General features: G+C 35.2%; 1 long non-coding RNA gene across 1 annotated transcript; it reads left to right on the top strand.

Moving 5' to 3' along the window:
* Positions 1–51,643: 51,643 nt before the first annotated feature.
* LOC306650454 lies at positions 51,644–71,860 on the top strand. Its single transcript, XR_013760930.1, has 3 exons — positions 51,644–51,795; positions 60,604–60,730; positions 70,932–71,860. It is a non-coding gene; the product is annotated as an uncharacterized lncRNA (long non-coding RNA).
* The last annotated feature ends 229 nt before the right edge of the window (positions 71,861–72,089 follow it).

Raw genomic sequence — 72,089 nt, 5'->3', positions numbered from 1 at the left:
AAAATTATCTTTGGCATATGGGCAACATTCAGAGGTGACAGGGACTGTTTATGGGAGGGCTGTTATTCAGTCAGCCATACCTAACACAGTTTTATTAGTTTTTATTACTCTCAATTTTGAGATGTATCCTCAAGTAGCTTTATTTTGGATATAGGTGAGGTAAATTTTCTTATTTCTAGCTTTACTAAAAATGCTCCCTCTTGGTGGGAGGGGTGGGGAAGAAGGGAAAAAATGGCAGAATGAATCAAACAACATTGCCCTGTGTAAATTTATGATTACACGAATGGTATGCCTTTACTCCATGTACAGGGAAACAAAATGCATCCCATTCGTTTACAATAAAACAAAAATTAATAAAAAAATGCTCCCTCTTGATTGATTTATTGTCCAGGTCTAGAACATTCTGCAATAGAAAAGATTTTGGTAATTTTTGACCATGGGAATCTCTAACATCAAGTGCTTCCTTTGGATTTCTTATCCAGTCTGTTTCTTTTCTTGTTGTAAGTAACCTAGTTTGTATTCTAGAATTCTATTAAATTACCTGTTTGCTTTTGGACACTAAACAATGTTCCATGATGTAGTCAGGCAATGGTCTTTGCTGCATTCACCTTGCCAGACAGTCAGTGATGGGGAATATGTCCTTTAGCTCTGGAAAATATTCATTTTTATGTCTTTGATAATTTCTCTACCTCATTTTGTTTTTGTTGTGTGTCTATGTTGGAAATAAGAAGATTATCAAAGTATGAGTTCATGAATCACAAGGATTATTACCTTACAAAGAGAATGAAACATTCTCTTTGTAATGATGCTTAAAGAAAGGGAGAAAAATCTGAACAAATCTCATGAAGAATACACTTGATAACTGAAACATATTCGATACATAGGAAATTTTGAAGTTATAAAACTCTAGTTGCTCCGTCAGAATGCAAGCAGGCCTTGGTGGAAGTCTAACTGAAATTTAGGTACACCTTCATAGGAAGAGTTCTCAGAAGTTGGTTTGCCCTGGTGCAGCTCTGTGATGATATATGGAGTCCCTCAATGCTAGAGGGAGGTGCCAGGACTGTTAGGCAAGGCTCTGGAGATTAGCTTGCAGGCCAACAGGACGTCACATTCTATAATCAAGCCTCTCAGCATTTGGAAAAGTAGCTAAAAACATGCACTCTGTCACAATATATGCACTCCATCTTCTCAGAAGTGGCTGACAGACGGGAGCCTGCCAAAACCTAAACTGACAAAGTGTTGGTCAAACTCTTGAGTTTATATGATTTGAAGTCCAGTAGTTGAGGTCAGTAACTAGGACAGTAACTAAAATATGAAGGGTCTGCTGAAATTTGACATAACGTTCTCCCAAGGGCAGAGAGAATTCACTTCAAATTCCCACATATGGGGCTTTGTAACTCTGGAAGGGAGAAGATATGCCAAAACAAAGACATCACTGAGCAAACGATGTGTTTGGAACCATTTCAAAGCTACATAACAGTCTCTTCCAGAAACCAATATTAGTCAGAAGTTAGAACTTATACATTGTTCTTTATATTTTCTATTATCTTTCTTACTTTTGTATTTTTCTCTCTGTTTGACAATATCACCTCAACTTTCTCTTCTAAATCTCCTACTGAAGTTTTGTTTTTGAAATTATATTTCTAGTCTCCAAAGTTTTTGATTCTTTAATGACAATCTCTTTTCTCATAACATGATATTCAGATTTTATAGATGAAATATTCTTTGAATCTCTCTGAAAATAAGTATTTGTTTGCTATTTTACTTTTGTTAGGTAGTAGTGAACGATGAACAGTCATTGCATAGTAAGGTCACAAGCACTCTTTAAATTACAGTCTTCTCTGAACTACTTTCAAAGTAGATAAGGAAACAAAGGGTGGTAGTTAATTTGTAGAAAATAAACAGAAGCAAAGGAGCTAATTGGAAAATAAGTCAAAAGAAAAGGATTAATGGGACTAACTCTTCACAGGGTCCATTGAGGTTGATGTGAAGCTAGGAATTGTGGCTATAGGTGTTGCCACATGTTGGGGAAGGAAGATTCCTTCAGTACTTTTAGGAGCACTAAGGTAACTTCTGACAGGTTACTTACCCCAGTGCCCACATTAACATGGGATTGACTTGCAGATGAAACCTCCCCTAAATAGGATGGCCACCATGATAGTTCCTGAAAGGACCCATTAGGGTCAAGAACTCCACTGACCAATGTGAAGGAGGAGTTGAACACCTGATTGGCACAGTACAGAAGGCGGTCCCCAGTTCTCCTGGTGAACATCAAATGGTAATAAATTTGGAGACAGCATTGTCTACTTTATCATTCTCTGCTCAGAGGTGATCAACTCTCTCTTTCTCAAGTGCTCTCTGTTTGAGCCTCACTTTGCTTTTACTTTACTATCACCTCATTTTCACCTGTAATAAAGTTCTCTTTCGTGGCTTTTGGAGTCTGACTTTAAATTTTCTTTCATTGGAACACAAGCACTGAGGTTTGGAATTTTAGCTCCCCAGTTTCCTGTGACACTTATATTTCTCATATGCGAACAAAATACAGGAGAGGCAAAGTTTCTGAAAGCAGACCTTCAGTAAGTTTCTGTTTTCTTCTGCACTTATTCCTTTCATTCTGTCAGTCACATCAGTCTGACATACCTTTTGTGCTAGTACTTCCTTTGCTCTGCATGATCATTAGTACATGCATGTTCACCTTCTTCCATCCTCCAAAAATTTCTTGAAAACTGTGGTGTCCTGGTAATACCAATACCTTCTCCAAAACCAGCCCCACTTCTGTTCCTTTCATGGTTAGTTTTCTAACACTCAAATTGTCTTAAGTTTATATAGGTGGAAAGTTGGATAAAATGGAAGGAAACTGTGCTGGAATGCTTGAACTGGGAAAATGCATGTATTCAGGGAATAACTTCAAATCTTATTTTCACACACACAAAATGTTGCTAATAGAAAAATAATAGAACTAGGAGAAACTTTAGGAAAGCAGAAGAGATATCAGAATGCAGGATACTTAAAATTATCTTTTCACTTATGAATTTAACCAACAGGAACCTCTAAATAAGTGGTCAATGATAGCTTTGGAAGTATGGGATAAAGATAATTCCCTAGAATAAAGATGGCAACAGCACCTTTAAGAAATATTTTGTGCTGCAAATCCTTTTGTGTCTTCTGCAGTCCATTAGAGCTACATGACTTTTGGATTCATACAGCTGCAGAGCTATGGGGAAACTATCAACAATAAATACTGTGTAAAGGGGAGTTAGAAATCCAGAATGATCTCCTGAAGAGAGAATTATAGTTTTCAAACACTGAAAGGAACACTACACAGCAATAAAAATGTGCAAAGTACTTACAACAAATGAATGGATCTCAAAACTAAAGTGATAAAAGCCAAACAATGTATTATATGACACCATTTATGTGTTCTAGAAAAGTCAAAACCATTGGAAGAGGAAGAAGGTCAGTAGTTGCCTGGAGCTAGAAGTAGAAAAACAGCATGTGGAATCTTTGGGCATGATGGATGTGTTCTAAAACTGGATTGCACTGATGGTTGCCCAACTCTGTAAATATACTAAAACTCATTGAACCATATACTTATAAAGAGTTAACTTCATATATTTAGTCTCTCAACAAAGCTGTTAGTAAAAAAGTAATTTACTGAAATACAAAAGTAGAAAGAGAGGAAGGAAAAGGAAGAGAGGTTTTAACCATTGTTTAGCCAAATCCCCTCACTCCACAAATGAGAAATCTGAAGCTAAGAATGATAAAATGACTTGTCAAGGTATCACATGCACAGAAGCAAGACTGAACTCCACATCTTCTAAGATTAACACCTGTACTTATCTTACCTCCCATCTATTGTGTAAAGACCAAACAAATCTTTCTTCAAATAAATTTAGTTCTCTATGATTAAAGGCATTCATCATTTTTTTCTCTAGTATATGATAATACATATTTTGTGTCTTTATTGGTTAGAACTTCAAGATTTCTTAAGCCTCAGGATCAAGCAACTCTACCTTCACGGCTTTTCTTTCTGGGGTCAGCACTTCGGGAATGAAGTGTTAATTGTGGGAAAATCATGGAAGAATATTTTGGGTAAAATCAACCTAGCCTCAGGTTCCCACAAGCCAAATGTTACAATAAGGGATTTGATTTCAATATGGATCAAATGTAAAAAACAAAATGAAAATTTAATGAGATGGCAAAGTATTGTAAATTCCTCCTATTTAGTCATTTTTCAAGGAAAAGCCAGCAATCAAGAAAATTTAGAAAGTAGATATCCGAAGTGCTTTTGCAGAGTTTTTAAAACAGTGGATCTCATTATACTTTAATAGCAAGCAGGAAGTTTTAGACTAGCAGTCATTGCATCTTCAAGGACTCGGGGAGAATAAAGACCCAAATCCTGTACTTTGCACGTAAAGTAATTGCCCTTTGGAATCAGAGGTTTTAGTAGAAGTGCTCAAACTGGTTGAGCCAGTTCTAACAACTTCTCTGAAACTCCACATTCCCTCATGCATGAAAGGTGGACAATAATGATTGGGCGCTTTTTGGAGAATCCAACATAAGCATCTATTTTAAGACAAAGAGTAACAAAGGGAAGGGAGGGGGAGGGGAATAGGAAGGACAATAGAATTAATCAGACATAACTTTCCTATTCTAATATTTGAATACATGACCAGGGTAACTCTGTATCATGTACAACCATAAGAAGAGGATCCTAATTAGAATAAGTTATACTCCATGTATGTATAACATGGCAAAATACATTGTCAAATATATCTAAAATGCACAAATAAAATTTTAAAAATAAAATATAATACATTGCATACAGAGGGAAGAAAACCCTTTGTTTAGATTTTTCTCTATAAGAGATGCTGCAGCAACTGGGCAGCAAAAACATCAATGGAAACAGGAAGTTGGACTTGTCCAGGAAGCACAGGTTCCAGTGAGTCAGAGAAAGCTGGGATTGAGTCCATTAGCTATGAGACACTGGACATGTTATATAATGTGTTAGTCAGCTTCCCATTACTATAACGAAAAATCTGAGATAATTATAAAGAGAACAGTGTTATTTACCCCACAGTGTTTGGAGATCTCAATCCATGTTCAATTGGCCTCATTGCTTTCAGGACTGTGACAAGGCAGCACATCATAGCAGGAGTGCATGGTGGAGCAAAACTGCTGAGAGAGAGAGAGAGGGAGAGAAAGAAAGAGAGGAGTCAAAGGAGCTAGAATCCCACTATCTTCTTCAAGGAAACCTTCACTGACCTAAGGACCTTCTACTGGACCCCACCTTTTATTGGCTCTACCACCTCCTAATAATATCCCCTGGGAGATCAGGACTTTATCACATGTGCCAAACGGTGGCAGGCAGTCTTTCTGAGTCTGAGTTTCTCCTGTTTCAAAATAATAACTTTCTTCAGTACAAGTTTTGGAAAACGAAGTAAAGTCTCTGGCATATGATCTTGATCATAATTAAAACTAAGTAACTATTAGGTATTAATTTATTAATTTGAAACTTTATATTGACAACAATTAGTTAATAATGACTTATCCCACAGTAGGAATGAACTGAATTTCTCAGCAAGCGCACACACATGTGCACGCACACTGCCTATACAGGTAATAAGTCTAATGTATATGAGTGTGTACACATTTTAAAATCTACCAGTAATAAGGTTTTGTGTTCATTTTCTGTCAGGATTCCACAAAAATAGTCTTTGGTTCTTGATTTACTAGAAAGACACAGAACATAGATAAGTTGTCATTATGGTTTATGACAGATAAAGAACACAAAATCTGCAAAGGTGAAATGCACAAGAGGAAAAGTCCAGAAGAGACAAGGTATGAGTTTCCTCTCTCTCTCTCCCAGTGGGATAGTGTAGGCAGCACTGAACTCTCCCAGCAATGGAGTGTGATAGCACACAAAGAATAACATGAACCAGGAACACTTTCCTGGGCTTTGGGTTCAAGATATTAATTGGGGGTTGAACATGGAAACAAGGAGTACCTACATGAATAAATTTAATCCCTTAGTCTCCAACTGGAAGTCAAAAAAGATGCAGTGTGACCCAGGGTTCCCACCATAAATCATACTGTCAATGTAAACTTGAGAGTGGTCCATGGTCCCAGAAATACAAAGAAACTTGTTATCAGGCAGAATAGGATATTCCAATGGCTTAGAGGTCACTTCCCAAGAACTAGACAAAGAGCAGTTTCTTTGTAATGAGCAGGGACTGAACATCCCAAACTTCTTAAATTGACCTTTGTTGCACAGTGTCTCCCTACCTTTGGCCTTTGTTCTTTTATAGAAAAAAAAATTCTGTCTGATAATCTACATCTTGTCTGTTATTTGTATAATATATACACCAAATCGTTATCAGTATAAATAGGCCTAAAACTTCAGAAAACAGCTTGATCAAGGGATAGGTTTAAAGAAATGGCTAATCTATCTCTATCAGATAAGGTTCTTCAGAGAAGTGGAACCAATAGCTTGCTCTCTCTCTCTCTCTCTCTCTCTGTGTGTGTGTGTGTGTGTGTGTGTGTGTGTGTGTGTGTGGAGAGAGAGAGAGAGAGAGAGAGAGAGAGAGAAATAATTAAATAATTGTCTGTGCAATTATGGAGGCTGACAAGTCCCAAAATCTGCAGCACGAATTGCAAGTTGGAGACCCAGGAAATTTAATGGTTTGGTTCAAGACCAAAAGCATAGAAAAAGTTGATACCTGAGTTCACAGACTATCAGTCGGGAAGAATTCTCTCTTATTTGAGTGTATTATCAACATTTTTGTTCTTTTCAGTTTTATTAACTGGTTGGATGAGGCCCACCAGATTGTGGAGGGCAATTTGCTTTACCTAGTCTACCCCTATAAATGTTAAATAAAACTTTCACAGGAACACCTAGAAAAATGTTTGACCAAGTATCTGAGTCCCAGACAAATCAACATGAAGCAATCCCAAACATTTTCATATTTTGTACTAATTTGATTACCCATCCTTTCTTGATCTACTGCTAAGTATACTTCATGAGAAACATGTACTGAACTATTTAGCATGGAAATTAAATAATATTAACCCAAATCCAGTTCTTCCTCATTCCATTTTCCATTGACATTTCACCCTGAAGAGAGTTTAAATCAATATCCCAATACTTTTGAACATCAATCTCAATATTATCATATGACTGATCTACATAAAGTAGTTGGTTCTTTTCAATAATGCCAGTGTATTAGTATATCACAGAATGGTAGCAGATGCAACCTGAAGAATAAAAGTCAAAAGATACCTGCATATTTTTAGTGGCCCATCCAGTCATTAAAAATTGGCCTAGTTTAGAATCATATCATATTCTCAAAGCAATACCACCTGAATATACTTGATTCCATTTGATCTTGTCAGATTCCTAAAATAGGAACTTGACATGACTTCACTTTCAGGCATCTGGTATAGCTGAATCAAGACAATATTTTCTCTTCCTCTGTGCCTTACTTGAGTCCCCAGTGTGATATTGAATCTCCCTCATTGTGTTATCTATTTATTCATTCTTTACTCTTCATTTGATATTTATCCTTCTCTTCATTTGTCACTGATTTTAAATCAGACTTGTCCATCTTTGAAGGAGATGTTAGATTCTGCCAACATGCTGGTACAGATGTCTGGCAACAATATCAGTATAGCAAGTATCTCCCTCTCAATTAGTTTCTGTTCATATGAGGTAGAGTTGCATTAAAAAAAAAGGAAATAAGGTTTTCTCAAACAATAGGCAATGTAGTTGAATTCATTGTCAATTTCATTTTTTATAGGTAAAATAAATCACAGTGTCCCCTCGTCAAGCCCTTAGAAATCCAACACAATTTAAAAGATACAGTTAGAGATTTTGGATTAGGAATGAACCCTACTTCTAACACCCACAGATGCAAATCTGTCCCAAGACCACTGCATTAGGTTGGGAAAAATAGAGGTGTATTTGATGTGGAAAAGGATTGTATACATACATGTATATCAGCAGTGACCCCTTCTTTCTAAACATTCCCCAGAAAAGTCAAAGAATCTAACTAGAGGACCCTTCCTTGTACCTCATCATATTGAATATGAGCACGCATTCATGGATCCACATAATCAAGGATTTCACACCCTTATCTTTCCCTTTTAAACAACAAATGTTTCAATTGCTCATTCTTATTTTCTATCAAGTCACTGCTTTGAGGATAATAAGCAATATGGTAATCCATTGCTCATTGCTGGATGCTCTAGGCTAAAACTGTTTTCTTTTGCTTAGAGAACAGTAAAATCACAGTACAAATGGATTTAGTAATTTTTATGGTATTTCGAGTATTTGCATCTACCAGAAGGTAAGCAAATCCCAGTCTGGAGTAAGTTTCTACTTCTAGCAGTACCCAATTGTGGACTTTAAGGCTACTGGCACCTGTTCCATTTACTCTACTAGGAATTTTCCCCCTGAGGAATCTGACTTTGGTTATCTTCAGCCTTCTTTACTTGCAGAGAGAACAGTATTTGTTAGTATTTGGGGGCCTCAAAGACTGAGAGTAATATGTTGACCATCAGTCCATTTCTGCATTGTTTTAGCCTCCTTCCCCCATCCGCTCTCATGGGCCAGGTTGACTACCTCCAATGGATGCACAAAGATGTCCACTTGCTAGTTCTGGTCACTTTCCAAGCCTGGAAGGGGATCTTTTTATGAGCATTGACATGTCCTATTTGAATGTATCCCTCAAACTCCCAAAGTGATTTCCACAGGTTGTGCACCCATATGGGAATCTCTGTAATGATCAAATTTCCTAGTGCTTTGCCAGTCACCATTTGATTATGCCATTGGCCATAACATATGAGTCTGTAAGAATCTAAATATAAAATCTCTTATCCTTGCTCAATTTGTCAATCAGATGAGGAAAAGAGTATGCAATTCAGTCTCAGGCTGACTTTTTCTTCCTCCTTCAGTCACAGTATTTCTATCTGTCAGTTATTTTGTGATGACCTTCCAAACAGGATGCTATCCATGCACATGAGGCCATCATTCAGAAAGCAAACAATTTTTTGTTGTTCAACAGAGAGATGTCTATAGGGTACCACACATGTGACGCTGCAGTCTAGAAACTCTTGGGTGGTTTCAAAGTCAGTCCTAGGCAAACCAAATTTTCCTGATTAATAGTATGAAGAGTACCTCTTTGCATCCCCCTGGTCTTATTTGAGTGTATAAACCATTTCCATTATGCTATGGAGAACGTCTATTTTTTTTTTCTTTCCTTATAAAGTGTTTCTCTGACATCACCCAGGACATTACAAGTGGTTCAGACCTCGAGGTTGTTTTACGTGAATCAGTAATCATTGTGACCTCTACAAGGGCTAGAAACACTGCCAATAAGTCAAAAACAAGTTCAGAGATGTGTCTATTATTCCAAGGGCACTGGGAAATGTCACAATGATAAAGAAATAGCATAGTGACACATAATCTAGTATAGTTTATCAGTCTGAATTACCATCTCCCTGCAGGAATGGAATTCAGATTGTAGAATATTTCCTAATCTAAAAGGGAAGACAAACACTGTGTGGCCTTTTGCCACAACTGAATGGGCTAGTGTGGACCAAATTGTGGCTAATCACAAATCTCATCTGAGAATTGAGGATTGGAATTCAAAGACAGGGTCATTGACTTTGGGAAACTCAAGGTGAGAGTCATGTAGAGTTGGGGCTAGGGTAATACCACAAGAAACCAAATTCTTAAATAAGTTTAAAGTGATAGAAAAGAAGAAACCATAAGGCATCAAGTGGAACAAATTACCCAAGAAGATAACAAATCATGTATTCCAACAGTAGAACCAATGATATCCAGGCAAATTTAAAGGTGCTTTTGAATTTAGATTGTTTATTCTTCCATGAGGCTCAAAGGGAACATGTCTACAGTCCAAGGGTATTATTAAAGCCCTTACTTTGTTTTTCCTTAATCTGAATCTGTTATTATTGAACAATAGAAGATATTAAATAGAAATAAAACCTGTCCCTAGCAGTAATCATTACAAAAGAAAATGCTTCTGCAAACACACATTGGATAACATTTTAAATCATGAATTAGTTGAGGGAGATGAGTCTTCCTATCCTCAAAAGACTGGTATACTGTGGGTTAGAGCATTTTTAAAAAGCTTATAACAGTAATTTCTCATTTTTGAGACAATGTTCCCACTGAAATTCACGTTTTGAAACAGCAAGAGGTAACAACCACAAAGTAACCTCTTGGTCTTGAATAAAGTACATTGAGAAAAAGAAAATTCTAGTCCTGGTTAGAAGTCTGGAAGCAGATAAGAAGAAGTATGAGAATTACATATATTTATTGAAAAATTATAGCTATTAATCTAATGTCGCTTGCCTAATTTTGAGTTTTTGCAAAAGCAAACCTATGTCAAGAAACTGGATGTAGGCAATTTATTTCGGAGATGATCTGGGATGAATAATTGAGAGTGTCAAAAGTACATATTTGGGGGAAGCTAATGAAAAAAGTGTTAATGAGCTGGTTATTTTAATAGACAACTAAGTTTATTTCCACTTAGGACCAATTTGATGACTTATTGCATATTTACCCATTAAGTTATATCCCATTTGCATCATTCCATAGACATAAAACCCACAACATATCTAGGCTGCACAGTGGAGAGACTGACAAATTGAAAGGAAGGAAAGTACTCAGGCAGAAATTGAGAAAGTCAAGTACTTGGGGTAAGAACTTGTAGGATGCCAGAATTTTCCACTGCAACTATGATTCAACTAAGGTAGACAAAGCAGATATAGGGCAGGGTATCTGATACAGTCCAGATCTTTCTCAAATCTACTCATATCCTACAGGAAATTTATTCTGATACTCTGACTCTTCACAGTGTTGAGAAATATAGGTCCTCTTTGTCTATATTCCTTCCACTCTCGGCCAGAACTTCAGTTTTTCTGACTGGGTTGTCTAACCTGTATTCTTATTGCTGAGAAATGTGTGGCCATTATATTTGTCAAAAAGGATGGTTGAATTGAGTGTTCACTTATTGTTATCACAAAGCATGGGAACTTTAGAGAACCCAGAGGAATTGTCTGAGTTCTGTACTGCTAGTTTCCCCCTTTATGAAATAACAATTGCAACTTATGATGATCAGAGCAATTGCCATCATCAGTATGTGTTTATATTTACTTACTTACTGTCATGAAGACCCTCCAATGAGCACAGAGTAAATATGCATAAAATTGAACCCTTCTTGGTCTGCTGCACATCTGCCTGACATATAACTTGAAGAATCTGATAATATTTACATCATCATGGCCAGTTCTGATTGCATAATCACAGGGTCAGAGTCAGTCACTTCCATAGTCCAAAAGTTGTTTATGAAAAGGGGTTGAAGGCCTAGCATGTGACCAAAATCCTAAGGGATTGCATTCTGGTTGCTCTTTTGGAATTTTCTAGAGGAACCACAGAAGGGTCTTAGTACTTTGAGTACCTTTAGTACCACTGAATTTGCCAGGTCATGTGACCTATGTCTTAGGGCAACTTGTATTATATCCTGGACCAACTGCAAAACCCCTATATTGTTCTGAGTTCCATTTAGAACTCTCTACTTTCCGAGTTACTCAATATAGGATCTGCAGCAGTACTTACAAGTGTAAAGATATTTACCAAGTTCTATACCAATATGTTAATGGTATGATTACTACTGCACCATTAATAAGTGCCATATTTTGTCTGTGACCTCACAGGAGATATCCTTACAAATTCTAGAACAACAGTGTATTAATTCATTTGTGTTGCTATAACAAAAATTACTAATTTATAAATATATAATTTTTTCTCATAGTTGTGGAGGCTGATAAGTCCAAGATCAGGGTATCAGTTGATTTGTTGTTTGGTACAAGGCTGCTTTCTGCTTCCAAAATGATGCCTACTTACTGCATCTTCACATGGCAAGAGGGAAAAAGGATGAATACTATGTTCTCAAGTGGCAGAGGAGATAGAAGGGCAAAAAGGGAACTAGGTCATTTCCTTCAATCTCTTTTGTAAGAACACTAATATATTCATGAGTGTGAAGACCTTGTAGTTCAATTATTTCCCCAAAGGCCCCCCCCTTAATACTATCACATTGGCAAAATATGTTGAACATATGAATTTTGGAGGGACACACACACACATTCAAACCATAGTAAATAGTTCTCAAAAAGTTGTCCATGGGCCTGAGCTTAGTGGTAGACTGTTTGCCTCACACGTGTGAGGCACTGGGTTTGATCCTTGACATCACATAAAAATAAATGAAAGATATTGTGTTCATCTATAATTGAAAAATATTTTTTTAAAATGTTGCCCATGGACACATAGAAGTCCTTGAAATCACCTTAGGTGATCCTGAGGTCCAATTAATTTCATAATGTTACTAAGGCTTTATATTCTTAACTGACTCTGTTCTGACAAGGAAAAAGCAGCAGCGGTGAAACTGCTGGTGTATTAGCATGAAATCAACACCGTGGTACCAGATTGTACCATTACAATGCATTTCACCACCAGGCATTTGTAAAGGGATAAAAGCCAGAGTCATTTTAGAATGGCACTGTTAAGGAGCAAAAATTATCAATTTCATTAAATTTTAACCCTCCGTGCGTATCCTTTAAGTACTTTGGACAAATAAATCAGAAATCTATATTTTGTACTTCTGCTGCAGTTTGAAGAAGAGTGGTTGACTAATGAACCAGCACTGTGTATTGTTTGAATTGCAAACACAACTACTGGCTCCATTTCCATTGAACACCATTTCTAACCAAATGACAATAAGCAACAGTTATTCAAACCTGTTTGGATATCTGTGAAATATTTTTTCCCAAATGATGAAGACTGTATGTTATAGTTTGGATCAAACATTTTCCCCAAAGGAGCATGTGTTGAAGGCTTGATCCTCTTTCGTGGGGCTGTTGGGAGTGGTAGAATCTTTAGACAGTAAGGCCTAGTAGGAGGAAGTTACATCAATGAGAGAGTCCCTTGAAGAAGATACTGGAACCCTGGCTGCCCCAGCCTTCTCCCTCACCCCTCCTTCTTCTTCTTCCTTCTCTCTCCCTCTCTCTTTCTCTCTCTGTCTCTGTCTCTCTCTCTATCTCAGCTTGCTGCCTTCTGTGAGGTAACTCTCTGCCACTTGCTTCCTCCATAAAGTACTGTGCTATGTAGGTCAATAGCAATGGAGCCAACTGACTAGGGAACCTCTGATTTCATGAGCCAAAAAAAAAAAACTTACCTCCTCATGATTTTATTGTCTTAGGTATTTTGTTACAGTAATTGAAGACTGATTAATGCATAGCAAATAACTTCAAGCAAAATGACTGGCAGCATTTGTTTTTAATAGTAAAGTGTAAGCTTTCAAGCAATAATTAGCATTCTGGAAAATGTGTCCATCACCATGGGTTTGATGAGATTAGTAGTGATATAAACAAAAGTGATGTTTTGATATTTCTTAATAAAGTTTGTCAACATTTGGAAGAGATTTATAACTCAGGGAATAAATATTTTTCAAATGATCAATGCATGATGCCAAAAAGCTGTGCTAATACGATAGCCACTAGTCCCAGTCACATGTGGCAATTTAAACTTGACTTTCAATTAAGTTGAAATAAAATTAAACATTTAGTTCTCCAAACTCATTTTCACATTTCAACTGCTTAAGAGATACATTTGACTAATGGATGACATATCGGATAGCATGGATTAGAACATTTCCATCATCTCAAAAAGGTCTACTAGAAAATATTGATACAGAATTATGCATGCATCTACTATGCCAAACAGAGAAATGCATTGCAAGGTAAAAGAGTCATTGATATGACTTTGGATATTATATTGCATCTTATTTTCAAACATTTGTTGGGTGTTGGCAATGTATCAAATAAGAAAATCTACATATATGCCTCTGCATTCAATATGTCCCAGTAGGTTGCTTTGGTTGAAGTATACAAAGAAAATTTGAAAAGATGAATATCTGTATGAGGATAGGTTTTCTTTTTGACCTCATAAAAAAAATAGTGTACCATATTGAATATAATAGCAAATATGTAAATCCAGATGTGTACTCTAACAGTACCAGTCTAAAATATATTTTATTTTTGAAAAAAGATTGATATTGTCATTAATTGTTTATGTTAGCATATAATGGGTTTACTATTTTTATTTAAATGAACAAATAAATAGCTATTTTCTGTTTTGATTTGTCATATGGTAAATATTAACAGATAAAATCCACATCAACAAAATTTATTTTAAATCTTCAACAATTTTAGTGTGCATAAATAGTTCCTGACCCCAAAGACCTAAACAACTGCTGTTCCAGACTACTAGACCACAATAAGCTTTTCTACAGTGGTTTCCTACTTCTCTATCACATGCATATGTTACCATCCAGAGTATGTGTCTTAGTAAACCAGGAATAACTTTGAGGCAATTTTTCATGGAAATAGTTCCAGAATATCAATGAAGATTATAGAAGTTGAGAATAGCAGAGACCAGAGGGCAACACTTGACTGTTAGAGTCAAAGTTGATGTAATTACCATAATGGGCACTGTTCATCACCTTGCTTTTTATAATTAATAATTCATTTTAGAGATTACAGTGTATACATAGATATCTGAAAAGGTGAGTCTATGTAAAGATAGATTTTCTTCATGACCTCATCAAAAAAACAGTGTAAAGCTGCAAGACAGCCCTTTGTGTAGATGTGCCATATCTACAAAAGAAAATATAAGGAAAGCTACCTTTAGGATTATAGCTATAACAGATTATCTCATATTGCACTAAACTTCCTTCCAAAAACACCTGTGAAAGCTAGGTGCAATATATATATATATATAACAAAATCTAAAACACTGAGAAGAAGCTAAGAAGTCAATAATTGAGGATGTATAACCCCTGGGAGAAAGGAAGCATCCAAGGTTAACTACATTCTCACTCTTGTTTTTCCCCTGTGGGAATTCTGTTATCAGAGTGCAAGGGAGTAGAGATCAAGTAGAAATCAGAGTTACATTAAGACATAGGAGAAAGAGTTCTTGGCTGATCAAACAATCTGGAGTTGAGAGAGAAAAAGTATAGAGAGGGGAAAAATAATCTTACAGAAATGAGCTGAAAACCAAAAAGAGAATGAATGGGGGACTAAATATTGCTCAAATCTGCTCTTCCATGGAAGTCATGAAAACACTTGCAAAATATGTCAAAATTGGAAGTTTTAGAACTCTGGAAATTAACTAAAGGCCTGCAAAATTTCAAGAAGTATTTGGAAAAACAACTGAACACCACTATGTAGAGTAACTTCTGTGACATTCCAGCTTAGCCTAATTCCATTTGTCTCTCTTAAACTCCACAGCAGCCTTAAGACAAAGAAGCGCGCAGTGACAGTATCTGAGAAAAAGAACCCACTGGAGGATTTAGAATATAACCGGGAAGATTCAAAAGCCCATCTCAAAAGAACCGTTTACTATTTGGCTTGTGTAGAAGCTAACTAAAGAGCTTCATTCTCAGGGCTTGACTTTACTTGTCCTGACTTGGGAGCTCTCCCAGTGCAAACAATTTTTTCTCTGTTGCTCTCTCTCTCTCTCTCTCTCTCTCTCTCTCTCTCTCTCTCACACACACACACACACACATACACACACAAACACACACACTCAGAATATATGGTTTTGGATTTTATCTGCCCAAGAATATATGGTTTTGGATTTTATCTGCCCAAGATGGTGACACCAGTTGGGGAAAACATGGGGCTGACCAAAACCACAAAAGAAAGAATGGGGAGTGAGATGTGTGTAGGGACCTTTGAAAAGCTCTGACATAAGCTTGGAAGTTTAGAGGGTCACATTCATCTGCAAGACTGAGCATATGCATGGGACTGATTTCACCTCAGAAGAGATATGAGAAAGCCCTAAGCTCTCACTTCTGGATGCCTTTGAGGCTCCATGCAAGCAAGAATTGAAGGCAAAGTCACATTCCAATTCCCCATAGAACACTGACAGTTTGCCCCAATTTATATACACACACACCTTCATTAAGACTTGGAAGACTAACTGAGTACAGACATTGAAAGAAATCTCCATTTGTATCTGGTGAGTAAGCTAACAAGGCAAAGACTCTAGAGTCTGCAAATAAAAAAAGAAAAGAAAAAGAAAAAAGACACACTTTTAGAAAAAGTCATTGGAAAAAAGCAAATATAAACATTAATTTAAAGTTCTTGGAATACAATCTGATTTCCATAGTTACCTTGTTTCAACAAAAAATTGCACAAAGAGCACAAAAGCCCCAGAGAATTATGGCATATACACCACAAAGTATAGTTAATAGAAACGGTCTCTTAGAAAACCTGGACATTAGACTTTATAAACAAAGACTTTAAATAAGCTATGTTCATAATAGAAAATAAATGCCTAGAGAATCAAAAATTAACAGTAAGACAGACATTGTAACAAGTAGAGGATACAAATAATTAAACAAATATTATTTTAAAAGAGCAGAAATTCTGGATATAATTGCTAAAATAGAAATTTTACTGAAGGGACTTAACAAATCTGAAGTGACAGGAGAAAACATTGATTAACTGAAAGAGAGGCAAATAAAAATTATTGTATTTGAGGAAGAAAGATAAAAACTTATTAAAAATAAAACAACTAGACAGATCAACAAGAAAATAGATTTGAAAAGGAAAAAAAATATGTAAACCAAGCAGAGCTAACGTACGTCTATGGAACACTCTAGCTCAACATAAGAATATACATTCTTTTCAAGTGCATAGAAATGTAGATAGACTACAAATTAGGTAACAAAACAAGCCTCAGTGAATTGTGAAGTGTTTAAACTGAACATAATATATTATTCCACCACAAGAGATTAAAATTAGAAATCAATAATGGAGTGAAATTTGGGGAATTCACTCATAAATGAAAATTATACAACATTGTTCATAAATGACCAATGACTGAGAAAATTTATATATATGTGTATATATACGAATGAACATATATATATAGATATATATACACACAGACATACACACATATATATCAGTGGATGTTATGTTTTGGATGTGAGGTGTCCACCAAAAGTTCACATTTGAGACAATGCAAGAAGGTTCAGAGGAGAAATGATTGAGTCTTAACCCAATCAGTGAATTGAGTGGTCACTGAAGTGTTAGGGTGTGGCTGGAAGAGGTGGGAACTGAGATGTGGCTTTGGGGTATTTGTATCTGGCAAGTAGAGACTCTCTCTCTGCTTCCTAATCACAATGTGAGCTGCTTCCCTTCACCACACTCTTCCACTCTTCCATTGTGTCCTGCCTCACCTTGATCCTGAAGGAATGGAGTCTTTTGTCTATGGATTGAGACCTCTGAAACCATGAGCCCTGAAATAAACCTTTCTTCCTTTACGTTGTTCTGGTCAGGTCGTTTAGTCACAGCAGTGAAAAAAACCTGACTAAAACAGTGGAGATGTTAATACATACATATGAACAGAAGATAAAATCATTGTAACTAAAAGATTAACAAAATCAAGGAACATGTATCTAGAGTGAATACAGAAATACTTAAATTATTCAAATCATGAATTCAGGGAGGACTTAATAACTGACCTTACAGAAATACAAAGGACTCTAAGAGAATCCTTTCACACAATCCAATTATATTAGATTACCTACATTAAACCAGGTATAAAAGTGACACAAACCATGCAGACTGAACCAGTACCTTGAAGAGATATCTGTACTCTATATTCACTGCAACGTTGGTCACAATGGCCAAGTTATGAAATTAACCTAAGTTTTCATCAAAGGAAAAACAAAGAAGATGAGCTGTCTGTCTATAAGATGGAATTAAATTTAGCATTAAATAAGAAGGAATACCTGTCATTTATTATAATGTGGATGAACCTGGAGAGCACTATGCTATGTGAAATAAGGCAACTACAAGATAAGACAAATGTGTAATCTCCATCATAGGTGAAATCTAAACAAGTTAAACTCATAGAAGCAAAGGGTGAATGATGGTTGCTAAGGGCTATAGATTTGGAGGAAATGGGGAGATTTCAGTCACAAGGAACAAATTTTCATTTATAAGATGAATAAGCTCTTGGGGTCCTAACATACAGCATGATGATTGTAGTTAATTATACTGTTTTGTATACCTGAAGTTTGCTAAGAGTAAACCTGAAGTGTTCTCATCACACTCATTAACTATGTGCGATGATGGGCATAATAATTGGCCTGATTGTGTTAATCAGTTCACAATGTATATATATGTGAAATCATCATGTTGTACACCCTATATGTGTATGTATGTATGTATATATATATACACACACATCATTTTAATTTGCTGATTGTACCTCAGTAAAGGAACCCAAACACGCCAGAGTATATTCTGCATGGTTTGTGTTAAGGGAAATTTCTGGGGTCTTGTTAAAAAAATTAGCCATTTCTCAATTTAAATTTCTGTGATTAGTTCACTGGAACTTAAACAAGTAATAAATAATTCTATGAAAAAATGTCTTCAGAGAAAAGAAAGTAAGTTTTCCTTCTAAAAGTCTTAGATAAACCTAAAAGCACACAGAGAGCTCTACTCAAGAGGCCTTGTTTAGCATAAATATAACAAGATGTAAAAGAGAAAAAATAAAGCTGATTTGTTTTGATATTAGAATGTGTAGAGCAGATGATTTAATTTTGCCGTAAACAACAACAAACCTCTAAATTATATTTTCCCCAAAGCCATGCTGTTTACCACTTAATATAATAGTTAATATATGAACTTGCCTTTGGGAAAAAAAGTTTCTGCACAACAAGCAGCTTTAAACAAAAGTGACCTCAGAAAACAATTTATTCCAAGTAATTTCTCCAAGAGAACTGATAACAGTTTTGTTATGATTTACTCAAGTTTTGCGAAATGCAAGACACATTAATTCTATTTTGAGGCCTTTTTACATATGCTATATAAATTATCATGCAAGATTTCTTCAAATAGTAAATAGCCCTGAATTCCTTCTTGGAGTTAGCATATTTCCCAAAACTGAAGGCACATAATGAAGCGTGTCCTCCACCTAGTGGTAACATTGGTATAATGCAAGTATAGATCCGAGGCCAAGGATTCCACAATGAGTCGTCCTCCTGCCCTTGTAAGGAGGCTATGAGCACACCCTGTGTCTACCATTTCATCTTTGAAATATGCAAGTCTTCACTTGGATTTTCTTTTCTCCTGATCTTGAAAGCATTTATTTTGTGCTTGGAATGGATATGCAGAAAATTCCCAAATCCAAAAGTCTATCCTCCCCCTCGACCTTTGTCTCAGGCATACATGATCTTTTAGATTTATCACTTTGATGTCAAACTCCACACATCTGAAGTCATGGCTTATCTGCAACACAAACCTGTTTCCTCAGTTCCAATATTCTCCCATTTGGAGACCATGGTCCACAATAAACTATTACATATATTATGAATAACTAGAGGAGAAAAAATGGCAAACCCAAAATAATGAGAGGTAGATTAAAATATTAATGACATTGATTTGATCATTACACTTTGTAAACATGTCATGAAATGTACACAATTATTAATAATTAATAAATTAATAATTAATAAATTTTTAGTTTCATGAATATAGAAATGTTAACTACCTTGATTTGACCATTATACACTTTTGCATGTAATGAATTATCACATTGTATCCCATAAATTTGGACAATTGAATAATAACTTTTAAAAATAAATAAAATATTATGCTAAAATAGCAATAATATTAATATACATTCATCTTAAAGGAGGTTAAGATCAGAATTTTTATTAAAATAAAATATCCCAACAACTATTATTTTAATACATTTTCTTCCAATATTTTTGAAAAATAAAATTTAGTTTCTTCAAACCAAAAAGTATTCTCCTTGTATAAACTTGACACATTCCCAAAGCATTGCTTTTTCTCCTTTTGTTTTTCTTCCAATAGTCCCACCTTAGCAAAGAAATTTGTTCTTTACTATTAAATTTATTTATTAATCATTATCCTTGCCCTTATTATATGCTCCAGCTATGATCAGTTCACAAAACTGGTCAAGTTATTCTTCCTGAAAGGTCACTAACCAACACATTCTCCCTAACTCTCAGTGACAGTTCAGCCAATACATTGTGCTCATTGTTATAGATGTAGTGATTCTAATTTTCACAAAAGTTCATTAAAAAGGATGTGCAGGGGCAAAATTAGGTTCAGAAAATCAGGGTCATTTGTATAGTCACATAGGAAATAAGCAACAGAGTGAAGATTAAAACTCAAGTGGGGCTTACTAGCAATCTTGGGTTCTATTTAACTAACACAGTACATTCTCCTCCATGCAGTAAATTCAACTTTCTTAGCTTGGCATCCAAGGATGTCCAGAACATAGCTTCCACCTTCCTTTAAATTCTGAACTTGTACCATCTTCAATGAAAACCACTGGCTTCACTCTCGAGTCTACTCACTGCTTCTATATCTTTTTTATACATTCTTACTTCTGAACCCTCTTACATTTTGTGCTGTACCTGAAATCACACTACCTGTATTTCAGATGTATTCCCTTGGGTTCTTAACATGACCTCGATTCTAGACTGGTAGGGAAGAATGAACACTAATACTAAAAGGAGATGGAGCATGGAGAAAAAGGTGAATATAGAAGGGATTTGAATCAGGTTCTGGTTTGAATGCCATCTTACCTACTCTGTCTTGTGTACCCTAGGGCTAGTCCTGTAGTGGGTCAATGCATATATACACAGGGTGATAGCTATTATTGTCTAGGAAAAAGAAGGAGAGAAGTCGTCCTCACACAGTAAAAATATCCAGGGTCTGATCAGTGGCAGAATCATGAATCTTGATAAGACTGATTTATTGTAGCATCCAAGTTATTGGGAGGCAACACCACAACTCCAGGAAGCTAATGAGCTCTAAGATGTTCAAGACTCAGTGGGTAAAATTTATATTTGAATCAGAACCTGAAGTAAGGGTGGTGAGAAGGAGAAAGGATGTAATTTGTTTTACCTGCTGTCACCCTCTGCACCATTCCCTCCCCAGATGCGCTAGACAAAGAACAACAAGAATAATTCTTGACCTCATCTCTGGTTGACTGAATCTGTAGATCTATACTGATCATTGTCAGTTCACCAACCAGCATCGGGCTGTAAATGAGAAGATCTAGGGAAAATGAAGCATTCTTTCCAGTCCATATCTGTAATGAATCTTTTACACCAAATTGAAGACTAGATTTTAGCATTGAGTGTTTTCTAACATGACATCTTGGAGACTCTTCTTCCAGTTTTACATTTTGAAGGAGTGGGAACTATGAACTAACCTTTTGTAACTTATAAAAGTTTCCTACTATTGGCATTTATACTCCAACTTACATTGTTGGTTAACTGTATAAATCTTCATAGTTTGAGATTCAAAAATAAATACAATCTGGGTCAGGCATTACAGATCTTACAGACTAATGTGGAGGTCAGACACAGAAATACATAATGATGAAATAATGTGATGTGAACTAGGAGAGATTCATGCACAGGTTCTTATGGGAGAGCAAAGGTGCTATCTTTTGGGTGGAGGGGGAATTGTTTATTCAAAATACTTGTCCAAGTCTCCAAGTATAGAATAACTACGTCAAAGAATATCCTTATGACTTTTCAAAAGGATTGCAGAAAAACTTCTGACAACATTTGATATCATGTTAGATACTTCTAGCATCTGACTTTCCTCATTTTCTTGGGCACACAGATTATCACGATTCCCAATCCCTTTACACTTAGGAAAGGACACCTAATAAGTTCTCACCAATAGACAGTGATCTGAACGATCATTATAGGGCTTAGGCAGTGAAAAGCCCTCACTGGAATTTTAGTCTCTTTCTTCTCCATTGAACTATATCCTGAAAAGATGGAGTTACAAGGACTAAGATGCCACTGGGAATGGTGGTGCATGCCTATAAACCCCATGGCTTGGGAGGCTGAGGCAGAAGGATTGCCAAGTTCAAAGACAGTCTTTCGGCGAGGTGCTCAGCAACTCAGTGAGACCCTATCTTTAAATAAAATACAAAATAGGGCTGGGGATGTGGCTCAATGGTCTAGAGCCTTTGAGTTCAATCCCTGGTACCAACCCCTCCCCCCAAAAAAGAACAAAGATGCCTGCCTAGTTGAGTTTCCAAGTGGAAAAACAGCAGAATTGGAGATTAGTTTGAGCTACACCAAGATTACATGAACACAATTAATTCATGTGTTAAGCCTCTGACAATGTAGCATACAAATTAATGGCGTAAAATTTGTCTATCCTAATTCAGATGTTATCCTTAGTATTGCTTTGTTCTCTTAGTTTATAGCTCATTATTCACAGTTATGTGATATAAAATAAAGAAATTATCCAAAAGTTTTTACTAAGGGAGTATCCAAGAAGCAAAATCAATGTATTCACTTGTTTGCTTCTTTCTTTTTATGAATGAGTAACTACAAAGAATGGAGGTATTTCTTGAAAACTGAGAACCTAATAGAAAATGGCAACCATGTAAACCGTTGTTGTAATGTGCTACATCCGGTGGACAGTGACGGTTGTAGGAATATGTCTGGAGGAAGGATCAGGGGAAAGAAACGTCATCCGGTATTTGAAAGGCTAAGTGGTCACATAAACTCCATGTCATTGTAATTCATTTCTTTGGCATTCCCTCTCAAAATTTACCTTCAAATTCTTAGAAAGTGACAAACAAAAATACTTTCAGGGGCTGAATCAACATAAATCATGCTTATTTGTACATTTACAATCTGCCCTACTTCCATACAGTTTACCAACTGATAAAGTAGCAGAATGTCTTCCTTCCAATGAAACATTGCAAAGAAACAAAATACAGGGTTTCTATATAACAAAGTAAAAGTGAAGATGCTCTGAACAAAGAGGGGAACTGGAATCTCTCTTGTTCCCTGTCTCTGTTGCCCCTGTCCTTTGGGTGATCTTTCCAGGTTTCAAAAGAGTCAATATCTGCACAACCCTGACTTGATTTATAAAATGCTGATCATGTAGCTCTCCATCTTTACCACATGCCTGATGGGCTACCAGAGGATCTGCATCCTGTTTCAAAGTTTTCCTAACTTATTTTTCAGAGTTCAGTGTGTGTGTATGTGGGTCATGTCTGCTTATGAACAAATGTGCTATTTTTGTTGGTCATCATTTATGACAGACTGAATTTTGCAAAGATGGTTACCACAGTGTAATTTTCCCCACATCCTATTTCAATATGGCATTAACAATTCTCCTACAGAGTGTTGAGGACAATGACCTCTCTCCTTCAATAGTAGGGAATTTCATGACAGATGTGATGCTATGTGCTTTTCAAGGGTAAGTCATAGCAAGGCATTCACCTTTTCCTTGTTCCCTTGAGAAGCTTGGTTTGAGGACCTAACCATCATGCTGGGCAAAATTCATACCACATAGATGGATGTTATGGTGGAGTTCTGACTGACAAAGCCTCAGTTCTGCCAGTAACCAGTATCCCTTTCCTCATATAGGAGTGAGAAAGCCATCAGGATGCATCCAGCTGCAAGTCACTGACTTAATGCAAACATGTGAGAGACCTTGCTCAAGGACTATCTAGCTTAGCCCAGACAACTTTCTATAGCCATGAAAGATAATTATAAATGATAAGGAATTTGAGGGGATGACTTTTATGCAGCCATAGGTAACCTCATAGATTCCAAAAACATATACTGAGAGTCTAAGATAAGCAAGGCACGGTTTAGGTTTTAGTTTTAGGTAACTGTCTTTAAAGTCATCTCTTTGTTCCCTAACCTAAAGTTATAGGTCTACTTTGTGGAGTCATCTACATTTAGACTGGAATCTTCTTAGAATTTGTTAATTGTTAAGTCCCTGTGGCTAAGAAAAGGAACATTAATTTATTCAGAGGACAGTGACACAAAAATGCTTTAGTTTTTATAAATTACTTTATGATTGGCATGTATAAAGCTGCACGTATTTAACAATTGAAACTTGATAACTTTAGGGATAAGTATATACATGTGAAACCATGACCACCATAAACATATCCATCACTTCTCAAAGCTTCCTCTCATCTCTTTCATTATTATTTGTGCATGTGTTTGTAGTAAGAGTAGACCATTTGGAAAATTTTAAGTACACAAAACAAACAACATTGGTACACATAGACACTGATATATCCTAGATCCAGAACTTATTTACCTTACATAATTGAAACTCCTTTGCTTTGACCATTACATCTTCATTTGCCCCTCCACCCAGCCCCTAACAAGTACCACTCCACTCGCTGCTTCCATGAGTTTGACTTTTTTAGATTCTACATCATACAATATTTGTCTATTTGCCTTATTCCACTTGGTATTATGTCCTCCAAATTCATCTATGTTGTCACAATTAAAAGGATTTCTTATTTTTAAAGGTGAAATAATATTACTATTCAAGAATATCACATAACTTATGTGTATGTATATACTATATAGTATTATATAAGATATATATATGTATCTTATATGTAACACATTTCTTTACCTATTCATCTGTTGATTTACATTTAGGTAGTTTCTATGTTTCTGCTATGATTAGTGATACTGCAGTAAACACGCAAGTGCAGATCTTTTTGACATATTGATTTTATACCCCTTGGGTTTTGTTTTTTGTTTTTCTTGATACTAAGAGTTGAACCTAAGGGTACTCAACCACTGAGCCACATCCCTAGATCCCCTTTTTTATTGAGGCAGTGTCTCACTAATTGTTGAGGTTAGCCTTGAACTTGCAATCCTCCCACTTCAGCCTCCTGTTACTGGGATCACAATTGCATGCCACTATATCCAGCTAAATATGGTTTTTGTTGCATCATTTGAAAGCAGTCTAAATATTTTTTATGCAGTTCTGGAAATTGAGCTCATTACTTCACACATACTAGGCAAGCATGCTACTGCTGAGCTACATTCCAAGCCACTTTCTCTGATATATAGTCAGAAATAGGTTTTCTGGACCATATAGTAATTCAATTTTAATTTCCTATTTTCCATAATTGTTTTACCAGTTTATCCCAAAGGATCTTAATAAGGGTTGATTTTATTTTTTTAATTTTTTAAATAAATGCCATTGTGTATGTTTAAGTTTTACAACATGATGTTATAAGTAAATGCATACACACACACACACACACACACACACAGAATAAAATGATGACTATAGGAAAACAAATTGTACTGTCACATAATTAGCCCCCATATGGCAAGATTATTTATAATATTCTAATATATTAAAAATTCTGAATGCAATGTGCTGTTATCAATTATAATTTGCATGTTTTATGTTAGTGCTTTAGATTTATTCATTCTCTGTATCTACTCCTTTTTATCCTTTAATCTATATCTCACTATTTCATTCCCCACTTTTCCTTCAGTACAATACTTTTCTTTTGGTGTCTGACTTATTTCATTTTGCATAAAGTCTTTCAGGTTCATCTGTATTATGGAAAGTGAAAGGATATTTTATTTTTAAAGGTCAAATAATATTTCATTATTATATATTTATATATATATATACACATATATATCACTTTTTCATTGTCCTTTGATGGACACTGAGGTTATTTTCCTATCTTAGTTAATTGTGAATAGTGCTGTAATGAACATGGAAGTGCAGATATCTTTATGAGGTGATAATTTTATTTCTTCTGTGTACATATGCATAAGACAGATTGCTAGGTCACTCCATTTTCAGTCCCTTTATAAACCTCCATACTGTTTTCCATAATAGCTGCACCAATCTCCATTCCCATCAATAATGGGTAATTTTAATCTAGAAGCAAACCTGTTTCATAATATAAAGAATTTTATTAGATTAAATAGAAAAAAATGGTACAGGAAATAGCATATCTTGTAAGGATATATAGCATATCTTGTTTGAATATGCTTCATTAAATACCTGTGTCAGTAGAAATAGTTGTGCTAAATCACAGGGAAGTAAATAACACTTGGTCAGCAAAACAGATCGATGTTAACAAGATAGTTGGAAATGTGGGCATGGAAAAGAGAAGGTGATTGTTGAGTTTTTATACTCTTGAGAGGGGGATGGGGTAGAATTTGTGCAGTTGACAGTGATGAAGATAGCGTGAGGAAAACTACTTCATAAAATGTTAAGAATTCTAGTCTATCATTCATGTCCTTTTATTGTTTCAATTGTCTTTGAAATCCACTTTTCCTTCTGTGTCCTACCTCTGTAATATAAGGAAGTCTGGCTTGGGAAAAGGCAGTTCTGGTCATTTTCAGAACTGCACTCAGGTTGTCCACAGTTGTACAGCCTGTTATGAAAAGAAAACCCATGAGGATAGCTGTAAAGAAGGCCTAGAAAACTCTCAGTTCAAATTAGACCACTGAACAAATAGTGGGATTAAGTTATGTGAATTTAAAATAAAACATCAGTAGCTCTTTTTTCACCAAGATAAAAGGAAGACAACTAGAAACTATTAGGAAAAACAAATGGAAAGCTACACAAAGCAAACATTAGGTAACTTTGTGAAAGTTAAAAGAGAATATATTTGAACCAAACTTGGATCCTTCTCCTTCAACTAGCACAGGATTTATCAAATAGGATTAGATTTCCTTCTTTCCTGGCCTAATTGGACTATAGCCAAACACGTTATTTGTAAATTCTGTACTTGATATTTTGTGTACTTACTAAAATTTATTTGTAAAGCTAAAATCAGTACTTGAAGCACTTTCAAAATCTTTCACAGACATACATAGAGCTAAAAAATACTCATTTGGTGTGAACTTTCCAAACTCAGGTGGAATAAGATGATGCTGTTTGCTTGATACAGTTCTCATTCTCCAAACAAATGCTCTTTTCATGGTCCATTTAGTATCATGCATTTGAATTTTCATGCTTTTTGTTGATGATTTTTTCTGATTTAAATGACTCCCAGGTGGAAGCCTGGTGTTTCTTAAGTGCAAGAAAGGAGAGATGTGACTTATGGGGAAAACTCATGTGTCATGCAAGTTTCAACTGAACCTGAGTTATGACTTTGAGTTCAGTACTGATGGATCAACCACATATATGTGATTGATGGAAATGTAAAAATGTTGTAACCAGAGGGGAATCTGACTTTGTATTTCCCCTAGGAGCAATGACTTGGTGTTCACTAATAGAATGATTGCAGAGACCTTATAGAATATAAGTACTGTAATCACTGAGAAATACCTCCTGAATGTGGTTTATGGGATATGGGATAATCATCTAATAAGATCATTAGTTCTCTCTCAGAGTAAAGAGTGAAACATTATTTTTTTTAATTTGTTCATTTTAGACATACATAACAGTAAAGTGTATTCTGACATATTATACTTATATGGAATGTAATTAAACATTCTTTAAAGAAATAAAATTATCTATGCCCCTGACATGTTGATTCCACTTAACTCTGTGATGATGAGAAAGTGATGTGCATTCAGTAGTAACCATACTTCAATTTTCAAAGTTTGATTTTTCACTTGCCTAGTGACATGTGGTGCAATCTTTTGCAATGCTGGCCACGGCAGCAGTTTGCAGATCTCCCTCAGCCATGGGATCATTAGAAGGAATAACAGATCCTCTGTGGTATACTATGTTGTCAAGCCTTGGTATTCAGTAGCTTAGGTGTACTAAGTGAATTTTGTTTATGATATTTTCAACTTATGATAGGCTAATTGGAACATGATACCATCATAAAATGAAGAGCATCTGCATGCACACTGTAATGTATTTTAAATTGTTATTAAATATGAATGTCTGTAGCATTTGCCTAACTTTTGTCCACCTCCCCTTGTGTTAAGAGCACCTTGCTGGTGCTTCACAGAAAGCACATTATTCATTTCATTCTAAGTCCATGCCATAAAATAGTCACATAACTTAGTCCCAGCCAAGCAGTTGTGCTTCATCCCATAGGAGAGATAGATGATGAAGGACAATTAAAAACCTATATTATAATCAGCTTTTTTTCTGCTTTGACCAAAAGACTTGACAAGAACAACATAAAGAAGGAAAAGTTTATTTGGGGGGTTGTGGTTTCAGAGGTCTCAGTCGATAGAGGGCTGACTCCATATGCCTTAACTGAAGGGGAGAGAGAACAGCATGGCAGAAGAGTGTGGCAGAGGAAAGCAGCTGGGAACAAACCACCAGGAGAAGGCGGGGGGAGAGGGAGAGAAAGAGAGGGAGAGAAAGAGAGGGAGAGAGAGAGTGCTCCACTCACCAAGGTCAAAATAGAAACCCCAAGTGCAGGTCCTCATCTACTCAGCTTTTCCAGCCACACTCTTCCTGTTAATCCCTATGAGAGGATTAATTCACTGATTAGGTTAAGGCTCTCATAACCCAATCATTTCACCCCTAAACGTGTTTGCTTTGTCTCATACATTATCTTTTGGAGGATACCTAATATGGAAACCAGAGCACCTTATGTAATGGTTAATTTGAATTGTCAACTTGATTGGATTAAGAGATGCCAATGATTAAGAGACCTCTGGGTGTGTCAATGGGGGCATGTCTAGGAATGACTGGAATGTGGGATAGTGAACTGAAGTGGAGACCCTCTCTAAGTGTGGGTGGCAGGGCCAAATAGGATGGAATAGAAGTTGGAAGAACAAGGAAACAGATGCAGATGCAAAATGCTGTACTTGAATGGGTTCTTGATCGCTGCTTTGATTGTTTGAGGATATCAGACTCTCACTTCTTCACTGTTCCAAAGCGGACTCTGCCAGTGATTCTCCAGGTAGTTTCCAGAAGCCTTGGTGTCGGACTAGGGTAGCACTGTTGATCTTTCTTGTTCTGGGGCTTCTGCCTCTTGGACTGTGGCAGCTGCTGGTTCCTCCAGCTCTCCAGCTACAGAAGGCCGCTCTGGACTATCCAGCTTCTGGTCATGCAAGCCAATATAATAAATTCCCTTTTTATAATTATTCTTCCTGTTGATTCTTTTCCTCTAAAGAACCCTGACTAATACACCCTTCAACCTAATTTGATGTTGTATCCAGACAATCCTAAAGATTTTCATTTATCATAAGTAATGCATTTCCATTTTTTATAAAGAGTCATACAATTCTATTACTTTGCAAGTGAGTTTGAACTGTTTTTTGTAACTTAAAACAGTAAAATATCTAAAAATTTAAGGGTTTGTGATAGAGAGTAGCTTAAGAAGGAAAGGGAGATGAGACACTTTTCATTTAATATTTTGCATTTAAAATTTTTCACTGTGTATCTATTTGTTTTACAATAAACTAATGTAAAATAAATGCAACTATCTAAGTCATTACCACATGGGGCACAAAATTAAAGCAGCTGGAGATAAGTTAACTCTTGTCCTCAGTTGTTTAGACTCTGCAAAATCCTAGTAACTCAGCTAAGAGAGATGGGAAAGTAAAAACTGAGTTTATTGCATTTCTTACATAATTTCTTACTTAATTTTAAATTAAGACAATGGGAAAAGTTAAGGCATCTGCTGCAGACAATTGTGTTTCCCCTAAAATTTATATCTTGAAATTTTAGCCCCCAATGTGATCATGTCTGGAAAAAGGATCTGTAGGCATATAACTTTGATTAAATACAACAATAAGGTTTGACCTGAAAGCAACGGGACTGGTGTTCTTATGAGAAGACAGACACCTGGGTGAATATGCACAGAGAAAAGGCCATGAAAGGACACAGTGAGGAGGTAGCCATCTGCAAGCCAATGAGAGAAGCATTAGGAGAAATCAGCCCTGTTGAAACCTTGAGTTTAGACATCTAAGTCTCAGGAACTGTGAAAAAATAAATGCATGTTGTTTACACTACCTAGTCTGTGGTATTTTCTTAAGGAAGGCCTAACAGATTTCCACAATGCCTACCAGTATGGAATTAAATAAACAAATTAAGATTGACTATGAATAATTCCTAAAATGGTTTATAGATTCAATAAAATTCCATCAAATCCTCGTGGAGAACTTAATTGCTGATGATTCCAAAATTATAAGGAATTAGTAAGGGGCAAGAAATGGGAGCCTATCCTAATAGTTACCACCATTTACTATAAAATTATAATTAATGCTTTTTGATATTGACTCAGGAATGAACAGATTAAGCATTGGAATGAAATGTAAAGCCACATAATGAAGTTAAACATTAATGAAAATTTTATATGTGACAAGTTATCACAGCAAAGTGCTGTAGAAGGAAAAACAATAGGAATGCTATGACAACTGGTTATCTATATGAGAACAAAATTGTTTCTTACTGCATATTATCTATAAAACATTCTGGAAGGATTAAGACTACAATAGCAAAGATATTTTAAACTTTTTTAAAAGAATAAACAGGACTTTAGGGTAGAGAAAAATTTCTTAAAATCAATACAACAAATAACCCAATCAATAAAAGGGCAAAAGAACTAAACAGACTTTTCAAAAAAAAAAATATATATATATATACAAATGGTCAACAATTATACAAATATAAACAAATTAAAAAAAAAACATATTCAACATCCCTAGCAATCAGCAAATCAAAGTACCCTGAGATTTCGTCTCATTCCTGTTAGAATGATAATCATCAAGAGTACAAATAATAATAAATGCTGGTGAGGATGTGGGAGAAAAGGCACACTCATCCCTTGTTGGTGGGACTGCAAAGGACTGCAACCACATCAGAAAGCAGTACAGAGATTCTTACAAATACTAGGAATGGAACCACCACATGACATAGCTATTTTGGTATTTATCCAAAAGAACTAAAATTGACATAGTATTGTGATACAGGCGCACCAATGTTTAAAGGCAGGTTATGGAACCAGCTCAGGTGCCTGTCAACAGGCGAATGTATCAAGAAAGTGTAGTATGTATACACAATGGAGTTTTACTCATCATAAAGAAGAATCAAATTATTGCATTTGCTGGGAAATGGATAGAACTGGAGATCATGCTAAGTAAAATAAGCTAGACTCAAGTCAAAGGTCAAATATTTTCTCTCATGTGGAAGCTAGAGCAAAATGAGTAAAAGGTTGGGGAGCAGATTCTATGAAAATAGTGAGTAGAGGAAGGAAAGGGAGGAAGGATGGAAAAAGGGAGAAACTGGGAATGAAACTGCCCAAATTATGCTATATGCATATGTGAATGTACCATAGCGAATTGCACCTTTATGTATATGTATACATCAATTTTTTAAAAATAAGCAAAAGAAGGAAGATAAGTAGAATACAGGAGAGGGGACAGGAAAAGGGAGGAGGGGAGGAAAAGGGGGAGCACTGGGGACTGACATGGATGAAATTGTATTCCCTGCTCATGTGATTATGTAAAAAATGAATCCCACTATTATATGTAACTATAATGCACTGATAAAAAACATTTAAAAATAAAATAAAAATCAATATGAAACAGAATTAAAAATGAAAAGAATACTAAATATCACTTAACTGAAGATTTTCATTTAATAGAAGACAAAATAAAGAAATCAAAAACATAAACCAACATATAGATTTTTGTTTCACATTATTGTTTTTTGCTTTTTGATGTAGGAGTCAGAATGAATATCTAGAGAATATAAAACTGTCTTTTACAGAACATAAAAATACTCAATACAAAAAGGGGAGAGGAAAGACAGGGGAACACATAATTCACAAAGGAGTAAACCAAATGGTCAGTGAATACTGGACACTTCATGACCAAGTAAAGGAAAGGTAAGAATACACTAAGATATCTTATTGTATCTACTTAAATTGACAAAAAATTGATTTCGTTTGAAAAATCTCCTTGCTGGTGTTATTATAAATTTGATATCCTGGAACTGTTGCAGAGCCTCTCTTGTCTTGTGCCATACTCAAACAGCTTTTCAGGCCTCTTGGTCAATGCACTGTAGCAGCACATTTAAATGAGGTATGTATTGCTTCCAAAAGCCAAAGAGATCCAGGTACAGTGCACAAGCCTGTAGCCCCAGCTCCTCAGGAAGGTAAGGCAGGAGGGTTGTTTGAGCCCAGGAATTTGGGCCCAGCCTGGGCAACATGGTAACAATGCCTTCTCTTCAAAAGAAAATCCAGAGAGACCCAGGAGATATCGTACCTCTTTTGTGGAAGTAGGACCAGATTAAATAACGTTTTCTTCACTCTGGAAAAGATAGTTCAGTACGCATCATACCATTGGACTCCTGGAAGTTTCTGTGACATAGAGGCCCATGAGTACTTTAGGTATTTATTTACCACCCTCTGGAGTATCAATGTCTTAACCAGTGCAAGCACTTACAATGTGGAGTAATTACTAGAGTTTCTGTTCAACTGGTCCAATAACCATAATATTATCTAAGTAACAGACCAGCACAGTGTGAGGTAGAAGGAAAACGTAATTAGATATATATTTGGATGTTACTATCCTTGTGTTGGATAGGAAAAAGAGATTGCTAGCCCAGTCAAAGTTTCAACTGCTCCTAGTGGTCTTTATTAATAAATGCAGAGAAAATAAAAAGACAATCTCCAGATCAACAACTGCCTAGCAGGTTCCAAGGAATTGTTAATTTGCTCAAGCTACAAAAGTACATCTGGAACAGCAGCTGCAAGGGGAGTCACCACATAAATAATTTATGATAACCTATTATCACTCTCCAAAATCTATCTTCTTCACAGGCCAAATTGGTGCACTGAATGGGAGTGTGATGGAAATCACACCACATTTCTATCTTGATAATAGCATGGGAATTCTGCAGAATCTTCAGGAATGCCATATGGCTTTTGGTTAATGAATTTGTAGAAGAAAGTGATTCAAGAGGCTTCTGTTTGGACTTAACTATGGTGATAATCTCTCTATATATGTCAAAGACTTGTGGATTTGGGACTCAAAGTTTCTGAGACTGCCTATTTGAATTATACATTTCAGAATTGGAGAAATAAGTACAAATTGGAGTCAGGCAGCCACTAGGTTAAACACTGGGATAGATTTTTTGAGCTCAAATTCCATTGATCAATGTATCTTCATAGATCCTTACTCTGATTGATATTTGTCATATAGGATCTGTTCCATCTTACATGCCTTTGACTAGTACACTTTTCAGAAATTAAAGTTAATTTAGAGCCAATAATTTCACAAGAGTCTGATTTTTTCCTGAGCTAGTCACTCTGGAAGGACTGTAGTTTCCCTTGGGAAATGTTGGGAGAAAGATTAGAATTACAGTTTAATTCTTGACATGGTATTGTGGTCTTTCCTCTAGGGGATCTGTCCCCTTCATTTAAGGGTCTACAAACTGATTCAAGTTTGAGAATTGGCTATGAAACCATAACTATTTTAGTGATTCAGTTCATACTTTTGTTCACTAGACCTAGATCATTTTGATTATACAAATCAAATAAAAACTTGGTAGGGCTGGGGGTGTAGCTCAGTGGTAGAACAGTTGTCTAACATATGAGAGGTCTGGGTTCAATTCGCCAGCACTGTGAAAATTTTAAAAATATATAGAAAGTCCTGGGGATATATCTCAGTGGTAAAAGTGCCCCTGGGTTCAGTAACCAGTACAATCAATCAATCAATCAATCAATCAATCAGTAGTGTGCATGTGTATGTGTTAAAAAGTCTAGTAGACTGACCATCTAATTATTTTCTAGCTACGTAGTGACAACCAGGCTACTGCACAGATCTTTGTGAGTCAGTCTACTCTGATCACTACTTTGGCTCCACTATCCATTATGGTGACCACAACCACTTTGTTTCTGGCAATTGAGTAATTCCCCTTGATGCCTCACTGTATCTACAGATCTTAGTTGAATGGTAGTAGTCTCCCCAGTAATTTCTGACCTACAGAGTAACCACAGAACTTTTAGGATATGGGGGCTTGCTCAAAATTTATTTCTCCCATCTGTGGGGAAAGATGTGTCCTCTGGATCCTTACATGATGGAAGAATAGTTCTTATATAATACATCCACTTTGTCATTCTACTATCCCTAAGCCTTTGAACACCTTCCTGTACAGTATACCAAGACAGTCTAGCGTTTCAACTTACACAATGCAAGCCTCCTTTGGATTGATTCTTTTTCCTGTCAAACAAAGCCTTTCCTAACATCTTCGGCTAGGAATTATGAATCCAGATTTTCTACTTAGTTGACTCATATCAACAAATTCATCCTTATCTAACTTTATATTGCTTCTACCTTGATTTCACTTACTATCTATTAAATTAGAAAAATTCCACTGGGATAGGTCCTGGGGAAAATCAATAATGTCTTTCAAGTTGACTCCCTCAAGGAAAATGAGGTTCTTTGGGCAAGTGACATTTTCCTCCTCAGGCAAGGGTGGAAGAGCTTCTTCAACTGGAAAAAAAAATTTAATTTTAATTTTAATTTTAATTTGAGGGGTTGAGGTTCATAGCTTAACTAGGGGCTTCTCTTGTTTACCTATCCAAATCTTAAGGTTCTGGTTTCTTCTCAATCAATGTCATACTATTAACAGGGAAAACTTTGTCAGTGGCATTACCTTTTCAAAATATTACTGCATTTGATATGGGTATGTAAAATTTTGGTATGGGGGATGAAACCAGGAGAACTCTATCATTGCACTACGTGTTCAGTGTTTTGTATTTTTATTTTGAGACATGGTCTGCTAAATTGCTCAGGCTGGCATGGAACTTGTGATCCTCTTGCCTCAGTCTCTTGAGTTGCTAGGATTATAGGAATGCATCTGGCATGATCTGCAAATATTTTGTCAAGAAATTTTGCATCTATGTTGACAAAAGGTATTGTGTATGCTTTCAGAGTTGGGATTTTTTTCACTCCTTTTTTGGACCGGTAGTAGTGTCTTCTCTTTCATTCTAGCTACTGGTAATTTTTATGCTTTCATTTGTCCTTGATCAATCTTTTGGAGTTTTATAAATATTATGAAATTCTCAAATTTAATTTTTGCTTTCATTGATTTTCTGTGCATCTCAATGTCTTTCAATTTCATTGTTCCTTTCGACCTAATTTCATCTTAATTTGCTTTTTTTATTTTTTGCTGGTTTTCTGAAGTATAAAATATCAAGTATGTTCTGTACTTGAAAGTTATAAACTTGCACTGTACTTTCAGCCTCGAAAATGTTGATATGATGTATTTAAATTTTCATCCACTTTAAAATATTTGCCATTTTTAGTTGCAATATGTTATTTGAATTATATGCTGTTTTAAAGTGAGTTGTTTTAAGTTCCAGATATTCTGGACCTTTCTTGATGTTTTATTTTTGTTGATTTCTGAATTAATATCATCTTGGTTAGGGAACTATTTAAATATTTAAAAATATTTAAGAATATTGAAAGTTGTTTGATAGTCCATTGTATATAATATCTTGGTAAGAATATTCTATTTGTACTTAAAATAATATTTATTACTGCTTTCCATAATAATTGCACCAATTTATAGTCCCACCAGCAATGTATAACTTTTTCCCCACATCCTTGCCAACATTTAGTTGCTTGTATTCTTCTTGATAATTGTTATTCTGATAGGAGTGAGATGAAATTTTAGAGTAGTTTTGACTTGTATTTCTCTAATTGCTAGAGAAGTTGAACATTTTTTTCATATATTTGTTGATTGATTGTATTTATTCTTCTGTGAAGTGTCTGCTCAGTTCCCTAGTCCTTTTATTGTTTACATTATTTTTTTATTGTGTATGTTGTCATGTTATTTATTTATTTATTTTTTATTGTAAACAAATAGGATACATGTTGTTTCTCTGTTTGTACATGGAGTCAAGGCATACCATTTGTGTAATCATAAATTTACATAATGTAATGTTGTTTGATTCATTCTGTTACTTTTTCCACCCCCCACCCCTCCCACCCCTCCCACCCCTCTTTTCCCTCTATACAGTACTTCCTTCCTCCATTCTTGCCCCCCCTCCCTAACCCTAATCCTAACCCTAACCCTAACACTTACCCCTCCCACCCCCCCATTATGTGTCATCATCCACTTATCAGCAAGAACATTTGTCCTTTGGTTTTTTGAGACTGGCTTATCTCACTTAGCATGATATTCTCAAATTTCATCAATTTGCCTGCAAATGCCATAATTTTATCATTCTTTATGGCTGAGTAATATTCCACTTAACAATTTATCTTTATCCATTCAACAACTGAAGGGCATCTAGTTTGGTTCCACCATGTGGCTATTGTAAATTGAGCTATCGTGATTGCATTATTTGTGTGTGTGTGTGTGTGTGTTAAGTTTTTTGAGTTCTTTATTTGTCTTGGAGATTAATGTTCTACCTGAGATACGTGTGGTAAAGATTTTCTTCCATTTTGTAGGCTTTTTCTTCATGTTATTGATTGTTTCCTTCGCTGAATAGAACTTTTTTTAGTTTGAATCAATCCCATTTATTGATTCTTGATTTTACTTTTTGCACTTTGGGAGTCTTTTAAAGGAAGTCAGAATTTAGATCGAAATGGTGAAGATTTGGTCCTACTTTTTCCTTTATTATGCACAGGGTCTTTGTTCTGGTGACTAAGTTTTTGATCCACTTTGAGTTTGTTTCATGGAACCACCATTTGACCCAGATAACCCCCTCCTTGGTTTATAACCAAAGGGCTTAAAATCAGCATACCACAGTGACAAAGCCACAGCAATGTTGATAGCAGCTCAATTCAATTTAGCAGCTAAATTATTGACCCAACCTAGTTGTCCTTCAACAAATGAATGGATAAAAAAAATATGGTATATGCACACAATGGAATATTACTCAGCCTTAAAGAAGAATGAAATGATGGCATTCGTCAGTAAATGAATGGAGCTAGAGAATATGATGCTAAGAGAAATAAGCCAATCCCCAAAAACCAAAGGCTTAAAGTTTTCTGAGATATGTGCATGGTTATGCACAATAAGAGGAGTGGGACTAGGGAAGAATAGAGTTACTTTGGATTACGTAGAGGGGAGTAAAGGGAGGAGAGGGTCATGGGGGTCGGAAGTATAGTAGAATGAATCTGACATTATTATCCTATGTATATATATGACTACATAACTAGTGTGATTCTACATCATGCACAACTAGAAGAATGAGAAATTATATTCCATTTATATATGATATGTCAAAATGCATTCTACTGCCATGTATAACTAATTAGAACAAATGAAAAAATTTTAAAAATAATATTTCTTCTCAATTCTAGGCATATTTTTATGAAAGCAATTGATAGTATTTGTTAGATCATTTCTTTTAAGGTTGAATTTATTTTTAATTTTTTTAAAATTCATTTTTATTGTAAAAAAATGAGATACATCTTGTTTCTCTCTTTGTACATGAAGTAGAGGCATACCATTTGTGTAATCATACATTTACCTAGGGTAATAGTATTAGATTCATTCTGTTATTGTTTTCCCTCTCCTCTACCCCTCCCACACCTCTTATCCCTCTATAGAGTCCCTCCTTCCTCTATTCTTGCCCCCTTGCCACCCTCTATATGTGTCATCATCTGCTTATCAGTGAGATCATTTGTTTTTTGGTTTTTTGAGATTGGCTTATCTCACTTAGCATGATATTCTCCAACTGCATCCATGTGCCTGCAAATGCCATAATTTTATTCTTCTTTATGGCTGAGTAATATTCCATGGTGTGTGTGTGTGTGTGTGTGTGTGTGTGTGTGTGTGTGTGTGTGTATCACAGTTTCTTTATCCATTCATCCATTGAAGGACATCTAAGTTGGTTCCACAATCTGGCTATGGTGAATTGAGCAGCTATGAAATTGATGTGGCTGTATCTCTGTAGTTTGCTGATTTTAAGTTCTTTGGTTATAGGCCAAGGAGTGGGATAGCTGGGTCAAATGGTGGGTCCATTACAAGTTTCCTAAGGAATCTCCACACTGCTTTCCAGAGTGGCTGCACTAATTTGCAGCCCCACCAGCAATGTATGAGTGTACCTATTTCCCCACATCCTCGACAACACCTATTGTTGCTTGTATTCTTGATAATCGCCATTCTAATTGGGGTGAGATGGAATCTTAGGGCAGTTTTGATTTGCATTTCTCTTATTACTAAAGATGGTGAACATTTTTTCATGTATCTGTTGATTGCTTGTACATCTTCTTCTGTGAAGTGTCTGTTCATTTCCTTAGCCCATTTGTTGATTGGATTATTTGTATTCTTGGTGTAGAGTTTTTGAGTTCTTTATATATTCTGGAAATTAGTGCTCTATCTGAAGTATGAGTGGCAAAGATATTCTCCCACTCTGTAGGCTCTCTTCGCATTGCTGATAGTTTCCTTTGCTGAGAGTAAGCCATTTAGTTTGAATCTGTCCCAGTTATTGATTCTTGCTTTTATTTCATGTACTATGGGAGTCCTGTTAAGGAAGTCTGATCCTAAGCCACAAGTTGAAGATTTGGAACTACTTTTTCTTCTATAAAATGCAGGGTCTCTGGTCTGATTTCAAGGTCCTTGATTCATTGTGAGTTGATTTTTGTGCAGGGTGAGAGATAGGGGTTTAGTTTCATTCTGCTGCATATGGATTTCCAGTTTTCACAGCACCATTTGTTGAAGAGGCTATCCTTTCTCCATTGCATATTTTTGGCACCTTTGTCTAGTATGAGAAAATTGTATTTATTTGGGTGTGTGTCCATGTCCTCTATTCTGTACCATTGATCTACCTGTCTGTTTTGGTACCAAAACCATGCCGTTTTTGTTACTATTGCTTTGTAATAGAGTTGAAGATCTGGTATTGTGATACCCCCTGCTTCGCTCTTTCTACTGAGGATTGTTTTAGCTATTCTGGGTTTCTTATTCTTCCAGATGAATTTCATAATCCCTTGCCCTATTTCTTAAGGTACATCATTGGGATTTAATCTGAATTGCATTGAATCTGTATAGCACTTTTAGTGGTATGGTCATTTTTGACAATATTAATTCTACCTATCCAAGAACATGGGAGATCTTTCCATCTTCTAAGGTTTTCTTTAATTTCTTTCTTTAGTGTTCTGTAGTTCTTATTGTAGAGGTCTTTCACCTCTTTTGTTGGATTGATTCCCAAGTATGTTATTTTTTACCAAGCTATTGTGAATGGGGTAGTTTTTCTAACTTCTCTTTCTGAAGATTCATCACTTATGTATAAAAATGCATTGGATTTATGAGCATTGATCTTATATCCTGCTACTTTACTGAATTCACGTATTAGTTCTGAAAGTTTTCTGATGGATTTTCTGGTTCCTCTAAATATATAATCATATCATCAGCAAATAGGGATAGTTTGAGTTCTTCTTTTCCTATTCGTATCCCTTTAATTTCCTTGGTCTGTCTAATTGCTCTGGCTAGAATTTCAAGGACAATGTTGAATAGAAGTGGTGAAAGAGGGCATCTCTGCCTTGTTCCAGTTTTTTGCAGAAATTCTTTCCGTTTTTCATCATTTAGAATGATATTGGCCATGGGCTTAGCATAGATGGCCTTTACAATGTTAAGGAATGTTCTCACTATCCCTATTTTTTGTAGTGTTTTGAAAATGAAGGGATGCTGTATGTTATCAAATGCTTTTTCTGCATCTATCAAAATAATCATGTGATTCTTGACTTTAAGTCTATTGATATGGTGAATGACATTTATTGATTTCCTGATGTTGAACCAACCTTGCATCCCTGGGATAAAACCCACTTGATCATGGTGCACTATCTTTTAAAAATATTTTTGTATGTGATTTGCTAAAATTTTGTTGAGAATTTTTGCATCAATGTTCATTAAGGATATTGATCTGAAATTTTCTTTCCTTGATGTGTCTCTGTCTGGTTTAGGTATCAGGGTGATATTGGCTTCATAGAATGAGTTTGGGAGGGTTCCCTCCTTTTCTATTTCATGGAATACTTTGAGAAGTTTTGGAATGAGCTCTTCTTTAAAGGTTTTGTAGAACTTGGCTGAGAACCCATCTGGTCCCGGACTTTTCTTTTTTGGTAAGCTTTTGATGACTTCTTCTATTTCATACTTGGAATTGATCCATTTAAATTGTGTATGTCCTCCTCGTTCAGTTTAGGTAATTCATATGTCTCTAGAAACCTGTTGATGTCTTCGAGATTTTCTATTTTGTTAGAGTATAGATTTTCAAAATAGCTTCTAATTATATTTTGTATTTCAATCGTGTCCCTTGTGATATTTCCTTCTTCATTCTGAATTTTAGTAATTTGGGTTTTCTCTCTTCTCTTTGTTAGTGTGGCTAAGGGTTTATCAATTGTGTTTATTTTTTCAAAGAACCAACTATTTATTTTGTCAATTTGTTCTATTATTTCATTTGTTTCAATTTCGTTGGTTTCGGCTCTGATTTTAACTATTTCCTGTCTTCTACTACTTTTGTTGTTGCTCTGTTCTTCTTTTTCTCGGGCTTTGAGCTGTAGTGTTAGGTTGTTTATTTGTTGATTTTTTTCTTCTTTTATTGAATACAATCCATGAAATAAATTTTCCTCTAAGAACTGCTTTCATAGTGTCCCAGAGATTTTGATATTTTGTTTCTTTTTTCTCATTGACCTCTAAGAATTTTTAAACTTCTTTCCTGATATCTTCTGTTATCCATTCATCATACAATAGCATATTATTTAATCTCCAGGTGTTGGAGTAGTTTCTGTTTTTTACTCTGTCATTTATTTCTAATTTCAATCCATTATGATCTGACAGAATACAAGGTAGTATCTCCATCTTCTTGTATTTGCTAACCGTAGCTTTGTGGCATAATATATGGTCTATTTTAGAGAAGGATCCATGTGCTTCTGAGAAGAAAGTGTATTCACTCTTTGTTGGGTGGTATATTCTATAAATGTCCATTAAGTCTAAATTATTGATTGTGTTTTTCAGATCTATGGTTTCTTTGTTCAATTTTTGTTTTGAAGATCTGTGCAGTGGTGAGACAGGCGTGTTAAAAATCACCTAGTATTATTGTGTTATGGTCTATTTGGTTTCTGAAATTGAGAAGGATTTGTTTGACATACATGAATGAGCCACTGTTTGGGGCCTAAATATTTATGATTGTTATATCTTGCTGATTTATGCTTCCCTTAAGCAGTATGTAATGTCCTTCTTTATCCCTTCTGACTAGTTTTGGCTTGAAGTCCACATTATCTGAAAGGAGGATGGATACTCCGTCTTTTTTGCTGTGTCTGTGTGCATGGTATGTTTTTCCCCATCCTTTCACCTTTAGTCTGTGCTTATCTCTTTCTATGAGATGAGTCTCTTGCAGGCAGCAAATTGTTGGATCTTTGTTTTTAATCCAATCTGCCAGTCTATGTCTTTTGACTGATGAGTTCAGGCCATTAACATTCAGGGTTATCATTGAGATGTGATTTGTATTCCCAGTCATTTGGCTCATTTTTTTTTTTTTTTTTTGACACAACTTGATTTCTCCTTTATTTGGTTCTTCCTTTAGGGTAGTTCCTTCCTTTGCTGATTTGCTTCTTTGTTTTTCATCTCTTCCTCATGGAATATTTTGCTGAGAATGTTCTGTAGTGCCAGCTTTCTTTTTGTGTATTCTTTTAGCTTTTGTTTATCATGGAAGGGTTTTATTTCCTCGTCAAATCTGATGGTAAGTTTGCTGGATATATGATTCTTAGAATGCATTCATTTTCTTACAGAGTTTGAAAAATGTTGTTCCAGACCCTTCTAGCTTTTAGGGTCTGAATTGAAAAATCTGATGATATCTGTATTGATTTTCCCCTGAATGTGATTTGATTTTTTTCTCTCCCAGCCTTTAAAATTCTGTCTTTATTTTGTATGTTAGACATTTTTATTATAATGTGCCTTGGTGTGGGTCTATTGTAATTTTGTGTATTTGGAGTCCTATAAGCCTCTTGTACTTGATTTTCCATTTCATTCTTCAGATTTGGGAAATTTTCTGATATTATTTCATTGAATAGATTGTTCATTCCTTTGGTTTGTTTCTCTAAACCTTCCTTAATCCTGATAATTTTTAAATTTGGTCTTTTCATGATATCCCGTAGGTCTTGTAGATTCTGTTCATGATTTCTTACCATCTTCTCTGTTTGGTCAACTTTGTTTTCAGGGTTAAATATTTTATCTTCGATATCTGAGGTTCTATCTTCCAGGTGTTCTATCCTATTGGTTATGCTTTCTATGGAGTTTTTAATTTGGTTTATTGTTTCCTTCATTTTAAGGATTTCTGGTTTTTTTTTCCCAATATCTCTAACTCTTCATTGAAATGGTATTTTACTTCCTGTATTTGCTCTTTTAACTGTCGATTGGTGTGATCATTCAATGCCTGCCTTTGCTCTTTCATCTTCTCATTTGCTTCTGTGATCATTTTGATTATGTACATTCTGAACTCCCTTTCTGACATTTCTTCTGCTATGTTGTCATTGGATTTTATTGCTATACCATCTAGATTTGTTTGTGACATTTTCTTCCCTTGTTTTCTCATATTGCTCAGGTATCTACCCCTCTAATAGTGAAATTCTGGGATATTGCAGATTTCCTCTATTGACTAATATTGTCTTTGTAGATTTCCAATAACTCACCTCTTAGCCTTCTATAACCTGAAGTCTTAGAGGAATTTGATAATGCAGTGCTCCACTAGGAAGCTGGCCTTCTAGGGGTGGTGGCCTTCAGGTGGGGTATATTCCCTGGTGGCTCTGAGTTGGTCCCGAGTCTCTCAATACCTCCTCTTCTTGGCTCCTGGGTCTTATCAAAGGTCCTCTAGCCTCCTGTAGGTGTCTCAGGAAGGGAGTTGCCCTTTCAATGATGATGGCCATGCCCTCAGGAGTAATTCAAAGTGCCTCCACCAGCCTATAAAGTAGCCTCTGGCTAACTCCGTGATGACCACAAACCTTGGCGTGGTGGTCGGGCAGGGTTGTTCAGTGACAGTGTTTGTCTTTGACCTGGTGGTTGGGCGAGTTGGCTACCCACGGCCCAGCTCTGAAAGTCAGGTGGGTTGGGTGCCAGCCTGCTATCTCTGAGATGCAAGCGGCCTGACTCACCCGCCAGCTTGCTCTGTGACTGCAACCAACCAGTGATGGCCTATTTTTAATTATTTTATGAAATATTTCAAGATTGGTGCTAAAGTTTCCAACCATGATTTTGGACTTTTCTCCCCTTAACTCTTAAATATTTTTTATGCATATTTCATAATTAAGCACATGTTAGAGAAATAAATTTTAGCTATTGCTAGAACATTGCCACTCATCATCAAGTGCTATTCTTTGTCCCTCATAATACTTTTTGTCTTGAAGTTTGATATACACATACAAGCATAGACACACACACATATACACCTTATAATTTGCATGGTATTGCATTTCCCATCTGTGTAAGTTCCTCTATGTGTGTCGGTATATCTAAATTTTGTACCTAAGATGCAAGAATATATTTGTTTCTGCTTTTATCCCATCTAATGATATGTCTGCTTTTATCCCATCTAATGATCTGTATTTTTTTTACTGAAGCCCACTTACATTTACTGAACTATTAGCATGGACCTATCCAGGTCACCATTTTGTGCTTGTTTTTCTGTTCTCTACCTCATTAATTTCTCCTCTCATCTTTATTTTCCTTCTTGTGATTGTTTAATTTGTTTGGCTTTGTTGTCACTTTTCTATATTGTTCAGATATGAAACTAAGTTTTATATTGTACTTTCATTTTTTTTTTTGTACCAGGGATTGAACCCAGGGATGCTTATCTTCTGAGCCACATCCCCAGCTCTTTTTTTATATTTTATGTAGAGACAGGGTCTCACTAAATTGCTCAGGACCTCCCTAAGTTGCTGAGACTGGCTTTGTACTAGCAATCCTTCTGCCTCAGCCTCTGGAGCCACTGGATTACAGGTGTGGGCCACCACAACTGTCTCATACTTTTGTTTTTAATTATAAATGTGCTTAGTATTAAGAAATTTCTATATTAAATTGACTTGTAAGGTTCCGATCTATATTTTAATTATTTAAAAATGTTTGCATTTCTTGTTTCAGTCTTGTTAATAGAAATTTCTAAAAATTTCCATGTGTCTTTGTTTTACAAATTTGTTAATAATTAGTAGTTTCATTGCATTGAAGCCAGAGAGTGCTCTTTGTAATATTTCTTCTTTACCAAACTTACTACTATTCTTTATGACTTATGTTATGCCAACCTTTGTGAATGTTCTACTTGTTCTTGACAAGATGTACTCTCTGAGGGAGATACATTTTGCATTTATTCTTAAGATTTATTAATTTTTATATGTAGGTTTATTGTACTGACAGCAACAATTTTAAAATATCCTATAATAAGTATCTTCTGTATGAGTGCATCTGTGACCTCTATTCACTGTGATTTGTGTACAGACATATTTGTAAGTGTTGTTAATCTTCATTGTGAACTGGGTTGTAGCATTGAAAATTTCCCTCTGTTAAGTTTAATAATTTTTTGACTTAAATACTGTTTTATCTAACATAGGCTTTTATCTACATAGGATTTTTCGACTTGAAAATTATTTTATGTAACATAGGATTATTCCTCTTGCATTTTTATTGTTTTCATTTCCCTAGAATGTCCCTGTTTATGTATCTTAATCATTCTCAGTTTTAGGCATGTCTCGTGTATTCAGTGAGCATTTGTGCTTTGTTGGATGATCCAAACTGAATGTCTTCTTTTTGCAGGTAGGTTATAACATCCATAATAATGAATATGATTGATGAATCTGGTGTTCACTGAATCATAATATTTTATAATTATGTATATTACATTACAATTGCTGTTTCTTTCTGTGAAATCCCTTTATTTATTGTTTTTATGTTTTAAAAATTATATCCTATTTCCTTTTTTCCCTTTTCAGTTTTATTTTCATTATTTCCAAGTTATAGAACATATGATGTTTGCATATTAGTAAATATGACCCTTGCACATTTTCTTTTTAATTTTAGAGCAACAATATTTATAAATGCTCATATTAATTTCATTGAGGATTTCCCAATTTGTATTTTGGATGAAGCTAATGCTGCAGTTTCTTCAAGGAAGCTTGTGAGTATATGACTTTATAAATTCTTGTATGTTTAAAACTATCTTTCTATGATCATAATACTTGAAGTCTAGTTGACTGGATATAAAATCTTCAATTTACACTGTGTTTAATAGAATATACTGAAAATGCTGCTCCAAGGTTACTATTCTATGGATGTAGTTTTTGAAGATCTGATAATAGTTTAATGCCTTTGTCTTCATTGTTTGACTTCTCTCCTGGGAACTGTGAAATGATTTAACTTCAAAGTCTAATAACTGTATTCATCTATGGCTTAGCTTTTATTGTTCCATATGAATGTTCTCAGGTACCAGTAGATTCAGGTCTATTTCAGAATACATTTATTGTGATATATTTTAAAATACTAATTACTATTGGTTTGTTCCTTTTAATTTTTTTCTTTTCCAGTGACTCCAGTAACAAATGGTGTCTTTGCTAGACTTCCATTTATGTCACTCTTGTCTAATCTTATTTTAAACCTTTATCACATTTTTAATCTCAAAGCTATTTTTCTACTTGTATTCCTTGCCAATCATTATATTTTCATTTGAGTCTATTCCCTTTTGTGACCTTGTGATTTACTTCTCATTTAGGAGACAACTTTGTATTTTTAAATCGTTTTTCTCTTCTGAGCTTAATTATCTATAGTTTCACTTCTATACGTATTTATCAATTTTTGTTCTTTTATCATTTTTAAACTAAAAAATTAATTTTTAGTGAATGGTAATTGTAAATAATAGTGGAGGTCATTTGACATGTTCCTAAGTGCATATTTTTGTTAGGTAAATATCTGATTTCATATGGATTGAAATCACTGTTTGAATACATTTTATTCCATTTGTAATGTTTCCTTAGAGTTTTATTCTGATTAATAGTTATTTTCATTATAAGGAGAATTAGTTTACATTATTTGATCTTATTTTTAATAAGATCTCTAATGTTTATTGGGTTTTTTCTTTTTTTGGGGGGGGTTGGAGGTGGGATTTTTTTACTGGCATAAAGGATTCCTGGTGCGATGGCTCCCTCTTCTGTCAGTATAGCAAATTACAGATATATAATAGGTGTTTTAACGGTTAATGGGAGGTGTTGTGATCTTTGGAGAGCTTATTTTCCTTTTGCCTCTTAGGATACCAAAATGTTCCCGTTTACTTCATGTACCCTTCACTACACAATCAACAAGGAATGTCTTTCCCTTACTTTTAGCCATGTCTTTCCTAAAAATGATGCCTCTCAAAGACTGACACTTTTAAGATGCGTTTCTCTATTCTGTACCCTAATCTCTAGGAAACATTTTTGTGTGTGTGCCCATAATTGAGGAAGATATACTATTTCTGGCAGTTATCTTAAATGGGTTTTATGTCCATGGTTAATTTTATCATTATTTTTGTTTATATTGCTTCAAGTTATGTTGGTATTTGTCAGACATCTGATATGACTTTTGCTTATCTCACTACTCTTGTCTTTTTCCTGATACGCATAGTTGCATATATATATATATATATATTTTTTTTTTTTTTAACTATAACAGGTTTTGAGGTACAACATGGTCAACACTTTTCATGTCTTTCTGGCTTCATCTTTGACCCATGATGACACAGAATTATTGCTTTATATTAATGTTTATGATTGTTTCATTATTATTGATTTCCATCTTAATTTCCCTGTTGTTGGAGAACATGTTCCCTGTGGTTTCCTATGTGTAGTTGGTTGAGATATTCTTTATGGGGAAATATGTGGTCACATTTTCTAAATATTTGATATGTGCTTGATGAGAATGCATCTTAGAGTTCATAATTGAAGTTTTGCCTGCATTTGTATTAAATAAACTTTGGAGATAAGAATTTTAACTTCTTACATATTTTTCTGACATTTTGTCTTCAATTTTTTGTTTAACAATAATTGAAACAGACTTGTCCAAAATTTTTCATTATTTTGGGGGATTTTTCTTTTTTCATTATGATTATATTATACCTGTAGCTGAGCACAGATTTACATATTACTGGTCAAACAAATTACCTAATATTTTATCAAATGAAATAACTTTTAATAGACTCTAGCTTAAAGTCTATTTTTTTGTAATCCACTTTTGCCTTAAAGTCTTTTCCTGATGTTGCTGTAAATTTTTAATTTTGGCTACCATCATTTTGATAATATGCTTTAATTATTCCTTTCTATTTTTGTTTAAGATTTTTTAGGAGCCCAATATGAAAAGCTTTAGTTGTTTAAAATAAAATATGACAATCATTTTGGTCTTAAACCTCAGAATTAATTGATTTCATATTATTACTAATCTTTTACTTTAGAATCTATCACCTTGACTTTTTTCTTTCCACTATAATATTTTTGATTGGTCATTGTATAGTAACTTAATCTTCAGTCTTTGTTTTGAATATTAAGCGATGTTAATATTTATCTTTGGTTATATAAGAAATAACTGACATTTTCAAAATTTAAAGTTAATCAAATTATGTTTAAACTTTTCCCTAGATAATACAAGTTACTTAGAACAATTCAATCTGTTATATTCTCCTTTTACAAATTATGATTATCTGAATTTTAAAGTTCTTTTGACACATCAGACATATTTATTGCTGTTCTTTAAAATTAATGCTCATGTACTGTTACCCACATATTTATTTTTATTTTCTATACATTTCTCCTTAATCTAAGACCTTTGCTTTTGTCTCTAAGGTACATCATGTAGAATTTCTTTGATCAGAAACTTCTGATAAAGTCCTATAATAAAAGATCTGACTCTTGTTATTCTTTTGTTTGCCTGGCGACAGATATTTTTCTTCCTGCCTCACATTTAGGCAAGCTGATAAGACGACTCATTTGAAAGTGGTGAATGTTCAAACAATGCATAATCACCTTTACCCTGGCCCCAAACCTTCAGCGCCAGTAAAACCTCAAGCCAGTCTTCTTTCCTTGGTTTCTTAAGACATTTTCAGGCCAGTTTTGGATGCCCGCCCTCCTATACCCAGAAAATCTTATTATGTAAGCAACAGACCTCTTCAGAGTATATTGGTGTGTGTGGCATTATCAGTCTTTGTGTATTAATCAAATTTTATATAGGTGTCCATTTGTTCTGAGATGTGGACACACTGTGGATGTGGTCAGCCCTTTCCTTATCTTTTTCTTCTTCTTCTTTTTTTTTTTTGGTCCGAAAATGTCTTCATTTGCTCTCATTCTTTTATGATACATTCTTTTTAGATATAGAATTTTTGTAGTTCTTCTTTTCTTGATATAATTCTGCTAATTCTTGTTTCCACTTTTTGGTTGTTATATAACTTAAGGCTAAAATACATCCTTAATATAAGAAAAGCCAACATTAAGCACTTGCTCATTCTTCACATACAGGTGAACATGGTAGATTTGCCTTTCAAAGAATGGAGTAGAGGACAATAAATATAGAAGAATATTAATGCCTTAGATAGTAAAAGTATGTATATACATTAGAGTTCTCTAGAGGAACAGAACCAACAAGATTACATTGTGTGTGTGTATGATTATAATCATATGTATATGTGATTATATATCATCATATCATATATATATATGATTATATATATATATATATGATTATAAAAGGGGAATTTACAGGATTGGCTTGAACAATCACAAGTTGGATAGTCCTCCAATGGCTGTCTGCAGAACAAGAGGAATCAAAGATGCCTCCCCAGTCTGGTGCTGTAGGCCTGGAAACTCTGGAGAGTATTGGTTCAGAGTACGCTTTGGAAGAATGAAGGAGCTGGAGCCTGATAGCCTCAGGCAACCACAGCAGCAATGAAGAATCTGCTCAAGAAGAATTGATTTTGTCTTGGCTGCTGTCTTCTTGTTCTTCCAACTTTTGGTTCCATCCAAGCCTCCAACCTATTGTACTGTGCTGCCCACACTTAGGGTGGGTCTCTGCCTGAGTTTGCTGACCCGCATGCCAATAATTTCTAGAAACACTCTCTTAGACACCCGAAAGCTTCCTAATCCTGGGCATTTTTTAATCCAGTCAAGTTGACTATTGAGATTAACCATCACAGGATAGGATCTCAGTTTGATTTTTCTCAAATTCATATCACAAGGGTGGTCTAGGAAAGCTCGGCTCTGTTTTCACTTTAATGGGATTGTGCACTGACCGTGCTCTTAACAAACAGTGTAGCTCCTTCCTAGAGAAAAACAACTTAATCTTCAGCCTGTGAAAATTCCATGATACATCTTTTCAGAGCCAATAAGCAGTATTCCAAGACAAATAAAGATTTAAGGTACTGTGAGTGAGAACACATGATAGCAGTCTCCAAAATAATTCAATGCTGAATTGTTATTCACAGATAATAAAAATGTTTAAATAATTAAAACACAAGTTTGACTAAATCTAATAGTAACCAGAACCCACATAATATAACATTTGGAAGGGAAAAATATAGATTCACATGTAAATATATAATCACACAAATGAAAAATTTACTAGATGAGTTTGGCTGGCGATTGTACACAGCAAAACAGAAAATTAATGATTAGAATGTAGACCATGAGTAATTATCTAAAGGATGGTATGTAAGAAATTAAAAGGGTAATAAAAAAAAAGAGAAGACCAATTTCAGAGACATGGAGGATGGATGCAAATTTCTAATTGATTTTGGGTCAGAGTTTCATTAGGGCTGTGAGGATAGATTACATAGAGAAAATATTTGCAAATAATGTTGAGAATATTACAGAACTAATAAAATTGCTTAATCTGTAGACACAAGAAGCTCAGGAAATCTCAAACGGAATTTTAAAAAGTAAATCAGCATTTACTAGTGTTACATCAGAGAACTAGAAAGAAAGAACAGAATATTAAAAATCCTTCTATGGTAAAAGGAGTGACAGACTGACAGCTGCTTCTTCAACAATGAATAAATGCAGAAAACATAATGCTGTTGTCCAAATATTAAATGAATATACCTGCCAATGAAAATTCTTGCAAACTTAGACTTCTATATCTAATATTTTTTAGTCTTTTGGAATTTTGGCATTAAAAATTCTCTCAGACTTCTTCCATCTCTGGCTATCACTGGACTTTGATTTGCATTCCTCTTGCCTCAGGTTGGACAAATATCTTCATGGTAGAAGTAGCTTCAGCTACCCTATTAACTCCTCTGGATCCAGAGATTTCTGAGAGATCATGATATGGCATTTTTGTCATCTTGCTGACTTTTACTTGCTTTTATGAAGATTAAAACAGACATTTTATACAGTGATTTTAGTTAACAGGATTGAGTAGAAGTAACCACTGATTTTTCTCTAATATTACTATTCAGTGCTGTAGTTCCTTGGGGGAAAACCCCACAGTGCTTTCTATAGTCTAAAGATACAGAAATAATGCAATGATTTAGGATTTGCAGATCAGTCATCATGGGGAAGAAGTCCCTGAAAGGAGAAGTAAAAAATGGGAAGAGAGGACAAAAAGGCAACTCTGAATGTTCCGATAATTAATTTTATTTTCCGAATGTTCCGATAATTAATAAATTATTTTATTTTATTTTGTACAGTTAAAAAAATTTAACTGTACAATAGCTGTATATATTAAATAAAAGCATATATAGACAAATATCACAGGACTGAGAAAAAATATTAGAAAAATCCTGCTCAAAAGAGTTAAACCAAAGAGGTACATTAGTCCCTGTTATCCTTGTGTTTGACTTCTGCAAGTGGTTTCAGTTACTCATGGTCAGTCAGAGCAGGAAAGTAGTAAAGGGAAAAGTATCAGAAACAAATAATTCAGAAATTTTTAATTGCCCACTGTGTTGAGTAGTGTGTGGGAAATCTCATATCATCTGGCTTTGTTCCTGGAATGTGAAGCATCCCATGATGAATAAGAGTATCAGATAAGAGTGTCAGGGTACCTTAGTCCTTGTGTTCCAATAAGTCTTATTTTACTTAATAATGGCCCTCAAACACAAGATTAAGGATGCTTGCAACTTGGATATACCAAAGACAGGCCATTAAGTGTTTCCTTTAAAATTCATCTTACATCATCATAAGTACAAAGTTTCTCAAGTTTCAACTTATATCATCACAGTAAAAGGGCATTTTGAGACACACACAGCTCATATTCACATAGCTTTTACTATAATATATTATTCTTTTAAGTGTATTTTTTTACATTGTATTCATGTCTTACTAACTTATGAATTTAACTTTTAAAGATACATAGGTACAGTAAAAAATAGTATATATAGCGATCAGTATTATCTGTGATCTGTGGCTTTAGGCACTCACTGGGGGTGGGAGGTCTTGGAAACTATTCCTTGTAGCTAAAGGTGAATGACTATATTTCAAATCAACAACAATAAAACACGTGTCATTTTAATCAGATAAACGTAAAGGATTTCCTGGTTTTAAAGTCACAGAATAACACAGGAAATAAAGATATTTAAGTGTATAAAGCTTATGCTTATATAGTTAGCAAAAAGCGAGCAAAAATATGAAAGGCCTATGTAAATATACATATTAACACAGATGCACATTTAATCTCACTAAATGCCGAGAAGCGCATTTTTAAACAACAAAAAGCATTCCTTTTTTCTCTCTCGAAGATAGTCAAGAATCAAACAACAGGATATCAAGGAAGAATCCCGAAGAGGCCTCCCTACAGACGGCGTTCTGTCCCTCCCGCGGAAGAGGAAGTGCATGGGGCGTAGTGGGAACTGTAGTCCACATTGTTTCCGCGCCCGCGATTCCTCTTCCGGTCACCGTGTGAAAGTCCAGGGAGGTCGAATGACCCCTAGCCGAATGTGACTCCGGCCACGCCATGCATAAAGCCGGGTCTTACAAGTTGGAGGCGCCGTGGGCACCGGCGTGGAAGCAAGTGGTGTGCGAGGTGGGTCAGTAAGAGCGAAGACCTGGGTCGTCGTCACGTGTGCATTCGCGAACCCAAGGCGAGTGCGCATGCGCATCCTCCCTGAGCCAGGTGGGAGTCAAATACTGATCAGTTCTCCAGGTTCGTTTACCTGGGACTGATCCTGGGAACTGAGCACCTGGCAGGTTTGCGTCCTTAAACAGGTCAGGTTTTAAAAATTGTGCAGGGAAGATATACTAAATGGCTAAGTTTAAATCATTGTATTGAGAGTTTACTCTGTAAGGAGGTGAAGTTTGCTTTCCTGTGCTATGATGAGTCTTGAGGTGTTTGACGTCAGGGTTTCCTGCTGAGTTTTGGGTCCCTTACACAGCCCTTTCTAGCCACTTTAATTCTGTAAATCTCTTATGTACTTTAGGCATTGGCTGCATTGATTGCAGCTCTCCTATAGGGCCTCCCGTTCTACAGGGCAGATCCTGCTGGGACCTTCCTGCCAAGGCTATCTGCTCTGAGCATTAGTAGAACAGGCAGGCTCATTGCTTTTCAAGGGAAAAAGATCCACCAGCGTAGTGACCTTTTATCATATAGGTTAAGCGCTCATCATTTGGCAAGTAAACAGAAAGTGAATTTTTGTCCTCAGTGTTAATGTCCCTTTTAAGAGTTCTCAGGCAAAATTCAGCAGCAAGCAGCAAGAATACATTCTGAAAGGACGCATATGGGTTAAGAACTCTTGCAATAAACTGAAGGGAAAACTTAGAGTTTGAGAAAAGACTAGAACTTCTGAGTCTGTGTTACTGTTGGAGTTTCTGGCCCAGGAAGAGGGTAGTTTGGGAGGTGGTATCACATCCAGAAAGGAGATAGTTGACAACTTAACCCAAAACTTTGAGTTAAGGGATGTAAAAGAATCTGAGTGTAAATGAGCAAAAGATCTTTTAAAGTGGTAAATGAGGAAAAAAGGAATTAATGGCTTCAGTTGGTTAAAATGTTGGCTTAATTGTGGAAACCCAAACTGGTTGCTCTGGACTAGTCCAGTTACTAATTGCTTTTTTTCCCTACTAGCTCTGTCCTCTTGATACTTCCTCTAGAAAAAGAGGCCATGACCTTGGTATTTGTGAGTTGAATTTATTTTTCTCCTGAAATGCTAAATTAATTGTTCAGAGTTGACTGACTGACTTTTGCTCCTTTTTAAAAAATGGAAAATGTATTACCTTTTACCATGCTCCTAATGTTTGTCAGTTAGTTCTAGATACTGCATCAATTCCAGTTTTTGTATCTTAGGGGAAATGCAAAAAAAGATGATAGTTATTTCCACTTTGGGAGTGAAGAAAAAAATCTAAGAGATACTAAGATAAGTGTTCAAGGTCACAAAATGCAAAGTCATAATTAATAAGAAATTTGTGGGAAAATGTTTTGACCATGTACATTTATTAAAACTTTGACCACTACATATACATTCATTGATAATTGCTGCACAAATGGTGACTATTTAACTGCGTTATTATTTTTACATTTCTGATTACTTCTTCTGTGAATAAGATCTGACTTTGCTACTTAATTTATTCATTTTTTATGTCAGTGGAAACTCATGGATCTTTATTCCCTGGGTTACAATCTGTTATAGATATTATTGATTTTGATGCTGAAATTATCCAGTTGTTTAAGGTTCTTTTTGTTCTTTCCCTACCCCAACTCAGGGAGTCTTGAGTCTATTTAATGGAGAAGGTGTCATTGAATCCAAATCTGGGTGCAAGTTGTATACATGGCTACTAGCTATCACTGCTTGCAGGTCCTTCCAATGGACAAATCTATGTACAAATGTGCAAAACACACATGTACATATGCTTATATACACATATATGCAGCTCTGTGTATTAAAATCCATGAATTCATTCTGATATTACTCCAACTCAAAGAATTTGTTCATGTTTTCTTCCTTGCTATATTTGTGATTCCATCAGCATAATGAGAAAACAGGCTTGTATTAATGCTTGTATTAAATATATTTATTTCCTCGTTTGCTCAGTTGTAGAATACATAAAATGTAGTTTTTACAGCCTATGCATTTCACCTATGAAGAACCTACTAGCTTACCATAGTTCAGATTTGTGGAAGATATTTTTATTATGAAAATGCTGATTCAAAAGTTGCTTGGGGAATGAATATATTCATTTTAAATGTAGTTACGTTCATTTGTTTGATCTTTATTTTTTGGTTATGGACTGGATTGTATTCTTCAAAATTCATATATTGAAGCACTAAGTGCCAGTACCATATAATGTGAATAGATTTGGGAATGGGGCTTTTGAAGAGGTAAGTTAAAATGAGGCTGTTAGTGTATTCCCTTATCCAGTATGACTGCTGTCCTTATAAGAAGGAGAAATTGGAGCACAGACAAGAGAGGAAAGATCATGTGAGGACAAAGGGAGAAGATGAACATCTGCAAGTGAAGAAAAAAGGCCTCAGAAGAACCAAACATGTTAACATCTTATTTTTTACCTCCAGTCTCCAGAATTGTGAGATAATAAATTTCTTTTGTTTAGGCCATCTAGTCTGTGGCCTTTTGTTACTGTAGTCCTGAAACACTTACACAGTTCCATTTAGAAATTTCCTTCTATCCTTGGTGATTTTTAAAAAATTATTTGTAACATTAATGTGATTCTACAATTAAGGATTATACAAAGAATAACTCTGAGAGAATTATAATTCTTCCTTTACCTGTGAATTTTTGTCTCATCCAGTGCACCCCTGTAGGTAATCAATCTTATCAGATTCTGTTTTTTTATTAATCAGAGCATTGTAATTATACATAGTATTTGGGTTCATTTTGATAAAATCGCACTTGAAAGGAATTTCATTTCAGCTCTTACTCCCTATCTTTCCTCCCCTCCTCCCTTTCTCTATTTTTCCTTCTCATCTCTACTAATCTTCCTTTCACTCCCTGATTTATTTTTGACTAGTATTTTCTGTATATACGTAAAGATGAAATTCCCTTTGGTACCTTTACATATGAATATAACATGATTTTGTTAATTATTGGGTATTTCTTTCCCTTTCCATTCCGATCTCCCTCTCTTCTACTCCACTAATCTTCCCTATATTTTTTTTATATCTGCCTTCTTTCTCTTATTTTGCTCCAGCTTCCACATATGAGAGAAAGCATGCAAGTGTTGATTTTCTGAGTCTGGCTTATTTCACTTGGCATGATTTTCTCCATTTCCATCCATTTACCAGCAAATGTCATTATTTTGTTATTTTTTATGTCTGGGTAAAATCCTCCTGTGTATACATACCACATTTTCTTGATTCATTCATCTACTGATGGGCATCTAGGTTGATTTCATAATATGACTATTGTGAATTTGCTGCAATAAACATTGAAGTGGCTGCTCATCAGATTGGGTTTTATTCTTTTTATAATTTTCATGCAGAATCAAGCTAATAATGTACATTTTACTTCCACTTTTTTTTAACACACAAAAAATAGCATACTGTATATTCTCTATATTCTTCTTGTATCTCCTGACAATATATCCTGGAATCACTGGATATTATTCAGTGAGATTGTTCTTATTAAATTTTACAGCATTATATCATACAATGAATATTGTATTAATTTGCTCTGGCTTCCTTAATTGCCATCTGGGTGGTATAACAGAAATTTATTTTCTCACAGTTCTGAAGTGAAAAATCTAATATCAGGGTGTTAGCAGTCATGGTTCTTTCTGAATGAGGGAGAATCTGTTTCTGGCCTCTTTCCTACTTCTGGTAGTTTGCTGGCAGTCTTTAACATTCCTTGTTTGTAGTTGCATTGCTCCCATCTCAGCCTTTATCTTCACTTGGCATTCTTCCTCTGTAATTCACTCCTTACACTTTTATAAGGTATCAGGCATATTGAATCTCCTTTATCACTTCTATTAAATCTCCTTTATCACTTCTGTTAACTTGATCCTCTGCAAATAAGGTGGAGCAAATAAAATTTTATTTACTTGGGAAACAAACTTCTTCAGTATCTTTTTGTGAGACTCAATCTGCCCATAATTTTATATATTGTACTTTATTCAACCATTCTTTGTAAGAACATTTAGGGTTTTTCCAATATTCTGAAATTCTAAACAGTCTTGCAGTGAGTAACTTTACACATATATATTTTTATGTTATTGGATATATACCTTTGTGCTTCTGTATGTTTCAGAAGTGTGTTAGGGTTTTCATCATGTAGTTTTTATAAATTTCTAATTACAATTTTCCTGAATTATCATTTTTGGCTATCGTAGTGGGATTTTCTCTGTTGTTTCTTTTAACTACATATCGATCATGTATATGAAGGCTGTTGCTTCTTCTGTTTTTTAGTTAACTTTGTGTCATAAAGCCTTACTGAATTATTATTTGTTATAATTTTATCTTTATTTATAGAGTTTTCAAATATATTATCACTTCACTCACAAAGATGGTGTTATATGAACTTTTTCAATTCATATATCTTTAATTATCTAATTTGATTTGTTTGGCTAATACTTATAGTAAAAATAAAATAGTGGTAGAGAAAATGGGTGTTTTAGCCTTTTTGCTCTAAACACCTTCAGTATTTCTTCTTTTTTCAAGGTCTTGGCTTTAGGAATGAAGCCTTTTCAGCATATGTGAGGATAATGATATGATTTTGTATTACAAATAGTAAGCCAAAACAGTGGATTCTCATTATTCACTTCAGTTATATTCTACGAAGTTGCCATGCACATTGAATTAGCAAGTACTAAACCACTGCACTTAAAAGGTAAAGGTTTAAGATCCTGTTTGCTTCTGATCACAGAACTAGTCAATGTATAACTTTGTATTGTGTGTTTTTATTTAAGGACACCATATTTAATGTTTATTGTTGATTCATTAACATTGAACTCATGGCCAATAGCACTATACCTCAGGCCTGAATGAAGTTTAATCTAACACTTGCTTTCTTCATAATATATTTTGTAGTCTTGTACTTAGGAACACTGGATAGGAAGAACTTCATCACTACACATGGAAACTATTTTAAATAATGAAACCATCAACAAAAGCAAACCAAACAAAAAACCTTGAACCCTCCCGGGGTGGGGGAACCAAAACAAAGAAACACATGGCACTGAATAGTCTATAAAAAAGATACCTGTTTAATTATGAAAACTGAAGAGACTGCATGGCTAGGGAAAATCAAAGTTTTTACAGCTTTGTACGTGTCTGAATATAATGATGAAAGTAATGTGAGTATTGATTTTGGGGTTACAAAAACCTTTTACCAAATAGGGAAATCTGCAGATATGAATTGATGAAAGACAGAGATTGACATACAGACTTCTAAAGTTGAGTCAATTTGGAATTTCTAGAATAAATGTTACATATTTTACCATTTTGTATTTGACTAATTAAATAGCTTTATCTCATTTTTATTCCATTAGTTTTCTTCCTTTTTTATTCTTTTTTCGGTTCTTTGTAATTCAGTCAGTTCTGGTTCTATAAATTTATTCTTTCCATTTCTATAATGAATTGCTGGATTTCTGATTGAGATTATATATATCTACACAAACACACACATATACTTATGCAACCAAGTGCTTCTCTGGGGATATTTCATTTAGTCTGTAGTATTCTGTTATTGTAATATGGTCTATTTGCTGCTATCATTTTGCAGGAGAATGGAATTTCAGCATCTGAAATATTTTGATTTCTCTTTCTAGAGAAAGGCTGTTTACTTGAGTGAATTTCATGAACAGGTTTGGCAGTTTGTGTGACGAATTAGTTTTCTTTCATGGATCCCTCTTCTATACTCTACCAAGGTTTAGCCTTCTTGATTTTATTAATCATTATTAGTTTAACAGTCTTATTTGATTACCTTTTCTGAAGTATGATTTTAGTCCTTTTAAATTTTGCTAAGATTTGGATTATATCCTAGGATATAGCCCCCAAAATGCCTAAACTGTTTATTTTTTCCCAGTGTATCTTCTCTGTGATCATTAGGTAATTTCTATCCCTCCGTTAATTTCACTATTTCTTTTCTCTGTTCTCTCTGTCTGTTGTGGAGCCTGTTAATGAATTTTTTTTTTCAGTTAATTTATGTTTTTACCTGTAAAATTTTCATAGATTTTTCTTTATATATTCTGCTTTTCTGCTGAGATTTTCTCCCTTTTCATTTGTTTTGAGCAGTTATGTAATTGCTCAGTGGGACTTCTGATGTTGACTGTTCTGAAATCTTTGTTTCAGTTGATTCTGGGTGGTGGGCTGGGGTAGGATTTTATACACAGGTGAGGGTAGAAGTATAGGCTCACCTGCTCAACCTTGGCTGAAGATGATGGGAAGAAAGCCACATTTTTACTTGTGTTTGCCTAGAGTAGGTGTTCAGTGTCTAAAATCTATTTATTTATTTATTTTGTTTATTTAACAGTACTGAGCTGACCTTGTTTTTCTGGTCTTAAACAAACAAACAAACAGACTTTTTGGGGCCTTTTTTCTCTGTTCCCATTGGCATTTCCAGATTGATGATTCTTCAGCTTCTGCTATGGAATTTAGAAGACTAAAAATCTCAGGAACTCAGTATCAAGTTATTTCTCAGACTTAGAGAGTGTAGTCTGCCTGCCTTTTTTTTTTTTTTATACCTTTCATAGTTGTCCTGTATTTGTTTTAAATATAATATGCAGGATTTTTATCTGTAATTAGTTGGGAAACAGGTGTTTATTCCATTTTGACTAAAGTAAAAGTCAGTTACTTTTTCCTTTTCAAGGTATATTATTTTATTTAATAATTCAACAACATATAATAGTTGAACAAAAGTGAAAGCATCCTGCCTTTTAATATTAACCTTGAATGTCTAGTTACATCTTTCTGCATATTTGTAGAGATAAGGGTTGGACATTGTAGTAAGACAGAAAGAGAAGACTGATTAATGGATGAACAGAAAGAAAATAGGAATTGTTTAATAACAATAGATGTACCAGCAAAGAATTGAAAAATATTTAGTGTTACTTGAATTTAATAAGAAAAAGTAACTACGGAGAAATTAAGGAATTGCTTTATCTTAGAGATAAATATACTGAACAAAATAAAATTCTTGTTCTAGTATTTTTCTAAGAGTGAAAGAAAAGACCATATTAAAAGAGATTCACTGTGTTTATATCTGCATGGTTAGATATTCAAGTATTTTTAAAAATTTCTTCTCCTGCCATTTTGTTCTATAGATGTTTTGTTTCTGCTGTTGTAAAATTTTTACTTGTCATGGTTTACTCTTAGTTCTCCTATAACTATTTTCCTGGTTCATCATTTCAGTTCTGATCCCGCAATGAGTTAGGATTGTTCTAATCAGTGGTTCAACTAATCTATCATAAAGGCTGTAAAATAAAACAAACAAAAAATCCGCTCAATTATAACAACAAAAGACAATTGTATTAACCCAATGAAGTAAGCCAGAAAAGATAATCTATTTGAATTAGGACAATAAACAGCCTTCATCACTATTTTTTGTGATTATTTTATTCCTTAGTTCTTCATTGTGATTTTTATTTATTATTATTTATTTATTTTGGCAGAGAGTTTGAATTTCATTATCAAGTGATTCCTTTAAAAATGTTCTTCCCTTAGCCCTGTAATATTTGAGAATTCCTAATTTATTTGCTCTATGGTAAATTTTAGTTCTCGGAATAGTTCATACCTTTTCATGTAATTTTCTTATCATTTTGATTTTTGCTTATATATATTTAATTAAATACATGTCCATATTGGATGTTTCTATAGAACACGCATTTAGGGAAGATAGCTTATATTCCTTTGATCACAATTCTCCCAGAATAGTTTTTTTTTATTATTATTATTCTTTGCCCTTCCTTTTCTTTGTTGCTTTTATTGCTGTGCTTTCACTTCTTTGCATGCCATTTCTGACCACGTTCTTACTTTTAAAAAAAATTCTATTTATTCTAAAGTTTCTGCTGACGGGCAGAAATCTTATCTACTGTGATTAGTATGGATGGATTCTTGTAGATTCACCTCCAGAATTATTCAGAATTCTTACTTTACTTTTTACAGTGTGATTAAGTTTTTGGTGTTGTATTCTTTGTATCTTTTTAAATGTGGAGACACTGTGGTAGTGAATGGGAAGCACGTAAGATAGCCTTTAACTCTTTGTTGGAGACCTGAAACCTGTTCTTTCTACCCTCAGTTCAGAGCAAAGAATTCTGGGATCTCATTCTCTGAGCTCCATATTCTGCCTCAGAAATTGGCAGGTCCCTGTCAGTTCTACCTGTGTCTGCAAAAGAATGGTATGTCAGAACTTCTTTTGATGGTATATTTCCTTGACTTTCCTTCTCCAACTCCCTACTCTGTGGTCATCTGCATCTTTCCATCTTGTTACAGGGCTTGTTAAATGATTTCCCATAAGCAATTGTTACTGTACTTACACTTCTGAATTGTGTTCAGAGGGCTGTTAATTTATTTTTTTCAACAAGAGAGAAAGGGAAAGATTTTGGTTATAAACTGAGGAAGAATATTCATGGAGAGACGGTTTGAAGATTAAAAACATTATTAAGATATGAGTGAATGTCTAGAGAACATCAGAGGAGAAAACCTTTAGGTCCTAGATAAGAGAATCTAAAGGGAGGGACACCTGTTTCTTTGAGACAGGAGGAAAAGCATATTGAGAAAATCAGTGAATTTCTACTTGCTTGTGTCTATGTTAGATATATCTCAAGTCTGGGAGCACTGTCAGAATATTTGCTATACATCTCCAACTTACCTGTGATTGTTAGCTTCACCCTTTATATAATGAACATTTTTCTGAATAGTTAGTAATGTGTAAATATTCTTGTATTTTAGGAGTCAGTGACATTCAAAGATATTCTTGTAGATTTCACTGAGGATGAATGGAGACAACTAAGTCCTCCACAGAGGAAATTGTACAGGGAAGTGATGCTGGAGAATTAGATGAATCTGATCTATGTGGGTAAGGACAAATTTCTTTTGTAATTGAAAACCTTCCATTGAAGGGTCCGTACTTCCTCACTTATTAACAGTCATGGGTCTTTATAGTGTTCTTCTGGTCAGCTGGATTTTAGTCTGAAAAACCAAACCTTTCAAATCCAGTTGGCCATTTGTCACTATGACAAAACACATGAAATAATCAACTTAATAAAGGAAAGGTTTACCTCAGCTCAGAGTTTCACACGTTTTAGCCTATGGTTGATTGACTCTGTTGCCTTTGGGCTTCTCATGAAGCAAGACTTCATGGCAGGAGCACATGGTGGAGAAAGATGCCCACCTTATAATACTCTGGAAGGTAAGAGACAGGGATAGGCTGGAGTCCCAGTATTCCCTTTAAGGGCACACCACCAATGATCCTTCCTTCTGTGAGGCCCCAGCTCCTAAAAGTTTCACCACTTCCCAGTAGCATCATAGGCAGTAGATTAAGTCTTCAGTGCTATGACAGTCCCATGACATAGGATTTTTTCTAACATATCTTTCCCTAGGTAAATTATCTTTATGCTTTAAGAACTGATATCAGGAACTTCTATATCTTAACCCTCTCTGAAACCTCACCATACTAGTCTTTCAGAGGGCTCGCATATTAAGGGAAAAGATATTTTCAGATATATTTTATGTTTTTCTTTCCCCATGAGTAGGATGTCACACTTTCAAAACTGGTATTATCTCCTCACTAGAGTTAGAAGAGGAGGCATGGATGATGAGGACAGCACCCCTGAGAGGTGCTCGTCCAGGTGAGACTCAGAAGATAATGATGTTATAACTGCTAAAAATAGAACTTCTTGAAATGTTGGCTGATGAATTTATCTCATAGTCCTCTCTATTTTATATATTTTTCATCCTTTTATCCTGTTTCTCCTTGATACTTATCAGAGGAGGATGCTCTTTCTTAAGTTCATATTTTCTTATGTTTTCAAAATTCTTACCCATATTTTCTCATCCATCTTATTCTCTTACTCATCTCACTTCTGTGACTTTGTGGCATGATTACTCCTTACTTCAGTATTCTTATGCTTTTCATTCATTCTCCTTTGTTAGTCATTTAATTTTCTTAACTTTTCCCCTATAAATACAAATAAACATACTAGACCATATCTTATCTTAGTGCCTGAGAGGAAGAATTGGTTAAAATAGGGCTGGAAGAAAAAAAAATTGCTTAAAATGTTCTGGAGAGAGTTTAGCTATAAAGAGATTTAATGATAATAACCTTTTCATGAGTTCTTTCTCTGACAGGACCTCCATCTAATATGTACCATAGAGGTCTAGAAATTGAGTCATGATCAAATATATTTTCTCAACATTATAAATAGCTGATTTTCATTATAATGACCTTATTCATTTAAATTATGATACATCTAAACATTGAAAAATTATGTCATTGGAAACAGTTATATAAATTCTTAATGATATGGGATAATGTATTATGTAAAGAAAGAAAGTTATAAAATTTTATGTATACTTACATTTAAAAATACAATAGAGGGAAATATTAAAATGAAATGACATGTTACACTTTGAGCTCTTCCCTTTTAAGTTGTTTTTTTATTTTTCTGATACTGAGGATCAAACCCAAGGCCTCCTGTATTCTAGGTCAGTACTGTACTACTGAGCTCTTCTCACTAGCCTTCTCTTGCTTTTAAATGCAATTATTATATTATATTAAGTACAGTTTTTCTCTTTCCTTCCCAGTGACGTATTTCTTAAGACTTGCTATTTCTGTTCTTTCTTACTACTTTAGCATATTTATACTGACATTCCTATGAGGTTTGGTCCCCCTCCCCCTTTAATTCAATGAATATCTATTGAGTACTATGAAGCTATAAAGAAAAAATCCTGAAGGGAGCACTCACAAATGTTGAAAGTCAGTATTGCCAGGTGTGCAATTCCAAATGATTTTTCTTTTCTTTACTGTCTTTAGTTTCTGCTAAAATTCTACCAATGGCATATTTTCATTTTAAAAATCAAACAGAAATACTCTAAGGTACTTGTTGCCCTGCAGAGTTTTCCATAATTTCAGTATGATTAAATTTCTTTTTTTCTCTCTGTCCTTATTTTAATTTCTGAAGACTACCCCTCTATTGAGATTGTTTATTTGGAGTCAGCAGTTACATTTCTTCTAAAAAATTCTAGTCTTTTAAAAATTGTCTTCATCTTCAGTCTTTCTGCTACATTTTGCCATTTTAATTTTTCCAATTTTTTACTTGACTTTGAGCATGTAAATTTGTTATGCAAATTTTATAATATGCAAATAACAAAAGTTAGTCAATTTTACCTTTCTTGAAAAGAGGGAATACATACATATAAGCTATGCTGTCTTTCTTATTTGACATACAGAACAATAATTAGTCATATGAAATAACTGATCAACATTCAATTTCATTGGTTTACTTTCACTCTTTGGATACCCATGATTGAACATTTAAGTTACTGCCAAATTATTCATAATGGTCCATATATTCCACATTTGTTTAGTTAGACTGTAGTATAAAATCCTTAGAAAATGATTTTTTTTTTGCAGCAAAAGTTTTAACTAATTTAGACCTTTTAAAAATATTTTGTTAAATTTCTTTCAAAAGAATGTGTTAGCTTTCTTTCACTCTAATGAGGTTCCTGAGAAAATCAGAGGAGGAAAGATTGTAGTTTATTGGTTTCAGAGGTTTCAGTTCATGGTCACTTGGCTCCATTGATTCTGATGTTTTGGTGAGGCAAAACTTCATGATAGGGAGCTTGTGATAGAACACAGTTGCTCACCTCATGGCAGCCAGAAAGCAGAGAGGGAAGAAGGGATTTGAAACAAGGCATATCCTTCATGGGCACACCCCTAGTGACTTCTTTCTTTCAACTAGGGCTGTCTCCTAAAGTTTCCACCACCTCCCAGTAGCACCATAAGCTGGGAATCTAGCCTTTAACACATGAGCCTTTGAGGAACAGTCCAGATCAAAACTATGACAAGGACAATACCACTGTACATTCCTACCAGTAATATATGCACACACCTGATGTAAATTATATAGCTCATGACTTTGTACTGTATTTTTCTCACTATTAAACTGTCAAATTTTTCCATGTACTTAGTGGGCCTTTTTTTTAAAAATCTTTTACAAAAGATCTGTTCTCACTTATGAGAAAAAATGTAAATAGCTGATTTTCATTATAATGACCTTACTCATATAAATTTTGACACATCCAAACATTGAAAAATTATGGCATTGGAAACAGTTACATAAATTAATGATATGGGATAATGTGTGAATTTATTATAATTAATTTCTTATTAATGAGATGAATGTAAAGGTTATAAATTTGTGCTGTCTGATACTAACTGTGTGTAGCTTTCCAGGCTATTGAAATTTGTCCAATTCTAACTTCAATGTACTGAGTGTAAAACACACACCAGATTTGGAAGAATTAGTAAAATTATATAAAATATTTCATTAGGATTTGTTATGCCAGTTACATGTTGAAATGATAGTATTTTGAATATATTGTTGAATAAAATATGTCATTAAATTAGTTTCACCTGTTTCTTCATAATCTTTTTAAAAATGTGGGTTAAAATTCAGTTACAATGTGGTTTGTATTTGTGACTCATTTCACTTGGAAAACACTGATACACCTAGGTAATTCCTTTATATTTTGGTTATTTACCCTACTCATGTCTTTCATTGATTAATTGCATTATGTTTACAGAACTAAATTATGCTTGATAAAAATATTGAAACTATACAAAAGTAAAATAAGGTCTGCTATAAAAAAATCTTCTATTCCTCCACAATCCTATTGCTGGTCTGTGTCATTTTGTATAGAATATAAAATGATACAATGTTTTTCATGATCTAAGGTTTATATGTGAAGCTAAATTATCCCTAATTTTCTGCCCTCAGCCTATAGTTACCAGGAAGCCAAGATTCTAACCCTATATTCTGATTATTTTCTCTTCTACCCAAGTTGTATAGATCATTTATCCCCTTAAGGATTTCTAGATTCAAAAATATCTAATTCTAAAATTAATATCCTCATTTATAACAAGAGAGGGAACGTTATTATTTAGACAAATATATAATAGTCAAGCACCATTTATATATGCTAATGGTAATCAAAACAGGTTCTTCTCTGTGGCGGGCAAAACCCGGGGCCCAGGGTTACGCCACGTGCATCTAAAGATGGTGACTGGCAGAGAGCAAAGGGCATCCTGATTATGCCTGGAGAGAGGCAGGAAGCATTTACAATTGGCTGTATGATAATCAGTTCAGCCGCCTAGCGCGTGGACAGATATACATTACATGTATGCTTGAGCGAGTGATCGCTTGACCTTTAACAGGATTAGATGGACATATCTGGTTACAATTGCTTATGTATGAGACTGCTTATATATTGAAGGTGTTATTTGAATAAACAGTAAGCTGCTTCATGAACCTCTGAAGTGTGTCTTTCGTCCCGCTGGTGGGGCCGTAAGAGGGAGAAGCGGCTGCAGAGCTGTTTGGAGCAGCCAGGGTAAGAAGCTGTGGCTTTCCGTAAGTGGTGGCCCGGACCGTGATCAAACGAGGATCAGACTGGGAATTGGTGAGCATTTGGGTATATAAAAGACAGTTTCACTAGTGTAATTAACAAGAAGGTTTCCCTATTTGAGGAAACGGTGGCCATAGGTTTTAATGGAAGGGTCCCCTAGAGAGAGAGCATAACTGAAGATTCTCCTAGAGAGAGAATATATTGAAAGGCTGTCCCAAGAGACAGCAAAGGATGTCCCATAACAAATATGTGTAAGTTATTTGTGTTACCTTTCCTTGTTTGGTTTCTGTTTGTTGTTGTTATTGTGACATTAGTTCATTTCTGTCTGACTTCCAAAAAATCAAAATTTCAAAAACAGTTAAGAGAAGGGAAAAAGATATTAGAAACTGTAAAAAAAGAACAAGTCAAGCTTCTGAAAGAGAAAGTAGATGTTCAGACCTCTGTGCCTCCGCCAGAGTAGTATTAACTCCAGAGATGGGAGTACAGCCAGTACCTACTTTGGCTGTCGGCCCATTACCTAAAGGAACAGTGGGACTAGTTCTGAGGAAGAGTTCTTCTGCTTTAAAAGGATTAAATATTGTCCCTGGAGGTATAAACCCTGATTTTACAGGAGAAATAAAAATCCTTGCTTCTTCACCAAGAAGTGTAGCAATAATAGCTCAGGGTGATCACATAGCACAATTGTTGGTCTTACCCAGTTGCTATGATCAATATCCATCAAAAAATATTATTAGGGGAAATAAAGGATTAGGTTCTACTGGCCAAAATATGGTCATGTTAACATGGGGTTTAAAAGATAGGCCTATGACAAAGGTAGTGATAGAAGGCAAAAGTTTTGAGGGCTTATTAGATACTGGAGCTGACAAAAGTATTATCAAAATTACAGAATGGCCAAAAGCCTGGCTACTTCAACAGGCAGATCAGACTTTAAGAGGATTGGGTATAGCTTCCAATCCTAACAAGAGTGCAGCCATATTAAAATGGAAGGATAAAGAAGGTCATAGTGGTATTGTCCAACCTTATGTCCTTGAACATATCCCGGTAAACTTATGGGGGAGAGATATCATGGAACAGATGGATTTACATCTCACATCCGAGATCCCATACGGTAATCCAAAAGCTAATCAAATGATGTTAGCCCAAGGACACATATGGGGAAAAGGTCTTGGGAAAAATAGTCAAGGACCTACTTCACCCATTTTAGTTACTTCAGAACAAGATAGAAAGGGATTGGATTTTCATTAGGGGCCACTGAAGCAATTTAAATAACATGGAAATCTGATAAACCTGTCTGGGTCCCTAAGTGGCCCCTCTCAAAAGACAAATTAGGAGCGGCCCAGCATTTGGTTTATGAACAACTAGAGGCTGGACACGTGAAACCATCCACCTCTCCTTTCAACACACCAATATATATAATAAAAAAGAAATCAGGAAAATGGAGGCTCTTACATGACCTAAGAGCAGTAAATTCTATAATGGAGCCCATGGGACCTATTCAATTAGGATTACCTACTTTATCGACTATCTCAGTTAATTGGCCCTCCATTGTAATTGACATAAAAGATTGTTTCTTTTCCATTCCGTTACATCCTTCAGACACCAAAAGGTTCACATTTACTGTGTCCTCACTTAATAATAGCTCTCCTACTAAAAGATATGAATGGATAGTCCTCTCGAAAGGCATGGCCAATTGCCCTACCATGTGTCAAATATATGTAGGCAAGGCTATTGAACCTATACGCATAGCAAACCCTCAACTTTTAATCTATCATTATATGGATGATAGTTTGCTAGCTCATAAGGAAAAACCTGTCATAGAGCAATGTTATAATTTCTTACTAAAGTCACTTGAAAGATGGGGCTTACATATTGCCATTAATAAAGTACAAATCACAGACACCAAAAACTTCCTGGGATCTATCATAAATCAAACTATGGTTAAACCCACAAAAATTACTGTTCAGGAAGTCGAGCTTAGAACTTTAAATGATTTTCAAAAACATTTGGGTGATATTAATTAGATTAGACCTTACCTTCATTTATCCACCTCAAGTTTGGACCCCCTGTTTGATATTCTTAAAGGTGATTCTGAACCTCTTTCTAAGCGAGTGCTTACCCCTAAGGCTCAAACAGCTCTCAAGCTTGTTGAAACAGCTATGGAAAAGGCTCATCTTGATGGTTTTGACCTAACTAAGCCTTTATCATTCATTGTCTTGGCCACAAATAAGTTACCCACAGGAGTGTTTTGGCAAAAGGTTCCTATTCTATGGGTTCACATGAATTATGCCCCTAACAAGGTCTTAGCCTTGTTTACTGAATCTGTGGCAGAATTAATCCTTAAGGCGTTAAAAGTATCCCTTTCCACCTTTGGATAACATCCCTCAACTATCACTACCCCATATACTACTGATGAGATACAATATCATATTAATAATTCAAATTCATGGGCTATAGTCTTTACTAGTACTTTTGCTGTTTTTGACAATCATTTGCCATTTGATCCTCTTTTCCAATTTTGAAGTCAACATCCTGTAATTTTTCCTAAAGTCACCCGAAAAGAACCTATTACAGGAGCTACCTTTATATTTACTGATGGATCAAAAAATGATATGGTGCTATTACTATAGATAATGTTACAGAAACATTGTTGTTTAATACTCTATCTGCACAACAAATGGAATGATTAGTAGGTATAGAATTATTCAAAACCCACTATGAGCCTTTTAACCTATTCTCTGATAGCAAATACATTGTTAATGCTATTCAAAATTTAGAATTAACTGGTCTGATTTCCCTCACCTCCACGATTACTAAATATTTGCACAGTTTACAAAAACTTATTTGGGACAGAAAAAATCCTTTTTTTATTGGGCAGGTTCAGGCTCATACTGGCCTTCCAGGTCCTTTAAGTTTACACAATGATTTAACAGATATGGCCACCAGAGACCCACACATCTTTAATATGCTTGAAAATGCAAAAACTTTTCATTCCAAATTTCACGTAAATGCTTCCACTCTACGCACATGCTATAAAATTACTAAGGCAACAGCTCAGGACATAGTCAAGTCTTGTGCTAAATGTATTACACTTATTCCTAACCCCTCATTAGGAGTAAATCCAAAAGGGCTTCAGCCCAATCATATTTGGCAAATGGATGTAACTCATTATTCAGAATTTGGAAAACTACAATTCATTCATGTGTCTATTGATACCTTTTCAGGATTTATTATGGCCTCTGCTCTTACTGGAGAAAAAACCAAAGATGTAATAACACACTGTTTACATTCTTTCTCCATCCTAGGAGTTCCCAAACAAATTAAAACAGATAATGGTCCTGGATATATGTCCCAGGCCTTTAAACAATTTTGTTCCACCTTTGGTATTCAACATGTGACAGGAATTCCCTATAATCCTATTGGACAAAGCATTGTTGAGCGCGCCCATTTAACGCTTAAAAACATGCTTTATAAACAAAAAGGGGGAATAGGGGCATCATACAGATCCCCAGAAGACAAATTGTCTGTTGTCTTGTTTGTTTTACAATTTTTAAATCTTGATTCTGAGGGCTGATCGGCTGCTGACCGTCATTCAGAGCCTAATAAAAAGAATCTACCTCAAGTGCTCTGGAAGGACATTCTATCAGGACAATGGAAAGGCCCCGATCCGGTATTAATCTAGACCCAAGGGTCTGTTTGTGTTTTCCCACAGAACGCACAATCGCCAATTTGGGTGCCAAAGAGATTGGTCAAGGCCTCAACAGAGACCCCAAAACAGGAAGAAAATGAGGCTTCTCCTGCTGATGGTGCTGGTGAATTCTCACCAAATTAATGGAGGAGACTCGCGTGAACTATGGGGGATAGTGAAGATGTGGCCCTATCCTGTACCCCTTGCCAACTCCTCTATTCTATATCCTCCTAACTTTACAACATTTGGCCACATTTCTGCAGCCTGCTGTTCTATGGGGAAAAGAATGGTTTGTGTTTTTGTCCAGGGGAGGTCTCATGTGTGTTGTATCTGTCCTGTGCATATACAAAATGCATATACATCTGCACAGAGAAACAGCCGTTATTCGCCAAGCTCTCATCGCAATTGATGCTGGCCCATCCCCCCAAGTCTGGTTAAATATGCTGGACCGGTAGCCAATGACGGGTAAGATTCATAGGGGGTCATACCAACCTAAGACAGGAAATGAGGGCTAGAGCCGTGGACAACCTAAGACAGGCACGGTCCCTTTTATAAACAGAAAGGGGGAGTTGTGGCGGGTGAAACCCAGGGCCCAGGTTTACGCCACGTGCATCTAAAGATGGCGACTGGCAGACAGCAAAGGGCGTCCTGATTATGCCTGGAGGGAGGCAGGAAGCATTTACAATTGGCTGTATGATAATCAGTTCAGCCGCCTAGCACATGGACAGATATACTTTACATGTATGCTTGAGCGAGTGATCGCTTGACCTTTAACAGGATTAGATGGACATATCTGGTTACAATTGCTTATGCATGAGACTGCTTATATATTGAAGGTGTTATTTGAATAAATGGGAAGCTGCTTCATGAACCTCTGAAGAGTAAGTGTCTTTCGTCCCGCTGGTGGGGGCCGTAAGAGCGAGAAGTGGCTGCAGAGCCACTTGGAGCAGCCGGGCAAAGAAGCCGTGATTTTCCGTAAGAGCAGCGGCTGCAGAGCCGCTTGGAGCAGCTGGGCTAAGAAGACGCAGCTTTCTGTACTTCTCATTCAGGGCTTTGCTGATGATAATCGTTATTCTTTGCTGTTGAAAATGAAGTTTCCACAAATTTACACAGGTTGTAATTAACTGCTAACTTAGCTGAACTGTGCCAAGTCAGTTGTATTATTGCTGATTATATCGTGCGTTAGTTTGAATAGTTGGTTAGTTATTCCAAAGGGATCTGCTGCTCAGGGAGACTGATTTAATTTCAAGCTGTATTTTGTAACATAGTATGTACACGTGCATGCACATACAAGTGTTTGTAAAGACAGGAACATGCTGTGTTCAGAACCATAGAGACTATGTCACAGATGAGGAAGTAGCTATTATTGAATGCTCCATTTTAATGCCATGCCAATTAAGAAAGAGAAGTAAGTATGGGATGGGTGTAGAATGTAGATTTGGCTTTTTTGGGCAGGAGAAAGCATGGGTTGTATGTGAACAATAGAAATTTGAATTGATAGGATAAGGAAAATTTCCCTTAATAGCCTTCATATTTTTCTTATTGCCTTTTCTGTAACTTTTTCTGTTATTGTCTAATCTATTTTTTCTGCCCAATTTCAACCAACTTAAGATCATTTTTAATGAATGTTGTATTTCCATCCATTCATCCAGTAAATATGTATAGTGAATGCCTATCATGTGTTAGGCATTTTGTTGTTATTTGACTTTCAGTTCTTAATTTGAAGACTTGGTATATTGTACTTTTTCTTTTGGTACTCATTTCTCATTTCTTGCAGTGAGAATTCTAGAATTCATCACTAACTTTCCTGACATATTTAGAACCAAAAGACATGGAATTTTGGAGAGTAAGCCAAGACATTCCTTTAGTCAGAAATGCTTGAGATTGAACATTTCTTTATTCAGAAATCTCATCATCTTCAAATAAAGCCTTATTTATTCTCATCACTTAATTCCTTTTATTCTTAAAGGAGTATCAACCAAAGTATCTGGAAGTGGGAACACTGGTGGATTATCAAGGGGAAGTTGTAACAGACTTAGCAAACCAAAAACTTTTACCTTGGAAAATCACAAGGCAAGTGCATTCCCAGGACTTTGTTGTAACAGAGTGCCTAAATTTTGAGGGAGGCAAAGGTTTTTTAATGACCCAAAAGAGATCAAGGAGAAAGCACTATTGAGGAAAAACCATTCAATGGAAATTGGTTTAAAGAAGTTTCAAGGTCATATTTCATCTAACTTAGCAAGACAAACCTCTTCATTATTTGAGGATGGGATAATAGGCCAAGATACACATGTGGGAGAGCATGCTGAACAGCTTGGCTGTGAGTTTTGTAAGAATAAGACAAATTACTCTTGGAAAACAAGGTTTGTCATTTGCAGTCACCAGAACTATGCAGAAGTGAAATGGAATGACTTTGAAAATGTCCTTAGGAAAAATTCAAATTTTGAAAGAAATGAAAAAGTTCACATGATTGATATGCAATGTATACATATTCAGAGGAATAATAATTTAAATTTGAGTTATCATCACCATAATTACAGAGAAAATACAACAAAGAAATCTTATAAATGTAATGATTGTAGAAAAGACTTCAGTAGTAAATCAAAACTAAATTGACATGTGATGATTCACACAGGGAAGAAACCTTATAAATGTGATGAGTGTGGTAAGAAATTTTAGTGATCATACAACCTTCATGTTCATCAGAGAATCCATACAGGAGAAAAACCATATAAAAGTAATAAGTATGGTAAAGACTTCACTAGAAGTTCAGATCTAGGTACACATCAGAGGGTTCACACAGGGGAGCAGCCATATAAGTGCAATGAATGTGGAAAGGGCTTCATTGCAAGCTCAAAACTCCTCATTCATATGAGAATTCATACAGGAGAGAAGCCATATAAAGTGTGGTAAGGGCTTTAGTAGAGGCTCCAAATTCCATCTTCATCAGAGAATCCATACAGGTGAGAAACCATAAAAATGTGAACAATGTGGCAAAGATTTCAGTAGGAGCTCCAAAGTTCATATCCATTAGAGAGTCCACATAGGGGAGAGACCTTATAAATGTGAGTGTGGTAAGGGCTTCACTCTTAGCACAAATCTTTATGCTCATCAGTGGATCCACACT

The sequence above is a fragment of the Sciurus vulgaris genome (assembly GCF_902686455.1).
Source record: "Sciurus vulgaris genome assembly, chromosome: 2".
Lineage (NCBI taxonomy): Eukaryota > Metazoa > Chordata > Mammalia > Rodentia > Sciuridae > Sciurus > Sciurus vulgaris.
This window is presented reverse-complemented; position numbering and strand designations above follow the sequence as displayed.